The sequence below is a fragment of the Lontra canadensis genome, unplaced genomic scaffold (genome assembly GCF_010015895.1).
Source record: "Lontra canadensis isolate GAN:19392208 unplaced genomic scaffold, GSC_riverotter_1.0 scaffold160, whole genome shotgun sequence".
NCBI lineage: Eukaryota > Metazoa > Chordata > Mammalia > Carnivora > Mustelidae > Lontra > Lontra canadensis.
Genome location: NW_022631154.1, coordinates 1,765,078 through 1,832,171, shown reverse-complemented (window position 1 = coordinate 1,832,171; position 67,094 = coordinate 1,765,078). Strand labels below are relative to the sequence as shown.

The following is a 67,094-nucleotide window of genomic DNA, read 5'->3' as shown; positions in this document are numbered from 1 at the left end:
GCTTCGACGTGCTCAGCTGGTTTCTGCAGAAGCGAGCCAGTTGCGGGAAGGGGCCTGGCTGACAGGATAAGGCCAGCTAGACTAGAAGGCCATGGCTCAGAGGTCAGGGGGACACGGGGGAGCCCGCAGGTCACCCACCCTTCTCAGCCGGGTGGAGGCTGGTCTTACCTGCACTCGGGTGCGGATGACGTCCATGGGGTTGGTGAGGATGGAAGCAGTGGCCGCAGCCAGGGGCCCCGAGACAGCCTGGAAGACGATGTGTGGGCACTCCTTAGGACAGAGGTATGAGAGCTGTTCTGGAATCGAAGGAAAGACAAGGCCTCAAGACGTGCGGCGCCACGCAGTCGGCCCTCACGCTGCTTCTGTGCCCAACGAGGACGAACCCTGTCCAGCCTCAGCCTCCTTGGACCCCAGAACACCCGTCTCCTCGTCCTGGCTTCATCGGAGCCAACAACACTGATGGCTCTGAGGGCCCTTCCGGAAGCCAGGCGGGGTCCATCTCCAACCTGAACAGAACAGTTCTCTGGAGAAGGGGTTTCAGAAGCTCTCTGCACGCCAGTTCCTTTCATCTGATGGACAGAAATCCTCCCTGGTGCGAAAACCCGGTGCCCGTGCTCCACTCCTCTCGACTCACGGCCAGGAACGCGCACGGGGCCCGTCTTCCCACACACGCACGAGGAAGGGGCAGGGTGACTGCCGAGGGCACGGGGTCTCTTCCCCGCATCCCTGTCCTGACCTTGTGCGTTCTGGGCCACGAGAATATTTGTACTATACTTTTGAATTCCAGTTTCTTAGCAGACGGCGTTACGTTAGTTTCCTGTGTGCGATACAGTGATTCAACAATCCTATATACTGCTCAGTGCTCATGACACTAACCCCCTTCAGCCGCCATCACCTGTTTCCCAGCCCCCCCACCTCCCCTCTGGTGACCAGCAGTGTGTTCTCTAGAGCAAAGAGCCTGTTTTTTGGTTTGTCTCTTTTTTTCTTTGTCTTGTTTCTTAAATTCTACATCTGTGTGAGATCCTATGATACCTGCTTTTCCCCGACTGGCTTATCTCACTTAGCATTATACCATCTAACTCCGTCCATGTCATGGCAAACAGTAAGTTTTCATTTTTTTTAATGGCTAATACTCCATCATGTATATACCTATGTGAATTTATTTTAAAGATTTATTTATTTATTTGACAGACAGAGATTACAAGTAGGCAGAGAGAGAGAGGGAGAAGCAGGCTCCCTGTTGAGAAGAGAGCCCGACGCGGGGCTCGATCCCAAGACCCCGGGATCATGACCTGAGCCGAAGGCAGAGGCTTTAGCCATTGAGCCACCCAGGCGCCCCTCTATGTGAATTTTTTTTTAAGATTTTTAATTTATTCATTAGAGAGAGTGAGCGAGCACAAGTAGGCAGAGTGGCAGAGGAAGAGGGAGAAGCAGGCTCTCCACTGAGGAGGGAGTCGGATGCAGGGCTCGATACTAGGAGTCTGGGATTGTGACCTGAGCCGAAGGCAGACACTTAACTGACTGAGCCACCCAGGGGTCCCCCGCCATATGAATGTTTTTAAAAATAAAAATAATAACGAGAGAAAGTCACATCTAGAGTGAGATGTTTTCTCCAGGCAGTATCAAGAAAGCAAAGCTCATTTCTCAAACTGCTGATGGAGACGGCCAGATCACCCACTCCCTGGTCACGGGGAAGCTCAGTGCGGCTGAACTGTTAGCTTTACCCTCTCTAGCCATGAAAGACAAGAGCTCGCTTGTTGAACAAAGGCTCCCTGAGTGGCCACGTGGCCAGCCGCCCCTGGCCCCGAGGATGGAGGTATGAATAAACAAGGTCGAATCCCAACCTCATAAAGGTTTCTGTTCAATGGGGAGGCGGGGGGAGACACAGGCAATCCCAAAAACCAAAAGACAGCTACGTCAGAAGGTCACGTGTGTCCCCTGTCAAGGATAAAGCAGGAGAGGGGGATGGGGAATGCGGAGTGCTGGCAATGCAGGGGCTGCCGTGGTAAACACGGTGGGCACGGAAGCCCTCTCCAAGGCTCGAGTCTGAGCAAAGACCTGAAGGCGAGTGCAAGCCCTATGGATATGTGCAAAGAACTTTCCAAGCAGAGGTAACGTCCTGTGTAAAGGCCCTGAGGCAAGGGCGTGCCTTAAGTCTTCAAGGGCAGCAAGGCCAGTGTGAGGCGAAAGCTCTGGCTTCTGCTCCGCAGGAGGCTGGACGCACGGCAGGCTTGCCATCGCAGGTTCCGTCTCCGTCTTCTCTCTACAGCTCAGCTGCCATAGAACCTTAAAGAGTTTTCTTCTCATCCCTTACTTTTGGTCATTTGTGACCACCTAAAGATCGGGGGTAGGCGTGAGAGCCTCTAAATCCGGCAGCATGGGAGGACTCCGTACGGCCTGCCAGAGCTGCCTCCCCCTGCCACCCGAGGTCGCTAGCCACCAGTCCGCATAAACCGAGAGACCAGCATAAACCGAGACACCCGCGTCCTGTTTCTCCAGAGAAGGAAGCATCTCACGGCCGCTGCGAGGTGGCATCCGGCTCGGCGCTGCCAGCCTCCATGGGCCTGTCTGCACTGGCCCCTGGGCCTGCAAGCCACAGCAGGCTCCAGGTTCCAGCTGTAGTCATGCACACAGACCATTTTCCTAGGACTTCGGGAGAGGATGAGAAAACAAAGCAAGAGGGTGGGGGCAAGAGCTCCAGGTCTCTGCTCTCCATTATCGTTCAACAAGCGGTCATGGGCACCGAGTATCTGCAGAGCAGATGGTAAACCCAAGCTCACTTGGTTTAAGTCCCTCCTGGCCACATGATTTTGGACAGTAATATAAATGTCTGTTTATTTCACGCTACCGGATGCCAGGCACTGCGCTGAGCACAGGACACACAGCAAAGAAAGGAACCTGGAAGGACCTTTATGGGACTCACATTCTGCTGTAGGAGCTGTGAGTCAAGGACAAAGTGATCGCAAATTATGACAAATGCTGTGAAAGAAACAAGCTGAAAAAAAAGAGAAGGAGCCCTTTTTCCAACTGGATGAAGACGTCTTCTGCGCAAAGGTGGCATGTAGGCTGAGGCCTGGAGCACCAGAAGGACGATGGGGGACAGGGCGCTCCAGGTCGAGAGAACGTTATATGGAAAGGTGAGAACAGAGCTTGGTGTGTTTCAAGAACAGAGAGCAGGACAGTGAGGACGGAGTGGAGCAAGGGGAAGGAGGCCACCGCAGGGCTGGCCCAGCAGAGCGGCCAGATCATGGGGACCTGCACTGGCCACGGGCACACTCGTGTTCACTTTGTAAACTTGTGTTTACACTTATCCTAAATGCTCAGAAGGCACCAGTGGCAGATTTTAAGCCAAAGGGAATGACAAGAACCACTCTACTCATTCAACAAGTATTTACGAAGCACCCGTGTCCAGGAGCCTGTCTGGCAGGTGGCGTGTAGTCAATAAATGTCAGTTTCCTCCCCCTTCCAAGAAACTTCCCAATCAACTGTATCTTAATTGTATCTCAACTGAAAAATGCATTAGGAAAAAGGGAACCTTTCCACACCGTGGAACAGAACAAACGGCATCAAGGCAAGCTATGCAGCTGCAGAAGGAAGCTTTAAGGAACGCCACCGGGGCTCAAGGACAGACAGGTGGTTTCGGGGTTAAGAAGGGCTCCAAGGAGAGATGTGAGGCGGCAGTGAGCAGCACTCACGTATGTCATGGCTTCACAGGGCCGGTGCACCTGGACGGCCGAGAGGAACAAAGCTGGGGTGGGAAGATTTGTGCGTGATCTGGCCTGGCTACCACGCACACCACACCAGGGGACACTCCGCTGTAAAGGGCGGCGGAAGCCAGGCTGAAGAGGTGGGCCCGTCCTCGGCCAGCAGGGGGAGCCGCTGAGCACCACGTCCAGGGTTTACAGAGTGACTTCCTTGGCAGGTGTGGTAGGTGGGACGGGAGACCAGCTAGAGGGCTAGCGCAGCAGCCGGCAGGGTGGGCCCGGAGGCCTGGTTTCCAGGGAAGGCAGGAGAAATGGACAGAGAGTAGGAAAAGACATTCTGGGGTCACCAGGACCAGATGTGGGGACGAGGGAGTGACTGTGTCAGTGACATGGAGCATAACCTGGCCACTGAGAGAAGGAAGTGAGTCAACCAGCCTGGGATGAAAGAGAGTTTACTGCATAGTGTTTCGGATGTAAATGCATGCGTCCAAGTTGGGAGGCTCAACAGTCAGTGTCTGTCCAGAGCTCTGGAAAGTTAGTCTAGGGACAGACACAGATTTTCTGACATGGCAGAAAAGGACAAGTCAATTGTAAATGAAATCACATGAGGAGAGAAGGGCAAAGAGAGATGCCAGAGAAAACGCTCACATTTCCTAGAGTGCTCTTTTTTTCTTCTTCTTTTTTTTTTTTTTTTTTGCGAGAAAGCGCACACGTGCACAAGCAGGCCAGGGGGCAGAGGGAGAGGGAGAAGCAGGCTTCCCACTGAGCAGGGAGCTGGTTGTGGGGCTCGATCCCAGGACCCCGGGATCATGACCTGAGCCGAAGGCAGACACTTAACAGACTGAGCCACCCATGTGCCCCTCTTAGAGTTTTTCTCAACATTAAGATTACCAGGATCTGTTCCCAAAGGATCTGAGGCAAAAGGTCAGGGGTGGAGTCTGGGTGAATTTTACCAAATATGCAAGAAGACTGTGCTGAACACGAGGGAGAAACAGAGCTAGCAATAAAGAAGAAGGCACAGTCAGGAAAATAGGAGAATCACAAAGGGGTAGTCCTGGAGGGAGAGGATGATGACAGGTGAGGAAGGCATTATGAAGTTTGGTTAGAAAGGTCCCGGATGGACTGGGCAGAATGCCCACGGCCAAGGCTCGGAGCCCACAGCAGGGACTGCGGAGGCTGCAAGCAGACACCGTCCTCACGGGAGTCTGCTGGTGGCCCAAAGCCGTGGGTGTCAACGGTCACGGGCACGCTCAGATCCTGTTCTTGGCAATGCACTCTGCCTTCCAGAAGGAAGTCTGGCAACATGCTTATTGAGGCCCTCAAAAATGTTATCTTTGGACCCAGTAATCCATTCCTGGGAAACAAGAAAAGTAAAATGTCTTATGAACAAAAATACATTCTAGGAGCGGAGGGGTTCCAGGCTCTTTGACACCCTGAATTTAACAACGCTGAGGAAAGGCATCCAATGCAAACAGTCATCTGAAATTTGAAATTTCCTCTTCAGATCCCAAATAGCCCATGAAATTTGTCCTTCCTCGCCTTCCAATTAAAGTCCACGAACCCCCACTGATTAAGGCAATCAACATACTTGATGTTCTAGAGTCATCTACTTGACTCGTCTGAGCCCCCAACGATGACAGAAGCTCCCCGAAAGCAAGAACCCGCGTCTCATTCATCCGTGAGCCCTCTTGGGATCAAATGTTTGTTGGACGAACACCCCATTCTTCCCTGAAATCCTCCTCTCTGGCTTGCACAGCGCCCCGCCCGCCCCGCCCCCACTCACCCCACCCGCCCAACCCCTGCTCTCCTACCCCCCTTACCTGCATAGAAGTGATAGAAGGGCCACCAGACAGCACTGTTTGGGATGTAGGTGAGCAGTGACGCCACGTACCCCCGGTAGAAGCCTCGGAGCCCGTCAGCCCGCAGGATCTGCTTGATAATGTCCTTGGTTTGGCCAAAGGCTACCACCCCTCGTCCCTCGGGGCTCGCTCGCACTTGGAAGCGGCCCATTCTCTCACCCTTGCGTTGCATCATCAGGTGCTGGGACACCACATCGATGGGCACCGTGATGCTCTGGGCCACAAGGGAGGCCGAGCCGCCGGCCACCAGCGACTTGACCGTGTTGCTCTGGCTATAGTCAGCGACAAACTTCCGGGTGAGCTCGTACGTGGTGACGTAGCACTGGCCGGAGATGAGCGTGAAGGTATTGACCAGGAAGCCCCGGTAGAGGCCAGTCACGCCGTCGGCTCGCAGGATCTTGACAAAGGCATCGAAGGTCCCGTGGTAGAGGCTCTTGCCCTTCTGGACCTGCAGCCGGGTGCGGATGAGGGTGAACGGGTAGACGCTGACGCGGATCATCATGGTCATTGCTACCCCAAACACGTAGAACTTCTTCTTGTCCAGGTGCTCCCATTCTATGATCTGGATGTTGCGTTTGTCCTCCATGGCGCCTGCAGACCTGGGGGTGCGAGCGGGCGGGAGGACGTGGGCAAGGAGGCCAGGCTTTGCGCTCTGCCCTGCCGGCTAGGCTCCGAACCCCGTCCTCAGGCTTCATCTCTGGGGTACCCGCCTCCCCGGAGTTTAGATCCCACCCAGTCCAGCTTGGCCGGCTCTCTTGCCCGAGCCGTCCTTCGTGCCCCTTCTCTCTCCTTGGCCAGCCCTTCCCCAATTCCAGAAGCCTCCCCTCACTTCAGTGACTCCCGCAGCTCTGCTCCCAGCTCGGCTCCCTGCCCCGGCTGAGCAGACCACCGATTCCAGTCCCTGCCTCTGCCCGGGCCCTGAGTCATAGCCCATGCGCCTCCGGCTCTGTTCACCCAGGCAGAGCTCAGGATGCCGCCGGAGAAACCACCTGGCAGGGGCAAGGCCTCCAGGCGGGATGAAGGGATGTCACTGAGTGACACTTAGCAGGTTCCTAATGCTGAAGGGAAGCCAGTGCTCCATTTTGGCTGCCCCAGGGCCTCCCAAGGAGGCACCGCCTTGACCGCTAACCCTCAGCAGGTGCTTCTTTTGTCACCATTTGCCCGCAGCGGACTGGGCCCTCAGAGCTGCCCCGACTCACTCACACTACACTTATCTTCCCTGCAGCCTGCATTAGAAGAACGTCTGCCCCCCTCCCCTCCCTCCAGCAAAGGATAGAAAGTTAGCAACAAGCCAAAGGTCAGAGTCCCCTTTGGTTATTAGATAACTCACTCTAGAGAAAAGAAGCAGCAGCAGAGAGCAAAGAGGTTTCCCTGAAGTCTGGAGAACCACAGGGCACAGGACAGGCCTGGCCCTTCTCACCCCTGCGCCCAGAAGTCGTAACCTCTGTGCTGTACAATGAGGGGAGACCCAAGCGATAGGAAGATACTGCCTCTGGCTTCCAGACGCGCACAGTCTGTTTTCAAAGACAACAGCAATCCCTCCGGGGAATGGATCTAAGACTCAGACAGAAACCAGGCCAAAGTACGCTGCCGTGGCTCTAATGTCAGGCCTGGCCAACACCGAAGTTCTCCAGCAAAACCAGCACTAATGCAATAACCATATGAAACCAGGACCTTCCAACTTAAGAACTGTCCAGCAACGGGTCATGATCTACTGGACATGCCCTGAGCGACAAAGGAACGTGTTCCTGCCCAGGACACTGGACATTTTCGGCCAGCGTGGAAGCGGGGAGGTGGAACTGGCCGCGAGAAGTCAGGGGCTCCCCAGGCTTTGGGAGAAATCCCGACGGGCTTGGAAAGGAGGTGGCCACATTAAAGGGACAACTCTAGAAGCTGAAATGTTCCCAAAGCCAGTGCCTTGGCCAACCTCATGTCGAGTGTCTCAACGGAATCCATCCGTGACCACCTCTCCCAACCAAAGGTCCCAAGTAGCCTGAGGACCTTCTCGCTTTGCCATGGAAGTCAGCAGAGAAGCACAGTGAGCCCCCGCCCCCACCCCCAGCTGGACTGTGTCACTGTCACAGAAGGCCAGGCTGCCTGCAGGGCGAGCCAAACACCTGTGCCCTGAGGGAAAACCTCAGCTTCCAGGTGAGGCCAGCGGAGGAACCCTGCAGGGCAGAGCCGTGCGGACACAGCAGAAATGCACCAGACCACGAGAGCAGCAAACGATGGCTTAGAACAACCAGCTCGGCCCAGGAGGAGCACCTAGGATGTGGGAAATAACCGAAAGGAAGGCTGCCGTGTCACCTGCTGCGGGCAAAAGTGGCCCTTCCTCCCCAGCCTCAGATGGGGACACCCAACAAGCCCCACAGTCCTCTCCTCTGAGGCCTTCAAGAGAAGGTGGTCACTGTCACCTGTCCAGAGTCTGGTATCCAGGGTCCCAAGGTCATGTTTCCAACACCACTGGGCGATGAGCAGAAAGAGACTCAAGGATTTTCCGAATACCTGTCACCTCATGTGACCTTAGAACCTCACCTGTGCACAGACAGACACTCCGGCATCAGGTAAGGTAAAAGGAACAGGTCCAAGGTCATGGTGGAGGCAGGATATGAGCCAAGATTTCTCCTCTACTGACCATGCCTTCTACCCCACGGAAGTGAGGAGCCCCGGCACAAGTCACACTGCTCAGTCTAAAGCCGGGTCCCTCCCACCCGTGGTAGGCAGCGTTAATGCTTTCATGGCTGCTGGTCACTCGGGGCTAAAGGGTTAACCATAAGCTCCCGGGCCTGCAGATGACCAGAGATTTCTCCCAGCTTTGCTCCCGAGAAACCAAGAGCTGCCTCTGCTTCCCAGCGTGCTGGTGGAGGGACTGACCGAGCTGAGCGGCCGGCCAGCACGCTGCGGCCACCGCACAGACACGGCAGGGCTCAAGCGAGACGGCCTCCTGCCGGGCTCGCGCCCACGGTGCTAAGCAGGACAGAAAAGAAGAGCAGTGGACTCGTTCTCAACTTGTCGGGCTCAATCGCAAAGAACCACTAACTCCTGACAACAAGTCCGACGGCGGGACCCAGCACCCCATTTCTCCGCTTTCCTCCATCCTTACCTGGGCCTATTGACTGTAAATTCCCAGAAGGAAGGGGGGCTCTCCGAAGCCAAGGCAGGTGGCTTCTACAGCTGTCATGGTGACCAAAGCCACTAAGGGTTATGCCTCAGAGGGAGAAGCTTGTACAGCTGAAGGAGGGAAGGCCACGCACACACCCCCTCTAACCCTTCAAAAGCTGCGGGGGCCCCTCGAAAGTGGGATCCCAACCTGCTCTTTGTTCTATAACCTCCAAACTTCCTGCTGAAATACCAAAACTAGTCCCTCCTGTTTTACCTGATGGAAAATCCTCTTGGCGGGTGCCCGTACGCACACTGCCTCTGGGCTTCCCTTCTCCTAGCTCAGCAGCCCCCGTTCCTTCTGGTTCTTTCCGCCGACCCTTACTTGCGTGCACAGCTCCGAATCGAGTTTCCTCCCATCTTTCAACAACTGCCCAGGCGCAAAGTCTGAAGTGCTTCCTATGGAGCCCAACAGATGACCCAGGACACCCCGAGATGTGAGAGGCAGAGCCTCTGCTACCAAGCCCAGCAGGGGAAAGGGACAGATTGGTGGTCTCTGCACTTCTCCCTGCCACTTGCACTCTTCCTGAGCCAGAAGCATCACTCCAGATCATTCTCTAGGTTCTGAGGTAAAACTCTGGTTCAGGACAAGGCAGGCCACCTGGAAGGCCGGGGTCATGCAGTGGGAAGAACACCCGTACTCAGGAGGTCCGAGGTCCACTTCCATTACTTACTGGTACGATCGGAACCATGTCGCTTCACTGAAACTCAGTTTCCTCATCTGGGAAGCGGGGCAGCCAGGCCCGCCACACATGCACCGTGTGGCGGCACGTGGGAAAGCCTTCTGTAACAGCGGAGCATCTCTACCACTGCAGAGCTCTCCCGGACAGCGCTGCCCTGAGCCCTGGCTGGTCAGAGCCGCGCTCGCACCTGGGAGCTTGCAGAGGACAAACTGAGGCTGCAGGCCAGCTCGCCCAGTGACAGCCACATGTCAACGAGCTCTCTGGGTGACTACAGTGCCCCAGCGTTCGGAAAACACTGCTTTAAGTGACGACTGTCACTATCGGAATAAGGATGACAGAGCTGCTCAAAAAGTCCAGGACCATTACGACTCTATCCTGACTTGTCGCCAGAACTGGGCCCAGCACTGGTTACCGGACGCAGGCAGAGCTGTTCCCGGGGCCACCCGCACCAAAGCAAACCCCGTCCCGCAGCTCTGGACCCACACGCTGGGCTCGGCCCCCGATTCTCAGCGGAAACAAGGCCTCTGCCCCCTTCTGTCCCTCACTCTCCCACTGCGTCTGCATCCACACTCCCTCTCCCCGCACGAGCGCGGACACATCTCCACGCTCGGCCACCGCGACGCCTCCGACCCCTCCGACCCCTCCCTCGAGGCCGCCCCCCCCCGTCACGGAGCGGTCCCACCCAGCTCTCCCGGGGTCGTCCACAGGCACCCACGCGATCCTCGTCAGAGACACCGCACGACAGCCGTCCCGGCAGCGCCTGCCCGGGCCCACCGCACGGCCGCCCTCGGCCCGGGGCTCGCTGCCGGCCGAGCCACGCCCCCGCCCCGCTCCCTCCGCCGCGCGCTCCTCGGACAGGAGCAGACGCCTGGCCGCAGCCGCCCCTCGGCCCCGGGGCTGCGAGGCCGGCTCCCGCGGAGCCGCAGGCACTCGCCGCCGCCGTGACAGGTCCGGGTCCTCGGAGACCTCCGCCGTCAGGCGCTCGGCGCCGCCGGCTTCTCACCTCCTCCGATCAGGGCGGTTCTGCCGCGACTGAGGCGAGCTCCGAACCCGGCCCTTTAGGCCACAGCGCCCACTCGAGCCTCCATGCCCAGCGGCGGCCGGCCCCCGCTCGCATCTTCCTCCATCTCGACCCGGCTCCCGGTACTGCCGGAACCGGAAATTAGGACACTGTCACTCCCGCCCCTCGCGAGGGGGCGGGGATACGCCGCGGGCAACTCCACCAATGGCGTGCTGAGCTTTGAGCCTCTCCCCCGCCACCCCCCCAGGAGGTGATGGGCGGAGCGCGCGGCCATCTTGGATTCGGGCAGAAGCCACGACTTCGTTGGCCTCGTCATGCCCTCAGTTCTACTGCGCGTGCGTGTCCTTTCTCGTTCGCGGAGCCAAGTCACCTGGCCTTGCTTAAGGATCCCGTTGTAAATGGGTCACCTTGTGTTTCGGGTCTATTGGAATCTTAACTCCAATTCTAATCTGTGATTTTTGCGTGACTTTTCTCATTTGTGGAGCCAAAACAGTAGAGGCCGGTGTGCAGCAGGAAGGACTGAGGTTAGACAACCAATTCTGAGGCTTGAGACCTCAAAAAATTGCAGGAATAGGGGCCATTCTGGAGGTGGAGTAAATGACATTAGGGTGTCTTCTGGCTCTGAAACTACCTCTATTTGGATTTTAAGGGAGAGGAAGAGCTCTTTAAATGAGGGCCTGGAAGACCTGGGGTGGAGAGTGAGTTCACTTCAAAATGGGATTTTCCACAACTAAACAGCAAAAGACCAATGACTCGATGGACAAAAGACTTGAATAGACGTTCTTCCCACCCCCCCCATCAGTTCATTAGCAAGTCCAGTCGCAAGTCCAGTCTTGCATTTGCACAGACCGCGGTGCAAGCTCTCCTTCCCTCCCCGTCACATGCAGCCCATCCTCAGATGCCGTGGGCTTCATTTCTTTTTGTTTTTCTTTCTTTTTTTTTTTTTTTTTAAGATTTTTTATTTATTTATTTGACAGAGATCACAAGTAGGCAGAGAGGCAGGCAGGGGGAGGGGGGAAGCAGGCTTACTGCTGAGTGGGGAGCCCAATGCGGGGCTCTATGCAGGGCTCGATGCGGGGCTCGATGCGGGGCTCGATGCGGGGCTCCATCCCAGGACCCTGAGATCATGACCTGAGCCGAAGGCAGAGGCTTTAACCCACTGAGCCACCCAGGCGCCCCTATGGGCTTCATTTCAAAAGTCTGTCCAGAGCTTGGCCACTCCCCACCAGCTGCATGCTGCCTGCCTGGCCCCAGCCACCACTCTCACCTGGATGACTCCAGCAGCTACCTCACCGGTTTCTTTGCTTCTCCCCTTGCTCCTGCTATGTTCTAGTCAGAAGACAGCAGCCAGGGTGATGCTTTTAAATTCTAGGTCAGATTCTGTCCCCGCCTCTGTTCAAAATACTCCAGGGGTCCTCCATTTATTCAGAGTAAAAGCCAGTATCTACAATGGCAAAGCCCTACAAGGTCCTACGGTCTCCCTCCAACCCTGCACACCGAGTATCTTTCTCCCTTCCTCTACTGCTCTCACTTCAACTCAGGGCCTTTGCACTGGCTTTGGCTTACGTCTGGAAGCTCTTCCTGCAGGCACCCACAGAGCCTGTACTTTCATTTACTGCATTGTTTCACTGCTCAAACTTCACGTTACTCAGGAGACCTACTCTGGATCTCCTATCTGTAGACACTCATTCCACTCAACCTTCTTCCTGCAACTCAATTTTTTCCTTTATAGCACATCACCCTCTAATATACCCTACCTGTTTGACTATCTCTGTCGTCTGTCTCCCACACTGGGATGTATGCTCTATGATCACAAGAATTGTGTCTACTGGGGCGCCTGCGTGGCTTGGTGGGTTAAGCCTCTGCCTTCAGGTCAGGTCGTGATCTCGGGGTCCTGGGATCGAGTCCCACATAGGGCTCTTTGCTCAGCAGGGAGCCTGCTTCACCCTCTTTCTCTGCCTGCCTCTCTGCCTACTTGTGATCTCTGTCTCTCAAAAAAATAAAATCTTAAAAAAATAATAACTGTGTCTACTTTGTTCATCGGTGTGTCCTTAGCACCTCACAGTGCCTGTCACGTAGTAAGTGCTCAGTAAATGTTTGAATGAATGAAAGGATTTCAGCATTGAGACTATATGCCAGGTACACAGAAACCCGGTAAAGTAGCAGCCATGTATGAAAGGGATTACAGCGAGGTGTGCCCAGGGCACTAACTCTGCACGGTAGGTTGGAGAACAATCCAGAGGGGATGATGTCCCAGGGGGAAGAAACGGCATGCCTCAAGGAACGTCACTGTTAGTTCCGTTAGGCAGGAGGCTACTGATCTCTGTGTCACCAAGGCCTGGAATGACACTGGACACTCAGTAAAAGGTTCTTGGAAAATGGTCCCAGGAGCTCAGTCACTGCACGTAGTAGGAGGCGTATGCAGAGCAGCTGGAGGAAGGCACGCTGTCCCTGGAGGTCATGCTGGAGTTCTTTAGTCTGGATTGAGTGAAAAGCCATTTCAAGTTTTTTTCTTCAGATTTATTTATTTATGTATTGGAGAGCGTGAGCTTGCACGTGCTCGAGCAAGGGGAGGGGTTGCAGAGGAAGAGAAAGAACCTCAGGCAGACTCCCTGCTGAGCGTGACGTCTGTCGCAGGGCTTGATCTCACAACCCTGAGATCACGACCTGGCTGAAGTCAAGAGTCAGACACTCAGCCAGCGGAACCCCCAGGTGCCCCAGCCATTTCAAATTTGTGGCAGAATCGTTTCTAGCAAGCTCTTCTTGATCCTGGCCGGAGAATGGAGTCTGGATGGGAGTGGCAGAGAGGTGGAAGGGGCCGGTGAGGGGTCAGCTCTGGCTGCCTTGGCGAGGGGGTCAGGACCCGGTGGGACTGCAGGGACAAACGAGGGCGGGGGAGGAGATAGGGTGGGGACCCAGTCCCCAGGGAGAGGTGGGAGAGAGGAATTGTAGGACAAGCCATAGGCCTCCACATTGGGGTGTGACAAGCCAGCACAGGGGAACATGGAAGAGGGTGTGGGTTTGGAGGGGATGACAAATTGAATTTGGGACATGTTGAGTTAGAGATGTCTGTGGTGTGTCCAGGTGGGGGGAAGCAGTAGCTGGCATGGCAGGTAAAGCACTGTCCCCCTCAATACCTCTTCCCCAGCTCGTAGCCAGCTGTCCCTGCTGCTGCATTGTAAACCCCATGCAGACAGGAAGTAGGACTGGCCACGTCACATTCTGGACCACAGCCGGGGCAGAGTGCATGTTTGCTGAACGGATGGGTCGGGGGATGGACGGGTGGAGGGACGGACGGGTGGGAGGATGGACGGGTGGAGGGACGGGTGGGCGTCCTTCGTTAAGAGGTGGGAGAGAGAGCAGTAGGTATGGACACACTGTCCAAGGGCTCTTTTTTTTTTTTAAGATTTTATTTATTTATTTGACAGAGAGAGACACAGCGAGAGAGAGAACACAGGAAGGGGGAATGGGAGAGAGAGAAGCAGGCCTCCTGCCAAGCAGGGAGCCAATGCGGGGCTTGATCCCAGGACCTTGGGATCATGACCTGAGCTGAAGGCAGACGCTCAATGACTGAGCCACCCCGGCGTCCCTCCAAGGGAGCTTTCAGCGGAGAGAAGGGAATGATGCCCGAGAGAACCTCAGATGCCGGGACAGGCAGGCAGGTGAGCAAGTGCGCAGCTGGAGACGGGAGCACAGGTGTTGCTGGACGGAAAGGTCACCAAGGTCAAAGGCTACACAGAGGTCACTCAGGGCGAGCCGGACAGAGGCCGTGCTGTCACAAATGGTGAGAATCTCCGGAAGCCTCCTGTGGCCAGTGCGTAAAGCCTCATGCACGCCTCACCTGCCGGCTGTGGGGGTGGCCTGAGATGCATGCCCCCCCCACCCCTGCCCTGGGCCCACTCTCAGTGTCACATTCTTAGGGTTGGCTCTGGGCACCTCCTGAGTGAGGCAGACAGTGAGCACCAGGGAAATCCCGGGGAGGAATGACCACCAGGACTGGGGCCAGCTGGGAAGATCGAGTGGAGGCATCTAAATTGTACCTCAGAGGGGAATGAGGAAAGAGACGTTTCCAGAGTAATGTTGAGGGGAAGCATCGAAGGGCAGAGAAAGGACGCACTTCCGGACGCCTCTGGGTGGCCTGGAGGAAGATGTCTGGCGGGCTTGTCCTCGGGCTGGCTGGAGCCGGGAGAAAGCTCGCTGAGGAGACAGACGCACTTGGCAGCGAGGGTTCCATAATGCTTGAAGCAGGAGGGGCTTCCGGTACCTTCCTTCCTTCTGAGAGGTGAGGGATTGCGGCGCGGACAGGGACGTAGGCCGAGTGCAAGTTCCCAGCAGCCCCGCTGTGGCCTAGCGCCCTCCGCAGCCCCACTGCTCTTGGTCGAGAGGACCCGGGGTGGGAGGGGGTGGCTGGAGCCACAGGCTTGTCTGGCAGGTGCTTGAACAGCAGAAGCCAGGCTTGCGCTAACAGTGCTTTTGGTGACCGAGGAAGACGGAGCCATTGCGCGGGAGGGCGGGGGGAGACATTCCTAGAGAAGAAGACCCCCTCCAGAAAAGAAAAGAAGGCACAGAAAACGGGGTCTGGAGGAGAGACTTGCCCACCCGTGCTCACTGCAGCAGTGTCCGCCGTAGCCGAAAAATGCGACAACGGAGGGTCCTCCGGCGCGAGAACAGGGGAGAAGTGGCGGGACGGGTGCCCAGGGGAACAGTGCTCCCCCCCAGCGAGGAAGGAGGTCCTCCGACATGCGTGAGCCATGAGGACATCACGGGGAGTGAAAGAAGCCCGTCGCGGAAGGCCAAATACTGTGCGACTCCCCTCACAGGACACACCTCCCGTAGCCAAATTCACAGAGAGGGGACTGGTGGTTGCAGGGCCCGCAGGGGCCCGGCAAGGGGGAGATGCTGTTCGAGGGGCAGAGATCCAGCGCCACAGGAAGGCAGGTTCTGGCGGCATCACACAGCAACGGGATCGTAGGCAACACTCCGTGGCGGTCCGTGAAGGGGGTAAACCGCGTGTTCTTTGCTTTGAGCCGCGTTACAAATAAAAATGTTAAGGAAAAAGGAGAAGCCCCAGAGAAAGAGAGTCATGGGAGTGCAGTGGCCAAGTGTGAAGGTGGCAGAGAGGTCAAGGCTCCTTGGGGCTTATGAGTAGCTTCAGAGTCATCGGTACAGACAGGTGGGACAGAAAGCCAGAGCACAGGGCACCTGAGAGGGCAAGGTTGTCCCCGGGGGAGCCGTGGGTGGGCAGCCAGAAGAGGCCCTGTCTGGGTTTGGGTGAGAACAGGAAAGAGAGCCCGAGGGCGTTGGCGGGCGGGGGTGGGGAGGGCAGAGCCCTTCTTAGTTTGGACCCTGCAGGGAACAGCCAGTGCAGATGTGGGGAGGGGTAGGGGAGCGGGGAGGGGAGGAGCGGTGGAGTGCGGTCAGTGCCGGGGTCTTGGTGAGAGGAGCCCCCGGGGGAGCCCTACACAAGGTTGTTGTGGGACTGGGGAAGGGGATGCCCCAGCTGGGGGTGGCCGTAGGGTCTCTCCGTAAATTCAGTCGGCCAAGAGTGGACACCGACAGCGAACATGGGGAACGGGATTGGGGACAACGGGGACAGCGGGGACAGCAGCTGCCCAGACAGGGAATGGCGCGCGTGGGCGATGGATGAGGAAAGGGCTGCGGGGTTGGTTCTGGGTGGGCAGCCGGCGTGGCAGAAGAGGCGGTTTGCCTTTGGACAGCCCTGGCCCCACGGACCTGGCGCTGCTCCCCGCTGAGGCCCTCCGCTGCCGCCCCCTCCATCCTCTGCGGCCGCCTTCTGCTCCCAGAAAACGGCACGAGTCGTGAGCTTTGTCTTTTTAATAAAAAATAAACTGTCTGTGATAAGCGGTAGTCTGGATCCCAAAATAAAGGAAAGGGGAGCGGAGAGGGCTCAAGAGGTCAGCCAGAGTGGAGGAGGGAACAAGGCCTAGATTACCCCGTCCTTCCAGCCACGGCAGGGGCCACAGTCCGCCCTGGCTGAAACAAGAAGGAAGGTGGTCAGACCTCCAGAAGGACTTCCCAGGAGTCAGCAATGTGGCTGATAGGGGAGCAGGAGGGGCAGCTCCGGGCAGGGACCCGGAACAGCGGAGCCTTGGTGTCTGTGGCGGCGGTGGCGGCGGCCCCCCGTGGGGTCTCTGGGCAGCGGCCTGCTATGTCGTTCGTACCTCGGTGTTTATTACCACGGGGGCCTGAACAGTCCCGGGTCTCAGGGGCTCCTGGAGCAGCATGTTTCTGGAAGGTCTTGGAACGGCCGGAGATGAAGGATGGGCTCCAGGTCTTGTCTGGTCCGGGTCTGGGACGGCCCGGTAGAGAGCCCAGTGCGCGATGGAGGGACAGCCCACAGGGGTTCAGGCCGCTGTGTCCGGCCCGCTGAGGACCACCAGTGGCACAACAAGAAGGCGGTGTTTTGTGCTCCTGCCTGTCCTGGGGCTACACTGCCCCAGGTCCCCCAGGCAGCCCAGCTGGGCACCCCGCCCTACCCTACCCTACATGGCCACAGCCCTGCCCAGAGCCTAAGCCACCTCCGTGCCCAGGTGGTTGTTGTCAGCGTCCACATCGCTGGTCGAGGTCCTGCATTCCTTGGGAGGCTGGAGGTGCTGCTCCCGGCTCAGAGGGGCCTTCTCCCCTGGGGGCAGGGTCCCACAGCCCTGCACCTTGCCCCGGGCTCGGAGAGCCCCCAGCGGGGAGACAAGGAGGAGGAGGAGGGCCCCTGAAAGCACTAAGGCCAGGAGCACAGTGACTGTGAGGAAGTGGGGCCAGTAGGACCGCTGGGCAGCCGGAGCAGCCCCAACCCCAACCCTGGTCAGTGGGGCATCCACACGCTCCCGGGGGATGCCTGCCAGCTCGGGGTCCAGGGCCAGGGGCTGGTCCTGGCTGTGCACCCAGTAGGAGACCACGGGGTAAGAGAAGCCGTTCTCTGTGGCCCAGCACTGGTACAGGCCTCCTACACCGCCCTGCAGCAGCAGCACCAGGGAGCCGTTGTAGACCGCGGAAGAGGCTTCTGGGATCTCGGCCGCACCTCGAGTCCAGCGGTACGAGGCCAAAGCCGAGAGGTGGGGGCAGGGGAGCTCCAGGATGGAGTTGGGCGCAGCCTGGACTTCTTTAACTGGAGATGAAGGAAGGGGATACGGCTAAGGGCAGGGGACCAGGAGGGCAGGAAAGCTCTACGGACATCTGGACCCTGACTCCCCTCTCCACCTTCCAGTTCAGCCCCCACCCTCAAAGCTGAGCCCTCGTCTATCTCCAATCTGGACCCCAGACTAACCTTGGTTCATCTGACTCCAACTCTGACACCAAAACAGACTTCAGCCCCAATCCGGAATCCCCGCTTGGAATTCCCATCCTCCCGCCCGAAGCCAGGCCTGAAATCCTCGCCCGGTCGGGTGCTGGGCTCGCAAGCCAGCGGGTGCTTGGGGGGCAGCCGCCTGAGCCTCCCCCCACCCTCACCCAGTTCCACACTCACTGATTTGGGGACGGCTCTGGGGCTGGTGGCTCCGGCCCATGGGGCCAGTGGCACATGCCCACCCTGGATTCCCTTGCTCCGTGTCCTGTCTCCAGGACCTCCTGCGAAGGCAGAGAGCAAACCTCAGGCCTTGAAACAGACCAAAGTGGGAAGAGGATGGAGGATGAGAGGGAGGTGGGGGGTCAGGACAGAGAAGTCGCAGGTAAACCCAGGCGGCTGGGGCAGCTCCAAGACCCCTCGCTTCAACCCACCCCAGGAGGAGCCTTGGCCCCGGGAGGGAGACCCTGGGTGGGACCGTGCCCCACACGCTGGGTAAGAAGGTCCCAGTGGCCCAGCCTCCACTGCCATCCAGGATCGGCACTCACGGGATGGGGCTGGGCACCAGGCGGCAGGTTCTGGACTCGGGGTCCCAGGCACAGTGGGGGTCCCGGGCCAGGACACAGTCCACGCAACTCTCATAGATGCTGCAGTTGGCTCGGGGAATCCTCCAGATGCCCCCTGAGAAGCCTGCAAACACTGCGCCCTGGAAAAGAGAGGGACAGTGACCTCTGCAACCCCAGTAAGGACCCAGCCCCCCAGCCCCGCCTCGTCAGAAGGGCCCTTGCCACCTGCTCAGGGGCCAGCAGCAGGTTGCGGACAGGTTCCGGATCGAGGAACAGCTGGATCTCCTCCACCAGATGAGCACCGCTGTCCCCACTCACCACAGCCTTGTGGAGGGCCCCTGTGGCTGTGGAGAGACAGACGGTGGAGACTGTCACCTCTTCCACGGGCCCTCGTGCGTGGCCTCTGACTCCAGACTCCTCCAAAGGGAACCCAGCACAGCCCATCAGGCTGCTCCCTTCCATGCCGTGGGGCTGACGGGAACTCTGTTATCAACGACTTGGAACCCCTTGCCCCTCTGTCTTTCCTTTGCAAGAACCCAACCCACACCCCCAGGGACTTGGGGCCAAGGACAGCCACGTGCTTCTGCAGAAACCCCGGCAGCCGCCACCCTCAGCGGTGTGTCCCTCCTCCACAGGCCTCAGTGAGGTCGCGCTGACCGCGTCATTAGAAATCACACCCTCCCCCCCGGCTGTGGCTGGGGGTCCACCCTCCCTCCAAATCAATTTCTAATCTCAAAACACACTAGGTCCGTGACTCATGTGCTACACGCGTTGTCTGTCTCCATGAGTCCCACAGGCACCGAGCTTTCGTCTGTCCTGCTCTCTGCTAGAACCCAACAGGCGCGCAGCGGAGACAGTGGCTGGGATCGGTGCACTGGTAGCTTTCTTCCACGGAAGCTCAAGGTCATCTACCCCCACCAGGCCCTCAACACACACGCCTGGCAATCTTGCACGTTCCCCCGCTGACTCTCTCTCCTTCCTTCCACACTGACTTTTTTTTTTTTTTTAAGATTTTATTTATTTTTCAGCGACAGAGGGAGAACGAGCGAGCACAGGCAGACAGAGGCAGAGGGAGAAGCAGGCTCCCCGCCGAGCAAGGAGCCTGATGCGGGACTCGATCCCAGGACGCTGGGATCATGACCTGAGCCGAAGGCAGCCGCTTAACCAACTGAGCCACCCAGGCGTCCCGTCCACACTGACTTTTGAATGTAGCCCTTTCTCCTCACACCTCCCTGCTTTTCCACCCCTCGTCCCCAGCCCCAGACCCCATGTCCTCCTCCTGTACAGAACACCAAAACCTGCCTGTGACAGCAACCTCTGCTCCCTGCCAGACGCCCACTCCCAGCCCTACCTTCTTCTACTTCCTCACCCCATCCCAGCATGGGGGCTGCCCCCCACCTGCGTCCTGGACTCCAGCTTCCTCCTCGCTCTTCAACGTCACCTGCCAGTCACCCCTTACCCACCCACTCACTTCCTCACCGGCTGCCTCTCTCCTAGAGCCTGAGGACCTTTCCATCTTAAAAAAAAGAAACCTGGGGGCACCTGGGTGGCTCAGTGGGTTAAAGCCTCTGCCTTCAGCTTGGGTCGTGATCTCAGGGTCCTGGGATCAAGCCCCACATTAGGCTTTTTGCTCAGCAGGAAGCCTGCTTTCTCTTCTCTCTCCCTGCCTGCCTCTCTGCCTACTTGTGATCTCTATCAAGTGAATAAATAAAATCTTAAAAAAAAAAAAAGATAAAGAAAAAAAGAAGCCTGATGGCAGGAGCCCCCTCCTTCCTCCAGTCTCCCCTCCCCGCTTCCCTTCACGGCCAACTTTCTGAAGGACTGTCCCCCCGCTGGCTGCTCCCAGCCACCCGCCACCCGCCACCGGCTCACTTCTTCACAGCTCTAATGGGGCTTTGGGAGACAAACAGCTCCTGGTCCGGCCATCAAAGCCCTCTGTGCTCTGTGTCCGTCACCCCCTCCAGACTCAAAGCTCAGACAGGGTGGACACTGGGCTGTCGGGCGATCCCACCGTATCCTAGAGCCCCACGGGGCGCCAGACACATAGCAGGTGCTCAGCAAGCGTTTGTGGAATGAGAGCGGGAGTGAACGGAGTCCGCGGTTTCCCTCCGCAGCCTGAGTCACAATTCCCCGCTTGGTCGCCGCGGGACATCGGGAGCCTTTACTCACCGGTGCCCAGGTACAGGACCAGATGGCTATGCCCGTCGGCACCCTGGGCTGTCTCCACCGCAAGCCTCGTGTACTCCACACCAGACTTCACCAGCAGGGGAGTCCCCACCACCTGCTCGTCCATCAGGAAATGGTCCTTCATGAAGGTCAAGGCTTTGTCGGAGGAGGGGCCCACGGAGCACTACAAGGGGAAGTAGGAGCCTCAGGTCAGTGCTCTCTGCCCCGCAAGCTCACTGTCGCCTTCCGGCACCCCCACTGGTCCCTCTCTCAAGGCAGTCCCCATCTCAGGACCCTGGGGCTGCTGAATTCCAGGCCCTGCACACAGCACAGCATGTCACCGGTTCACGGTGCCCCCCTCCGTCAGCTGCCGCTGTGCAGATGTCACTCCCCCTCCACATGCTTCCATTTCCTCATCTGTGACGTGAGGTAAGAACATCTGTGTTTCATTCTGATGCCAGAAGGAGCACGTGCACCTACTCTCACTTCCTCCCCCTACCCCGAAAGTGGGGGGACGGGGCAGGGGGAGAGCAAAGGCAGACACAGGGTGAAAGCTGGAAGTCAAACAAACAAAGATGGCAAAAGACTGAGCAGGAAAAAAAGGAAATAATTTTCTTAAGCCAGCCCTGGGGTAGCCAAAAGGGTCTAACTTACAAGGCAGACTCTCTAAAGGTCACGAATGGCGGTAGCCACCTCTGGAAGTAGGGGTGGGGGGAGGCTGCATCAGGAGGGCAGGCTGGGGTCCCACACGCAGGGCTGGAGGGGCTGGCCCTGCAGGCCCCAGGCCCAGGACTGGAGGGTCCTTCTCTGGAGACCAGAAAGCCGAGGGTCTTTGGGCACGGCCAGCAGGCACACGTTGAAAGTAGGGGGAGAGACCAGGGGGAGACCAGTGCATGTGGGGACATGGTCCCCCAGCCCTCTGGCCCTCCAGGGCCAGCAGCCAGGCTGTCTCCCTCCAAGCACAAGGCTGGAAGAGGGCCCCAGAAAACTGGCTGCAGGTCAGAGGTAAGACCTGATGATACTGATGCGGAGGACCCCTGAGAATACCGCCTGGCCAGGCCACCTTCCGCGGGGCATCGGGGAGCCCCCGCTGGCGGTCATGTCCACGGAAGAAGCTTCTGGAGAACTTCACGGGCCCTTCTCACAGGAACAGAGAGGCCAGGGCCATCAGACCCGTGAGTTAAACCATGAACACAAAAGAGACCAAAACGAACTGATGGGAAAAAAACGAAAAGCTAAATGACCCAGAGGAAACAGACCCTCTCCCAGCAAAGAACTACCGAAGCGGTCTTACGCCCCCATGGGGCTCTGATTGGACAGAGTCTCTAGGCCCAGCCTCCAACGAGGCGCAGGAGCAACGGCAACTCCACCACAGAGACCCGGAGGCCCTGAGATCCAGATTGAGAAGAATTCCACAGGACAAGCAAATGGCAAGAGAAAAGAAGATGGTGGAATGTACAGATTAAAAGAGCCTTAAAAGAACAACAAATCCAAGGGGCGCCCAGCGGGCTCCGTCGGGATCATGTGCTGCTCTCCATCCCACGGGGCGAGTTCTAGCCTCACGCTGGGTGTAGAGATTACTTCAATAAGTAAACTTTAAAAAAAAAAAAACAAAGAGGGGCGCCTGGGTGGCTCAGTGGGTTAAGCCTCTGCCTTCAGCTCAGGTCATGATCTCAGGGTCCTGGGATCGAGTCCCACATCAGGCTCTCTGCTCAGCGGGGAGCCTGCTTCCTCCTCTCTGTCTCTCTGCCTGTCTCTCTGCCTACTTGCAATCTCTGTCTGTCAAATAGGTAAATAAAATCTTAAAAAAAGAAAGAAAGAAAGAAAAAAAAAACAGCTAATCCAAAGTTACATATCTTACTTAGATTTTGATTCAAATAAACTGTATTTTGGGGCACGTGGGGGACTCAAACGGTTAAGCGTCTGCCTTCGGCTCAGATCAGGATCCCAGGGTCCTAGGATCAAGTCCCCAGTCGGACTCCCTGCTCAACAAGGTATGGGCCCCTGTTCATGTGTGTTCTCTCTCTCTCACTCACTCCATCAAATAAATAAATAAATAAAATCTTTAAAAACAAAAGAAAAGAATTAAAAAAAAATAGAGGAAGCCATGGGTGTCAGAACCACGAGAACTTCACGGAGAGATACAAAGGAAATGCCCAGAAGGACGAGAAGGGAAATTCTAGGATGGCGGCAGTGCAGGGGGCTGGTCTGGGATGCAGCTCATGGGAACCACCTCCATGAAGGCAAACCTGTTAGAATGCCTAATGCATCTGTCTTCAGAAGAGATGCAAATTATTGAGGAAGGGTTTGGGGTAGAATTAATGATAAGAGCTTAGAAAACAAAGCAGTGAAAAGAGAAAAAGAAAAAGAAAAGAAAAGAAAAAGCAAATTAAGAAAGTAAAAGAAGAAAAAAGAAAGAAAAAGAAGAAAGATAGTTACACACCCTCGGGAAATTTTTAAATTATGCAAAAAGGAAACGTAATCAGGGCCTGCTTCCTGGCTCAGCTGTTAATGAGTCCTGATCTAAATACTGATCTAACCAAAATTACTATAAAACTCTGTTGAGAGATGAGGGCTGGGTGCAGTGGTGTCCTGGTAAAACAGTTCAGGGTTCAGGGGGCAGGCAGCCCTAATTCCCGCGGGTCTCAGGCCACCGGCATCATGTCAGCGCACATGAGCTTGGAAAGAGATGTCCCCAAACGGTTCTTGCTGGCTGCTGCAGGCCAGTGCCTACATGCCTGGGTAGGGGTGAGGGGCTTAGGGAAATCGTCACCACCCAGAATGGGATTCGATAGATCCTACTGAAACTCAAACATCAAGAAGGAGCAATAACAGTATGTTAGAGATTTGGAGATAAATACAAAAGGTATCAGCTCAGCTAAAAGAGGTTGTCCCTCTACAGAGGGAAAAGTGTAGGACGCTGCATAGGGCTGTTTTTGGTAAATGACCACGTAGATCTGTATACAACTCTGATCAAAACGCGGAAGTTAAATAAGAAAGGCAGAATCAGATGCCCAGGCAGTTCTTGGCACAGCCGGGGCTCCCTTGTCTCCTCCATGATACCCCGGGTACTTGGGGTGCACTTAGCGGCGGGGGGACTTCTCTGTGTGTAGGATGCATGGACACCTGTGGAATGCGGGCCACGGGAGCAGGTGTGTACCTGAGCAGACAGGACTGGGTAACATTTATTGGACACTGATCATGCTTCCATATGCAGGATGTGTGTGTATCAGTGGGGCGAAGGACTGCTGGGTGTGGGGGGTGGTACTCACGCTGCCTGGCCGGGGACTGATCTCGGGGACCCCGTAAGTCGTCCAGCGTGACGTCTCTTTGTTCAACTCCTTGTACTTCCCCTCAAAGACACGCTTGATGTCCTTGAGAGAGAAGGCACAGACAGCAGAGCTCCTGGTCCCACCGATCTGCCTGGGGACAACCAGAGCAGACACGGTCATCTCCTCTGCTCTACCAGCTCCAGGCCTGGCCCACCCCTGTGAGAAAGCCCTGGAGGGCAGGAGTGTGGAGGGCCCAGTTTACTGCCCCCCCCCGCCCCTGTGATAAGGGCCAGGAGAGCCCCTCACTCTGGCTCATCTTAGGATTATCCTTAAGGATAATTAACTGGGCGCAGGTCTTGGGGCGGCTCCTTCCTGTCTTGCCCAGGCTGGGCTGTACCCATTGGAGGGGCCATGGAACCAGCCCCTGATGATGAAGCTGTGATCCTTTGGGCCTCCTGGATTCTTGGTCCTCAGACAACCAACCAGAGCCTGACTATGAGACTATTTTTATTCATTCAGCCCAGGTCTGTGAAGACAGGTTTCTCTTGTTCCCTTTAGCCAGACTGTGGCACACCCCATATTCTCAGTTCCGGATGCCACGGATACCAGCCCCTGCTGACAGCAGATATCTTTGGTACCTGACATATGGTCAGCAGACACCTAAATACTGTGGGGCCAGATCACAGCAAATCAATGAACTTTTCCCAGCCTCCAAGCAATGACTACTCTTATCCTAGAAATGGTGTTTCCCTCTTTGCTCTGGCCATTAGGAAGCTCAGAGCTAAATTTGTAACCAGCTTCCCAGCACTGCGCCAGCGACAGCCATTTGTGATGTGCTCACCCTATCCCTGCCTTCTCGTCCTCCTTTTTTACTCCCATTTCATCGGTTTGACCTTATCTGGTCTCAATGTTCCCCTTCTGTTAAGCCTCCTATCCTTCTTGGAAGCGGGCAGAAAGAACCTCTCTGAGCCTAATTTTCCCACCTCCACGAAGGTCATGAGTCAGATTCCTGGGACGTAGTGCCGGGTCCATGCCTTCCTAGGTGAAGCGCATGCAGTGGACGCTCTGGGCCCCACGACACGCGTGCCGCCCCCGTGTCCCCACTGCTCTGCTCACCACTGAGAGCTGAAGGTCGCGTAGACGCGGGGCTCGACGGAGGCGGCGGCGGGCAGCAGGACAGCGTGGCGGATGACGTTGAAGGGCAGCTGCCCCGGCTGGGAGCACAGCAGCTGGGCCTTCAGGAAGGTGGTCCACTTCTTCTGCAGCAGCTTGTCCCCGCCCACGTCGTTCTAGGGCCGCGGGGGCGGAGTCAGGGACGCCTCGGCCCCGTAGCCCCGCCCCCGTCCCGCTCCCATTGGGCCCTGGGAGCTCGGCCCCGCCTCTGCCACCTCCCCAGTGGCTCCCCCGACGGCCGGCCCCGCCCCCCGCCCGGGCCCCAGACCTTGCAGACTCTGGCCACCCGCGACGTGTGGAGCTTCTCGAAGAACTCGAACTCGCTCGCCGTCTCCTCGAAGAAGAAGTACACGAAGTGCGTGGAAGGGATGGCGGCCACGAAGGAGGCGTCCGCTGCGGGGCGGGGCGGGGAGGCTTAGGACTGCGACCCCCGGGCCGGTTGTGCCGCGGGTGGCCGCCCGACGGGACGCCCCGCGGCTGGCCGGAGGTGGCGCTGGGGGCGCCTGCCACGGGGGCGGGAACTGCACCCCCTCCCCGAACAGGCCTCCTGGCACAGAGGACCGCGGAGTGCGGGAACCGCGGCTCTCGGGCTGGGTCTCCGCGCTCAGGGCAGAGCCAGACCTGGGCTGAGGGCTCGGGTCCTTACGCTGCAGCCAGCGGAGGAAATTGTCGGTCTTGAGGACGGGCTGGGGTCCCAGCGTGCGGATCAGGATGGGCTCGCTGCCCAGGAAGTTGTTCATGGTGCCAGAATAGAGCATCCCATCTAGGGGAGAGGGCGGGAGGCATCCTCGTTGGAGGATGCAGCTTCCTGGGGCGCCCACAGCCCAGCTGGTAGACCCCACTGAGCACCCTTGTTAGGGCCTCCTGCGGCAGGGTGGAGCCCCCCTCCGTCGTCCTTCTGCGTGCTGGCCTTGTCCAGCCCTTCCCTGCCTGCTCCCTTGCGTGCCCAGCTGAACCCCCTACCAGAAAGGATCCCTCTTTCCTCCCCAGAGTTGGCGGAGCTTTCTGCTTCCACGCCTTGGTCCCACTCTTCTCCTTCTGGAACATCTTCCCAGTGCGTCTACCCCAGCTTCTGAGGTCCCACTAAAAACCAAAGGCCACCTCCTCCAAGAAGCCAGGGTGGGGAGCCTGTTGTGGTTTGTGTATGGGAGGGCGCAGACAGTGAGGTCTCTATAATCTATGGACAAGTGGCTGAGCCTCAGGCCTCTTCTCTGCCCAAGACCCTTCCCAGGCCCCCCCCGCCGCCTATGTGAACGAACCTCTCTCTGCCTCTCCCCCCACCTCCTTTGCGGTTGGGGAGCTGGTGGTTGGGGTGCTGAGTGCCCCTCCAATCTAGTGCTCTGAGGCTCCTGGCTTCCCCTCCCTCTGTCCCCTGCCTTTCAGGAAACTGTCAGCTTCCATATTTCACAGAATGACCCGGGAAAGCCCCTACTGGGAACCTGATACTCACCTGTCAAGACAGCGGTGTGCTTATGGGCAGGATCAAAGGGGCTCTGGCCTTTCCCCTCCACAACCTTGTCCTCGGAGATGGGCAACAGTTCGGAATCTCGGAGTTCCTAAAGGGGGGGAGAGGCTGGGGGCCAGAACGCCAGAGTCTCATGTCTGGGAAATGAGGGGCGTGTGGAAGGGAGAGGGATGTGGAGGGGAACTGGGGCCAAGAAGCTCACAAGGGTCCCGCATCCAGAAGAGCAGAGTTTTCCAGAGCAGGGGGGGGGTTTGCGGGGGCAGGGGCGGGGTGTAGGTGTGAGAAGGGATGCTCAGGTCTGGGCACTGGTGCCCCGTAACTCACAATGAAGGTACAAGCAGGGCTGAAGGCAAAGGTACCGCAGGTGTACAGATGGGTGGCGTTGAAAGAGACCAGGACACGGATAAAGTTGAAGCACTGTGTCTGGGGAGACAGAGAATCCGGATGTCTGGCCACTTGCCCCACACGCTTGGGCCCCACGGGCTGCCCCCCCACTTCCTGGTGGGGAGAGGGCCCAGAATTGCGGGGGGGGGGTCCCTGGACATCTTCACAGAACGTGATTCAGGCGATCGCCTAGGAAAGAAGTCTCCTCCACTGCCTGCCCAACCAGATGTCATCCAGTGATGCTCTGGGGACTCGGGGGTTCCCCATCCAGTGTCCCTACACCCCCACCTCCACTCACCTCATTGCTCTTCTTCTTAAAGGCGCACTCACTCTTTTTCCGGTCACTGGCCGGCCAGGGGATCTGCAGCGGTAGGGGTCAGGAGGGAGAGGACAGTGAGGTCTTCTGCTCTAGCTTTGACCCGCTGTCCTCTCCTCGGGTCCGCTTTGAATCTACCAGCACGCACTGTGGTCAGTGCACACTGATGAGCTATAATAACACCAGCCCTTGACCTTGGCTATTGCCCGAAGGATGCCGGTGTTCAGGAGGGTGCGGCTCTACTGGAGAACCCAGCCTGTGGAATGAGACCCGAGTTTGAATCCAGGCTCAGCCACTCCCTGGGTGAGGGGTCCTAGTCCATTGCACAGGCTTCCGGAGGGCACAACCAGGGTCATATGGAAAGTACCCAATACCCAGCAGGCTAGGCAGAGCGGCAGTCGACAAACCACACGTTTCCTGGGGAACTTGTTTAAAATGTCAGTTCCTAGCTCACACCTCAGAGAATCTGCATTTTCAACCAGCATCCCGTACGCACAGGTGGCCCAGAGACCACAGCCTGAGAGACGCATCGAGGGAGACAAGGGAGACGCTCAGAGACCCTCAGCTCCGTCCCTCCTTCCTTCCCCCTGTCCTCCTCACAGTGTTCCCGGCAGGAGGGTGACTATGACTTCACACGGAAGCTTTGGGGATTTCTGCCGGCGGGTGGACATCGTACTATTGATAGAACTCCAGTCCACGCTTCCTTCAGTGTCAATGATTTCCATATCAGCCATTTTAGCAATTAATGTTATTTGGCCAGGGTGCATGGTACTAGCAAGCAGTGAGGCCACCGTGGTGTTTCTTATCTGCTCTGCAGACCAGATACCTGCGTCGGGAATGGCTAAGCGCCAGGGGTTAGAGTGGACAGCGCTTGCGCAGTGAGTCATGCGTGGGCAGTCCAGGCCCCCAGCAGCTGCCCGTACCCCCACGCACCAGGCCAGCACCCTTCATCCCCGGCCTCCTCACCATGTTCTTCAGCTTGGGCATCCCTGGGTCCTGGATATCCAAGGCCAGAATGGCCTCTCGAGCCCCCACATAGAGAGTGCCTCCGTCATCGCTCAGGAGCAGGGTGTCGAAATCCCGGAGGCCCTTCTGGTGGAAGAGGCTGAGATCCCTGCGTCCCTCCCCTGTTGGGAAGTGATGAGAAGGGGTGAATGATGAGGGGTGGCTGGGCAGGCAGATGATTCCTGAGCTCAAGGTGGGGGGGTGGGGAGAAGGGTTGGCAGAATGTGCTTCCCGGGCCTTGGAAGCTGGACCTGCTCTCCATCAGCGGCTCCCCTTGTTGAGCCCATAGGGGAGAGAAGAGGCTGCCAGAGACAGGCTAATGACAATCTGGGACTGGGGGAAGGTGGCTGCACCCAAGAGATTGACAAAGGGACAGGAAATCGAGCAAGGCACATGGACATTCTTCCAGGGCTGGCGGGCGCTGGGGGCAGGGTAAGGATGCCCTGATCCTCCCCAGGGAGGAGCAGGGGGAGCAGAAGGCAGAGGGACAGACAAGAAGATACTGTGAGCCACATGGGATGGTGTGTCGGGGTAGCTGTGGGTTGTAGGGTCACACTTGCCAACCCCCCTTCCTCTCCTCTAGCAGGAAACTTCAGCCACTAGAATCACAGCCAGAGGCTGAGCAGAAGGGACCATATGTCTTCAGAGGCCCCTGTTGGCATGGTTGGATGTCACCTGGGCGGGGGAAGCAAGCTGGTTCCAGGAAGGGCATCCTTCCTGGACCTTCTCCCTGGAAGTGGGAGGAACATGGGCCCCCACAGCCTCAGCAAGACACCAGCCAACAGGGGCACCTGGGTGGCTCAGTGGGTTAAAGCCTCTGCCTTCAGCTCAGGTCATGATCCCAGGGTCCTGGGTTCTCTGCTCAGCGGGGAGCCTGCTTCCTCCTCCCTCTCTGCCTGCCTCTCTGCCTGCTTGTGATCTCTCTCTCTCTCTCTGTCAAATAAATAAAATCTTAAAAAAAAGAAAGAAAGAAAGAAAAAGAAACCAGCCGATAGCGTCCCAGGGCCTGGACCCCAGCAGGCCGCCCTGATTCTCTTATTCCTGGGGTCCACGGCACTGGACACGGCGTGGTCCAGCATGGTCTGTGTGGTGGTCACGTGCCTGCCATGTCCTGGGCTGCCAGGTCCACGGATAACCTTCTAGCATGGGCCTTGGTTTGGGGGGGGTGTGAAAGCGGTTAGGGTCTGAAGTGCCCAGCTTGAGGACCAGGCCCGGTGAGGACGGAAGGAAAAACCACCTCCTCCGAGAGGTGCCCCGGTCCCTCCTGTCCCTCAGTCTTTCGCCATACGGTTTCTTCACTCCTTCCTCAGTCTCTGGCGCTGTGAGACCACAATCTCCCCTCCTCACCCTGTCCCTTGCCTCCCCCTCTCCCTTGGTCTCTGTCCTCCTCTGCCCCTCCAGTTCAGCCCCATCCGGCCCTCAGACACTTACCTGCGTGGTACGTGATCCTGGGCAAGGGCTCCTGCCCTCCGCCCCCTGCGGTCAGCGGTAGCGGCACAGCCAGGAACAGCTGGGAGAGGAGAAGGCCCAGGAGGCTCCAGGGGTCCCGGCCCGGGGCTGGGAGGGCCATGCTCAGCGTGAAGCTGTCACCAGATGGCTCTGGGGAAACAGGCGCCCGGGCACTCAGCGTGAGCCATCCTTACCACATCCCCCCCTGGGGACCAATGGGAGAGCCCCAGGCAGCAGAAGTGGGGGGTGGGGGTGCCGGGGAGGATACAGCTTCCTTTGCAGGGTGCCCGCAGAGTCTCACTTCCATCACCCACAGGCGCCCGCCCGCTGCCTCGCGCTGCCCTTTGGGTCCAAGTCCTGCCGTCAGGCCGTCGTCCTGACCTCCGGCCACCACTGGCCCCGCTCTGTCTTTGCTCTCCTTACTCTCAGGAAGTCCTTCTTGCTGTCTCCTCCTTTCCTTCCCTTCCCCATAGTCCAGACCCCAAAGCCCTGCCTGGCCCCCGGAAGGGGAGGTTCTGGAGAGCAGATTCCCACACTTAAAATAGAGGTGAATCGGACGGGTCTCTCCCCGCGCTTTCAGATCAGCGCATACCCTGGGGCTGCGCCTTCACCCCTGGCCTCGGATGACCCGGGCGGGCCTGCTCTGACCTCTCCCCTCGGCCCAGCCAGGCGCGGGTCTGCAGGTGTTTGATGCGCAGACCTACCTGGCCCTCTCCTTGCAGGGAGGTGATGAGGAGCCCAGCAGGCTCCGGGCACTGCCGGAGCATCCGCAGCCGACCCTCTCCCTGGAGTCTGTCTCCCCGGGTCGCTGCATCTGTGTCCCCAGGATGGTCCACCCCCAGCCACCCGCCCCTTCCTGCATACCCTTGAGCTAGCCATAGCGCAGAAACCCGGGTGACCCGGACTCTGGGGTGGAGGGGCTCCCCAGGCCCTGGAGGCAGGGGACAGAGGCCTTAGCCCGGCTGGGCCGGGAGCGCAGCCGTCCAGGTGCCCATAGTGCCGGAGCCAGCCCTGGGAGTTCTGGAAAACCAGAATTTCCACCTCTCGAGTCCTGACAGATCCCTGGCTTGGGCTTGAGCGGAAGTGGGGTGGGGGTGGGGCAGGCAAAGAAAGGAGACTCGTCTCTGTCGCCCCTCCTCTCTCTCCCTGTCCATCCAGAAAGCTGAAAAGGCCAGAAAGTTTCTGGGTCATGTCAGCCACCCCTCTGCCCTCTGTAATGCCACATCCCATCTGACCAGACCAGGACTGACTTCTCTTGCTCGAGCCCTCCCAGCTGGGAGCCATGACCCGGGCTTCGCTGTTCCTCTTTCGGCTCGCCCACAAGATGAGGTCTCCTCCTGGCTGGGGGCCTGGACGGGCCTGCAGCTGGCTGACCCCCAGATCCCCACTTCCAGCTGAGCCTCCGGCTCTTACCCGCAGCTGTGCCGACCCAGTCCCTCTGCAGCCTGGTCTCCGTCCCCTTTGGGGCAGCACAGGCTGGGTGGCCCAGAGCATGTCCCGTCTGCAGTCACATCTCTGGGACACACTGCTGGGGCGCCCAACCCCCCCATAGCTCACCTGCCCCTGGAGGCCCCCGGGGGAGCCTCATAACGCAGAGTTAATGACACATCTCGCACCAAGGGCTCACAGCCTATGAAGTGGGGAGTTTCCGGCCTGCTCAGCCCGAGGCTGGCTGGCTGCTGGGTTAAGAGCACGGCCATCCCTGGGCTGACCTGACTCCGACCCGCGACCCAACTCCTTCTCAGACGCCCGTTCCTCGGGCGGAGAGTCCTTCCTGTCCTGCCAGCCCTCTGGCCACAACACAGCCCAGGTCACTCCCTAGAATTTCCTCTTGGGCACCCCAGCCCTCTTTCCTTGTCCCTCTGCTCCCATTTCTCTTCCATTCTCCTCGGGGTTGGTCTCAGCCAGGCCCCTCCAGACAACTGTCACAGAGGTTGGTGGCCAGGTCCTTGCGAGAAGCTGGGGAAGGGGCAGCAAGCCACTAGAGAAAGTCTTTCAGACTCCCAGGACCCTGGAAAACTCCCACCTGGACCCCACCTTCTGTGCCTCCCCACCTCCCAGCCCAGATTGGGACCTGCCCTGGCCCTGGGCCTCTCTGCTCCAGCCGATTTGGCTTATCTGGGTCACAGGGAGGAGTTCTGGTGGGGGCAGGTGGGGGAGGTGGGGGAAGCAGCTCCAGCCCACGCTCTCAGCCCGACGCCCTGCTCCTGCCTCTGGAAGTGTTTGATTCAACACACTGGGCTTAGCTCCTTCTTCCCCAGGGACCCAGGAATTTTCCTTCTGGCCCGGGGCGGTCTTTCCCAGCCCCTCCAGCCAACACAAATAGTTTGTGCTATTGAGCTCTGGTCTGCTGAGAACTTCTGCAGCCGGCTACCATGGCAGTCCCATTTCCCAGGTGAGGCAAGTGAGGCTCGGGGAGGCTCCCCAGGGAGAAGCCAAGTTAGACTCAGATCTGAATCCGTAGGCCACCCACCCAGTGTCTGGGGAGCACTTACTCCCGCTGTCCTCCCTTAGCTCAGAGCCACTTGGGCGGGGAAGACAGCTGGGAGGGTGCGTGCAGCCTGCTCAGGCTCTCCTGGCTGAGAGCGCGTATCTCAGGGGACTCCCAACGCAAGAGGGAACAGAAACTTCTCTGGCCGGCAGGAGCCCCACACCCAGGAGGGCCATCAAGGTCGCAGGAAGACCCAGACCAGGAGGAAGGGCACTGCACCCCGCCCCGCCACTGCCCCTCTTGCATGGGAGGCCTGGAGTCAGACTCCACAGCGCACCAACGCCCGCTGTAGCTGGGGAGCCCCCCATCCGCCGGGGTCAAGGGCACGTGGCCTGGGCGGTCGCAGGAGCCCGCATTCAGAAGGGCCAGGTCTGCGGCTCTCCGGGGGCCTCCTGAAGGCGGCTGATGGTTTCTGATGGGGACCGCCTCACGTCTCCCTCTGCACCAGGCCGGCAGGCATCGTAGCAAGTCCTGCCCACAGCCTCGAGCTCCCCGCCGGCAGGGCCCCACCTCCCTCCTGCCTGTCCCAGTGAAGAAACCAGGGCCCAGCAGGGGAAGTCTTGGGAGGGTTGTGCAGGTGAGGGGTGGCAAGAAGGGGTCAGGTGTTCAGGGACAAGGCCTGAGGGGCTGTGATGTTGCATAGCCCCAATGAGGGGGGGGGTCCTCTGGCTCCTCTCTCCCCAGCCTGGGCACCCCCCAGTAGCAGCAATGCTGAGTTCAGCCGTGTCCCCCACCCCAGGGTCCACCTCCTCTGGGGACTCCTCCCCCACGGTCCCTCGGTCACATCAAACAGCAGACCCTTCCTGCCAAGCTTTCTGGCCCAGGGTGGAGATCTAGCTGTGGGGATTAGAGGTGGGAGGGGAGATGGAGGTGTCATTCTCCACCCTACCCTGTGCTCACCTCTGCACCCCTACTCCATGCTCACCCCCCCGACCCCTACCCCACGCTCACCCCACCACACCCCTACCCTGTGTTCATCCCCTTGGACCCCTATCCTGTACTCACCTTCCCTGGACCCCTACCCCATGTTCACCTCCCCTGCATCTTTACCCCATGGTCATCCCTCGTACCCCTACCTTCTGTTCACGCCCTGCACCTCTACCCCATACTCACCCCTGTATACGCCTACCCTGTGCTCACCCCCCCACACCCCTACCCTGTGCTCACCCCCCGCACCCCTACCCTGTGCTCACCCCCCGCACCCCTACCCTGTGCTTACCCCCTGCACCCCTACCCTGTGCTCACCCCCCCGCACCCCTACCCTCCTCCCCTCCCCATCCTGCGCTCACCAGAGAACTCTGGGGCACTTTGTCTCTTCAGTGCCCCAGGGCACATGGATACCTCACTGAGAGGGGCTCCAGGAGTGGGGAGAAAGGCTTTGCCAATGACCCAGCAGGTCCAATGTCCCCTAGCCCCTCTCCCTTCCAGCCTCAGGGGCAGCCCCAGAAGAGCCCAATCGTGGGGAACACCAGCCTCCTGGCTCCCCTTCCTCCGTCCCACCTGCCCTGTCCCTTGTTGCCCTCTTTTTATGATCACAGCCCAGTCAAGTCAACTTATGCAGAACAGCCTACTGTGTGTCAGGCACTAGGGATGCTCCCGGCTTCCGCTCCCCCAGCCTCCCCTGCCTCTTCCCGCCCACACTGTCTCTCAGCCTTCCTGCCACCCGCCCAGCCCGACCCTCCTAAGCCTTTACCCCGGGGCCTCCTAGGCTTCCTCCTCCAATCTGACTGTGCTGGAAGGCTGAGCAGCGTAGCGCACACAATGGCCCGACCCCTCTGTCTGCCCCCTCCTCAGGGCAGAGCCAGCATCAGACAATGGCCCGCCCCCTCCCTTCAGTTCTCCCGCTTCCTTACCTGGAGCTGGGGGATGCACCGTGCTTCCCTCCCCCTGGAATGCCCGGCAGTTCCTGTCTCCCAGTGCCTCCGTCCCTGCCACGCCCCCGCCCCCCATCCTCAACCCCATCCCGCTTCACTGGTCCTCAGTCACCATGGCGACCGCATCTCTAAGTGGGAGGGACTAGAATCTCCCCATATTCTTCCTCCTCCTACCCGTGTCCCCCTGCGCCCCACCTTCTGCGGCTCACGGATCCACATGTGTGGGGGAGGCGGGGCTCCAGCTGTGGGGGGTAGGCAGGAGGGGACCACTAGCCCCTGGGGGGGGCCTTGCTCAGCTCCTTCTCCCCCTGTCCAGCAGGCATCACCTCACAGATGTCCCCCAGCTGGGTTCAGGGGTCATGTGGTGCCAAATTCTTTCCTGTGGTCAGTTTCTCTGGGTTTAGCTCTTCTCTGGGAACTGCATCTATGTAGGAGGGGGTCCCAGCCAGCTGCCAGCCAGCTCGACCCCATGCAAACGGAGTTTGCCAAGGAGGAGGCAAGTGAACACACAGATATCTGGGCAAATTAGCTGAGAGGCTGGGTCTCAGAAGCCCTCTTCTGTTCTTAGTATCCCGAGTCCCCCGGGAAGGGGTCCACCGCCACGCTCAGGTTGGTGCCACAGCCTTCTTTGGCCAGCCCCCTGAGACCTGTCAGGGGGAGAAGGGCGATGCTATAAGATGAAGGAGGGCAGACTCCTGCAGAAGGGGCTTTCTAAAGTCTAGACCAGATGCGGATAAAACAGAGACAAGCCTGAGCTGGAGTCTTTCCCACCTCTGAAGGGGCGAGCAGGGTTCTGGCTGGAAGCTTTGAACCTGGGCCTGTGTCTGCTCCCGGCCCCGGAACTGAGTACCCCTGTACCCCGCCCTGCTCTCCTGTCCCCCCTGGACCTAAGCTTCCTCACTGGTAACAGGAGCAGTTGACAACGCTCCTTCGGGGCTGGCCTCTCTGGGCCTGGGGGAGGACCATAAAGCAGGCACCAGGGGGCCAGGGAGCCGGAGCCCTGGGTCCCAGGCTGGGCTGCCTCAGACTGGCTGTGCGACCCCGGGCAGCGTTCTTGCTCTCTCTGATTCACATAGGTGAGATGATGGCTTTCCAGCCTACGTGGGAGCAGTTTGGCTCATTTCTAGACTTTATAGTGTTTCTAAGAAGAAGGAAGTGAGTGTGCTGGTGCCGGCCCCAGGCCGGGCTTTCAGAGGCCAAGTCTGGCTCCCACTCGGGACTGGGTTCGGGTGGTGAATGAGCGTTTCCGTCTGGGGAGGGGCCGCTTGGGCCGGGCTTGTGCTGAAAGCAGAAGTGGACTCTGAGCCAAGCTCCATCACTGCCCCCCACGGTCCCTTTCCCGCTGCTGGCGGCCCCTTGGCCTTGGGGCCTCAGAGAGTGCCCACTTGTCCAGGCTCTTCTGCCCCTGGATGGGGCGCATGGGAGCGGGGGAAGGCGTGACTGGAAATCAAGGTGGCGGGGTCGAGGCAGCTGAGCTAGTGGCGCAAGAGGAAGGAAGAGGTCGGACTGCAGAAGGACTTCCTGCCTGGGAGTGTCCCTGGGTCTTTCCCCCAGCTCCTTCCCCTCTAGGGGAACTGGGTGCCATTCCCGGAACAGAATCTTAAGGGCCACATTTCTGAACTACTCCAAGGAAGCAGAGTGGAGGGAGGCTGCCAGCCTCCCCTGCCTTACTTCACCCCCACGCAGGTGGGCTTCGGGGAGCCTCTCCTGGCCTTGAATCAGAATTCCAGGAAGGAGCTAGGCTGTCCCGGTGATGCAGCGGGGACGTAGTCTCGGGCTGTGGTTGGAACTGTCCTGGGGCGAGCTGGACACCCAGTGCCTTGTGTCCTCTTCTTCCAGGTGGAGAAGGAGGGAGAAGCTCTCCACAGCCTAATCCCCATCTCTCCTGCTAACGTACGCACCGTTCCATGTCCTCTGGCTTGCCTAGCCTCAGTTTCCCCACCTGTGGGAAGATGGGGGTGCCAGGGTCCCACATCTTTAATTGCAGGAGGGACAAATGGCTGATGGAGTTTATCCCAGGAGGGTCCCAGGAAAATGAGATGGGGGAGAGGAGGGTGAGGAGACACAGGGATCCTGCCCCCCAGGCTCTGCCCCTCAAGACCCCCGGAGCTGCCCTACCCCCAGCCTGAGGCCGGAGGACCCCCCGGAAGGATCCCCTATGTTATCCACTGAAGTTGGCACAGATACTCTGTGCCCAGAGTCCTAGGAAACTGGCATCCCACCCTCCCATCCCCTCCCCCGGGGACCACGGTCCCCCTTCCCCACCACTGTCCAGCCTTACCCCCAGCCCAGCAGTGGAGACCCTAACCCTGGGCGTCCAAGACTTCCAGCAGAGTCTGTATGGGGCAGGGGCGGAGCAGAGGCGGGCATGGCAGGGGGAGGGGGTGGGGGCCCTGCCAGCCCCCTCCAGTGCCCCAGTTCCCAGGCAGCTCTTAAAGGGACCAAGACAAATTAGCTAGGGACAGCGTCAGGGGATGGCAGTGGAGGAAAGTGGGTGGTGAGGAGAAGATTAGATTTGCACAGGGGGAGGGCAGGAGGGCCAGACTGGGGGCCTGGGGGCCTGGGGGCCTGATGTTCCCTCTCTTGCTCCTGAAGCCCTCAGACTCATCGGTTGAACCTTTCCCTCATGCTGTGGGACCCCCATGTTGGGCACCCGGCTTCCGGCTACACCTTCTCGGATCCTGGCCCCCATTCCCCTTGGCCCCTGCCCACTTCCTCCCCTCCCCCATATTCGTGCCGCCTCGGTCTTCCGCCAGAGCTGCCAGCTGGCACTGACTGGTACTAAGCACGGAGAACCAGCGCAAGGATTGTGAGGGCCTGCAGCCTGGCCCCAGAGGGGGAGGGGAGGACAGTCCCCCCCAAGGTCACTCCAGGGGCCGGGGGCGGGGAGCACCTTCCCCTCCAGATCCCTCTCCAGCCGTGCTCCTTGGCGACAGGATAAGGGCATGTGGCGCTGGGGCTGCAGGGAGGCAGGGTCCGGCTCACCCCCTCCCGGTGCTGGCCTGTGAGCTGGTGAGGGCGGGGGCACGGAAAAGGCAGAGGCCTGAGCGGGTTACTTGTGGCCACAGAGGGGCCCGGGCAGCTGAGGGAAACAGGCAGATAAGGAGAGGACAAAGATATGAAGGGGGAAAGACCTCAAACAGGGAGCCCACAGGAAGCGTGGGCTCTTCTCTCTCGGGCTCAAACCCGCCGGCTCCCCAGTGCCCACAGTGCCAACGTGAAGTCCCCATGGAGTCCCTGCGGGTTCCAGAAGTCTTGACTCCAGACCTCCCGGACCCAGCGTTTCCTCGAGTTTCAGTTTCTACCTGCAGTGGGACTTCCTCTCATTTCCACTAGATAGAATTTCTCTCTCTGTTTTTTTAAATTTTGTTTATTTATTTGAGAGAGAGCACAAGGTGGGGGGAGTGGCAGAGGGAGAGGGAGAAGCAGGCTCCCCGCTGAGCAGAGAGCCCGATGCGGGGCTCAGTCCCAGGACCCTGAGATCATGACCTTAACTGAAGGCAGAGGCTTAACCCACTGAGCCACCCAGGCACCCCGTGCTCATGAATTTAAAGTCAGGCTAGTGGGGCGCCTGGGTGAATCACTCACTTAAGCACCTGACTTCCTTTTTAAAAAAATTTTATTAACATATAATGTATTATTTGTCCCAGGGGTAGAGGTCTGTGAATCGCCAGGTTTACACACTTCACAGCACTCACCATAGCACATACCCTCCCCAATGTCCATCACCCCACCCCCCTCTCCATACTCCCCCTCCCCCCAGCAACTCTCAGTTTGTTTTGTGGCATTAAGAGTGTCTTACGGTTTGTCTCCCTCCCGATTCATCTTATTTCATTTTTTCCTTCCTGACCCCTCAAACCCCCCACTCTGCCTCTCAACTTCCTCATATCAGGGAGATCATATGATAATTGTCTTTCTCTGATTGACTTATTTCACTCAGCGTAATACCCTCTTGTTCCATCCACGTCACTGCAAATGGCAAGATTTCATTTCTTTTGATGGCTGCATAGTATTCCATTGTGTATATATACCACATCTTCTTTATCCATTCATCTGTTGATGGACATCTAGGTTCTTTCCATAGTTTGGCTATTGTGGACATTGCTGCTATGAACATTCGGGTGCACGTGCCCCTTCGGATCACTGCGTTTCTATCTTTAAGGCACCTGACTTTTGCTCAGATCCTGATCTCAGGGTTTGGGATCAAGCCCCTGGGATTGCCACACTCAGCGGGGAGTCACCTTGTCCCTCTGCCCCTCCCCCCCGCTCCTGCTCTCTCTCTCTCTCTGTCTCTTTCAAATAAATAAATAAATCTTTGGGGCGCCTGGGTGGCTCAGTGGGTTAAGCCTCTGCCTTCAGCTCAGGTCATGATCTCAGGGTCCTGGGACTGAGCCCCGCATCGGGCTCTCTGCTCAGCAGGGAGCCTGCTTCCTCCTCTCTCTCTGCCTGCCTCTCTGCCTGCTTGTGATCTCTGTCTGTCAAATAAATAAAATCTAATAAATAAATAAGGGGCGCCTCGGTGGCTCAGTGGGTTCAGCGACTGCCTTCAGCTCAGATCATGATCCCAGAGTTCCAAGATCGAGTCCCACATCGGACTCCCAGCTCCACGGGGAGTCTGCTTCTCCCTCTGACCTTCTCCCTTCTCATGCTCTCTCTCACTCTCTGTCTCTCAAATAAATAAAATCTTAAAAAAAAAAAAATGAAGTCAGACTAATCAGCAGAGGACTCACCGAAACTCCATCATAAGAAATTACCTGAAACACTCAAAGAAAAGGCATTCTCTGCTGCATTATTTATAACCAGAGACACCAGAACAAGCCTAAATATCCAGAGACGATTGGTGAAATGAGGTGTTATATATACACTTAGCCATTTTTAAAGTACTTTTATATAATAAATGTCCTTTATCAAATATTTGCAAAGCATATAGCTTAATAGCTAAAGAGAGAGCGCTTTTTCCCCTAATCTTAAGAACCTATATGAAAATGATAATCTTCCCAATAAAAACATGAGCAAAATATGGAAACATTACTCATTCCAGAAGAAATGCAAAAAGCCCTTATACGTGAGTGAAAAAACAACTCAACTTCTTTTCAAGGAGATGCAATTCCGAAGAACAATGAAATGTAATTGTTTTCCTATCAAGTTGGCAGAGACTAAAACTGGTAGAAATTTTGGCGTGGGGAGGAGCTTGGGGAACAGTGAGCTCGGCGGCAGGTGGGAACGGGAAGGGTCGGGCTTCTCTGGAGGATGCTCCGCCGTGATACCAACAGCCCTGATCGCGCCCCGCCACACACTTCCCGGGTCTCTGCTAGTCCCGACCCCACAGTTACCCCGTGGAAATGCCCAGAGACGTCAGCAAGGAGGTCGGCTCCGGGCGCGTCCTTCTGGGAGGCCCCGCGCGGTGCGAGCACGCGCGCGCATTTGAACGTCGGAAACAACCCAACGTGCTGGACGCCCGAGCCACGTGGACGGCGGGGGTCGTGCGGCAGCGGGAGTGCAGACGAGGCCGGGCTTTCCTGCCCCTCCTGCGCGCGCGGGAAGGCCGGTGCCACCCGCTCGAACCAACCGCTAGAAGGATCCGTGTCGTCACGGGTCATGTTTACGAGCTGAGAAGCAGCACGGGAAGGTGCTCGTGCGTGTTCACTGAGAATCGAGATTGAGACCCTCGTGAGAGCCTGACCGCGGCCGCGCGTGTCCGGGGACATCTAGAAAGAAACCCAACGGTGCCTGCCCAGGGGGGGTTGAAAAGGGATGATTTTTCCCTCTTTCTATTTACCCCCGTTCTCAGTTTTAACAGAGCGTTACAACTGGACACAAAACATTCTCTTCAACAGTCTCTTCGGCGGGCCAGGGGGGCGCGCGGGCAGGTGGGCGCGCGGCGGACGCACCTGCTGCCCCAGGGCCCGCGCAGCCGCCTTGGCCCCCGGAGGTCCCGGCCCGGGCGGCGCTCTGGCGCCCTCGGGTGTCCGGCCCGGGAAGTGCAAGGACGGGCTCCGGTGCCTCGGGCCAAGGGCGGGAACGGGGTTCCCTCCTCCGGCAGGGGCCGCTTCCTCCAGCGCACAGCCCTGGCCGTGAGCATCCCTCTCCCGGGGGGCTCCTGGGCGCAGCCCGCGGGGCAGCAGGGTTCCCAGCAGGACTTGCGAGGGCTTGTCCCCTCAACCACGCTGCTTTTCCCAGTAGGTTTCCCCATCACCCCAGACTGCTCCCTGCCGGGGGACTCCCCTACCCCAGGGAGCAGACACTTGAGCAGGGCTCCTCCTTGTTCAGAGGGGCCCGTGCAGTCACAGGAGCGGGGGTGGAGGTGGGGGCTGCCGCCCGAGCTCTGGGATCCTGGCCACCTACCCGCCGTGCGGCCGTGGGCAGCTCAGAGAGCCCATTCCCAGCGGCAGAGGCCACAGTCCCCTCAGACCAGGAGGGGCCGCTGAAATAGGGCAGGGATGCTTTGGAATCTTTGATGGGCCGGAGAGAGGATGCTTACTAGAGTTCATGCCCCGTGGGCCCCCCACTCCCTCCTGGGGCTCCCGCTCTGCCTGAGACACCCCTTTGTCCCCGGGTGTGGCTTCCACTGGAGTGGGGTCTCCCTGACGACTGCTGTCCCCAGCTGAGCACAAAGCAGGGAGGAAGGCCAGGCCCTCCTGTGGGCTCTGCCTCTCTGGGGGACTTCCATGGGGGCACAGCCCTGCAAGGGGAGGGCACAGCTTACCCCGAAGCCACTCGCACCAGCCACCAGACGACCCAGGTGTGTGTATGATGAGCTCCGGGGCCCCTGCCGGTCTACCCCAGAGCAGGGGTGCAGCTGGGCAGCAGTGAGCACGAGGATGTGGGAGACCATGTGAGTTGTGTGTGTGTGTGTCTGGACACTCGGTGACGCCCATCCACAAAGACAGACAGCACAACAGCAGGGGATAGAAACAACTAGTGTATTAACTGGCGGAGGAGAGAAGGGGTGCAGATGGGAAATGGGGAGGCAAGGGGCTCTTTAGTGTTTGCCAAAACCTCTGACGCACACCCTCCACCCCCTCTCACTGTCCTCCTCTGGGATGGGGCCACAGCTGGCTCCCACCCTCTCTAGTACCCGCCCTCTCCCTACTCCCCTGCACCCACTTGACCTTGACCTCCGGAGCTCACGCTTCCAGCTTCCAGATGAGGCAGGCTCAAAGAACCTTTCTTCCCCCTTCTCCCACCTCATTCCCACCTCTTGTCTAAATAAAATACAGCAAAAGCAAGTGTAGCTGGTACTGGGCAGCAAAGTCACCCGGGGGGGCTGGGGCAGGGGTAGGGCAGGGGTGGGGCAGGCCGCGGAGCCTCAGCCAGGTATAGTGGAAGGATGGGGGTGGCCAGGGGCCTGGCTCAGCCCTCCTCCCTCAGAGGCCAGCAAAGAAGACTCCACACCTGCTCTCAGGCACCATGTTCACGGGGTCCCCGGGGTGCGCGCAGCAGGCAGAGTGGAGCAGCAGAAATTGGGCTCCGTAAAAGCATCCCTTTCCCTTGGCTTCTGGAAGAAGCCCTCTTTGGTTTTAAGGCAGATAAAGAGTTTCCGGGAGGCAGGGAAAAGCAAGGGGAGATTGACATAGATGATTTTTTTTTTTTGCTTGTGTTTTCCTTCAGTATAAAACCACTGTAGAAAATAACTTCTCTTAGAAAAAAAAAAAATAGAAGAAGAAAACCAAAGGGGTATTTTTCTTTGGCTTCAAGCCCCGTCCCACGAGGTGCAGGGCAGGGGTGGGCGAGAGGTGGGGCGGAAGTGGGAGGCCTCCACCACCACCCGGCCTGGCAGGTCCCAGATTACATGATGCTGCAGTTCTGGGGGCTCTGAGAGAGAGGGGAGAGGGGAGTGGTGTAAGCGGCAGCCTGTGCCCCCGCTCCCCGCCCTCCAGTCTGGGGCTCAGACGGGAGGGGCAGGGTGCAGGAGCCCACCAGCTGGGACCTTGGGCTGGGGGAGGAGGCTCCCACTCCCCCGGGCTGCGGAAGAGAAGGCCTCCCCCCCACAGGGCCCCTTTGGCCTAACCCTCAAGGACCCGCGGCCCCTGCTGGCAGGTGAGCAGGCGAAGCGGGGACTCACCTGGGTGCGGCGGCTGGAGTTGCCCAGGAGGTAGGAGCGGGTGACCAGACTGTCCCCGAAGCTGCCACCCCCACTGCCCCCCACACTGCGGTAGCTGCGGGTGACCGTGACACTGGAGGCCGAGGAGCCGGACGAGATGGATCCGCCCACCGCGGCGGCCGAGCTGCCGGCGGAAGCCTTGTCGGCGGGCTGCCCGCACGTCCCGCACAGCACGGTGCGCGAGCGCAGGTTGTACTCAGCCGGGTCCCCCGAGCTGCTGCAGTGCGAGCCCTGAGGAGGAAGACAAGGCTCAGGCGGGACACGGCGAGCCCCAGACTGTGCACTCGGACCCAGCCCCCTGCTCTATGCTCTGGCGCGCATGGCCACCAGGCAGGAAGGCGGGCTCTGGGCTTGGGGGCCCTGGTGGAGGGCCCCTGCTGGGAGGAGGGGAAGCTGTGGGAGAGCAGAGGGTCAGGAAGACTTGAGGACCGGGAACTGGAGCTGTGGCTGGACCCTGTCCCAGCCACGCGAAGCTTACGAGGGAGAGGAGAGTGAGTGAGCTCCTAGGGCAGCAGCCATGCAAAGTAAATGGGGCTGGGGATTGGGAAGAGAACGTTCTTGCAGGGACAAGAAACGGGGGCGCACATGCAACAGGAGGGGGAAGAGAAAGGAAAAGTGTGCGACAGGAGTGGGGGGAGAGAGGCAGGGCCAGGCGCCCCGCATCTGTCCTCCCATCCCCTTCCTGGAAGACATATCCAGACCCTGTCCGCTGCTCCCACGGGAACGCCCCAGGGCAGCGGAAGTTCCCGCTCCCGTCCTTCCCAGCCGAGGGCACCCAGACACCTGGGCTCCCTGTTCAAGGTACAGGGAGGAGAGAAGAAAAGCCAGGGCAGCGTGTGAAGTTCCAAAACATTCTTTAATGAGAAGATTTTTGGCAAGGAGAGGCCTGGTGGGAGGCCCCGTTGTGGGCTCGGCCTCAGCGGCGGCTGCCACTCACATGGTGGTGATGGAGGAGGTCCTCTCCGTCCTCGTCCTCATCGTCCTCAATCACAGTCACTGAGCGCACCAGCTTGCGCATGGCCACCTCCTGCCAGGGACGGGGCACCAGGCCAGGGGTCAGGGGGTCAGAGCCGGGGAGGGGCACCGGCATCCTCACTCCCGGTGACCCCCTGCAGTCTGCCCTCTGTGGGGCTGGAGGGACTTTCCTTTTCCAGAGGGACCTGGCAGGCTCGGGGGAGGGGTGGGGAGCGGCAAAGGAGTGCACTCCTGCCTTTACCATCCCTGCGGTCTACCTTCCCTGCCTCAGGCCACTGGAGGAGGCACCCCGGGTCTGCCTGCTGGGCAGAGTCTGGGGCCCTGGTCTGACCGGGAGGGAGCTAGGCCCCCCAGGGCTGGGTGCTGCTGGCTCCAGCTCTGGGGCAGGCTGGTCCAGCCGGAGGCCGGCCCGCAACATACTCACTTCCCCAGTGGAGTTGATGAGGGCCGTGCGCAGGCTGTTCCCGCAGCCCCAAGTGTTCTGCGCCTTCCATACCAGGTCGGTAGGGGGGCTATGGGTGGCCCCGGCGCCTGCAGCCCAGATCTGGGGAGGCAGGGTTAGAGAAGGGGGCTCAGTCCAGCGTGCCCAGCCTCAGACCAGCCCCTCCCCACCCAAGGTCGCCCCAGGGGACCCTGCCACTCACCGTCACCACCTGCCCAGCCTTCAGGGTGAACTTCGGTGGGAAGCGGTAGGTCAGCAAGGGGTCATCTCCATTCTGGCGCTTGATCTGCCAATTGCCCATGGACTGGTCCTGCCGGGAAGGAAGGGAAGGGGAAGGTGGGGGAGGTGCGCTCGGCCTCCCCGGCCCACCTTGCTCCTGCGCCTGGGCTCAGCCCCACCAGGGAGAAGAGCGAGGTACCGGGCACGCTGGGGTTGAGCTGCTCCCCCACCTCCAGCCAGTGGAGGGACACCTGGCCCTGGTCTGCCTCTGGGAGGGGCAGCCCACGTCCCAGGGCCATCCCTTCCTGCTGCAGCTCCTCCCTCCCCGAGCCCAGCCCAAGCCCAGACTGCAGGCCGACCTCGCTGGACTTGTTGCGCAGCCGCACGAACTTGCCGTCCTCGTCCACCTCCTCCACGGCCACGCGGCCACTGGTGCGGGCGTGCTGGGAGAAGCTGCTGCTGCGGCTCTCGGACGACTCCAGCTTGCGCTTCTTGGTGACGCTGCCGGTCCCCTGAGTCTGGGAGGAGTGGGAGGAGGCGCGGCCTCGGCTGCGCTGTGAGGTGGGGCTGGGGGATAGACGCAGCCTGGCAAGGGACACAGAGGGGCCTTGTCAGTGCCGGCGGCGGGCCGCACCCCCCCCACGGCCGGCCCTGGGCTCCTCCTGACCCACCTCTCCTCCTCGCCCTCTAGGAGCTTGCGGTAGGCGTGGATCTCCATGTCCAGGGCCAGCTTGATGTCCAGCAGCTCCTGGTACTCGTCCAGCTGCTGCTGCATCCTCGCCCGCATCTCCGCCATCTCCCGCTCCTTCTCGGCCAGCAGCCGCCGGCTGGTGTCGCGCTCACGGGCCAGCGCATCCTCCAGGTCCCGCAGCTTCGCCTCCTTGGCCGCCAGCTGGGCGAGCAAGCCGGGGTCAGGGTTGCTCCCAGGGTCTGGGAGGGAGGACAAGCAGTGCCAACCCCCCCCGGACCCTACCCCGGCTCTCCGGCCCCCACCAGGGCCTGCTGGGGGCTCTCACGTGGCCTGGCTGGCTGCCCCAAAACCTCCTGTATTGAACCGAGATCTCTCGCTCTGGGGCTGCAACCGGCTTCCTCCGGCCATGAGCGCACAGCTGGCTGCAGCACTGAGCCTCACGGAGGGTAAGAGGCGCCTCCATTTTCAACAGGGAAAACCGAGGGGCGCCTGGGTGGCTCAGTTGGCTGCGCGGCCGCCTTCAGCTCGGGTCATGATCCAGGAGTCCCGGGATTGAGTCCCGCATCGGGCTCCTGCTCAGCAGGGAGTCCGCTTCTCCCTCTCACCCTCCCCCTTCTCACGCTCTCTCTCTCTCAAATAAATAAATAAAATCTTTAAAAAAAAAACAAAAAAACGGAAAACCAAGGCTCTGTGGAGCGCAGGTCACACAGGCCAGACCAGGTCACGGACTCCGAATCCCAGGCTCCCCAGTCAGGCTGGGGCCCCAGGGCACACCGTCCCCCCAGCGCCCCCAGGATGCTCTGTCCCCGGAGGGCGGCGGGGCACCTGCTTCTGGAGCTGGCTCAGCTGGGCCGACAGGCTGTCGATGCGGATGCGGGACTGCTGCAGCTCCTCGTGCGCGGCGCCCACCAGGTTGCTGTTCCTCTCGGCCGACTGCCTGGCGTTGTCCAGCTTCAGGGGAGAGCACGGGGTCAGGGCGCCGTCCGGGCCGGGCCAGGGCTGAGGGAGCCGGGCCGGGGAGGGATGGGGCTGGCCGGGGCAGCACCTTGGCGGAGTAGGTCTTCTCCAGCTCCTTCTTATACTGCTCCACCTGGTCCTCGTGCTGGGCCCGCAGCTCCTGCAGCGCATCCGCCAGCCGGCTCTCCAACTCCCGCTGCTTCCCATTGTCGATCTCCACCAGCCGCGTCTCGTGACGGCGCTTGGTCTCACGCAGCTCCTGGGGCCACCCGAGATTGGAACCCGTCCTTGGAGGCTGAGGCCTGCGTGGCCAAGCCCCCTGCCCGATCCTATGCCTGAGCAGGGGCACGGTCACCCTCCTTTTACCTGGGGTCTGGGTGCTGGACGACCCCCCCCACGAGCACAAGGCAGGCAGGCAGGCGAGGCCGGTGCCCGGCACCCAGTGCAGCCCCAGCGCCCAGCACAGCCCCAGCGCCGCGGCCGCGCCCCACGAAGCCGGCCCCACCTCGCTGTAGATGTTCTTCTGGAAGTCCAGCTCCTCCTTCAGGGTCTGCAGCCTGTTTTCAGCGTCCACACGCCGCAGCATCTCGTCCTGCAGCTGCTTCTTGGCCTCGCCCAGCGCCGCCTCGAGCTGGGAGAAAGGGGGCAGAGGTCAGGGAGAGGGGCCGTGGAACATCAGAGCCACAAGGAAGCTGAGTGTCTGTCTGGCACACCCCTTCACATATGCAAAGACAGGTCCAGGGGATGGAGAGCCTCGGCTGTCACCAAGGTCACAGTGTCCCGTCACCCACAGAAACCGCTCTGGACAGGTACTCGCATCCCTCTAGGGCACAGCTCAGGAAGTGCTCTAAAGGGGGGGGTGTCCAAAGTACAGAGGAGCATGGGGCAAGAAACCAAAGTGTGCCTGGGGCGTGGGGGGCACTGCCATGACCCCAGGGTGGGGAAAAGAGCATGTGCAAAGGCCCGGGGGTGTGAAGGCACCCTGAGTGGTGCAGGGAGGGGCTGGAGGTGGGAGGCCCGGAGGGCAATGGCCCAGCCCGGGCTTTGCAGTCAGCCTGCTGGACTCTCCTGTCTGTTCGGCACACTGCAGTGGCAGGGCCTGGGAGGGGACAGGGCCCATGACGGGAGCTGGGCAACTGACGCTGGTTGTGCCCGTGCTCTGAACGGAGGAGGCTGAGCCAGCCAGCCCCTTGGATTCCGTCCCTAGCCTGGGATAGGAGATGGGAGGACAGCACAGATGGTGGGGGGTTTTGAAAGTCAGTACAACCATACCCTTGCCTGCATCCCGTCTGTGATGAACCCCCCACTACCAGCCCAGGCTCTGATGTCCAGACAGACCATGGCTCTCTGGCGGCACAGCCAAACCAGGAGGGATGGGGGCCAGGCACAATTCCTTACAAAGTTATGTGGATGCGGCTGTGGGCTCTTTCATTTATGAACAGAAGCTCTACGGATGATGTGGGGCTCCACCTTGCGACTCCCGAGATCTAAACTGGCACGCTCTAGCCCTTGAGCCGGCTGGGCACCCGGCAATGGGCTATCTGGCATCCCCGCTGCAGGATACCCGCGAGCAGAGGCGGCTGCAATACGGCGGGGAAGGGGGGCCGGGGGCCGGCAGGGGGAGTAGAGTGGCCTGCTCTTGGCCATGGGGGAGGCAGGGTCACAGCAGCCCCGGAGGCTGGCCTCACCTTGGCCACCTGGCCCCGCAGGTCATGGAGCTCTCCCTCCAGCGTGCGCTTCTCGCTGAGTGCGGTGCTCAGGGCAGCCTCCTTGGAGTTAAGCAGAGCCTCCAGGTCCTTGAGCCGGGCCTGGGCGGCCATCAGGTCCCCCTCCTTCTTGGTGTTGCTAAGGAAGCAAGGGAAGAGTGGGCTTAGGAGGAGGAGTCTGTGCCCCAGGGAGAACCTGGCCTCAGCGGGGAGCCAGAAGTCACCTCCCAGAGGCCTGCCCAGCCGGCCCGCCTGTCCCAGGAAGTGCCAGGAGAGGGCATCCTTGCCCTTGGCATAGGCCTGCCCCTGGGGCTGGACTCCCACTTCCCCCAAGGTCCCCCAAACCCCCTTCCTGCTTCTCCACCCTTCCCATGACTCAGTGCTCAGGAACGTGCCTGGGGCCAAGGGCAAAAGCAATCCCAGGAGATGAATGCCTTTCCCTCTCTCTCCTCCCATTCCTTCCCAAAGAGACAGGGCCACCTTTGTCTCCTGCCCCTTCCCACACAAGGCCTTAACCTTCTCCCTGACTCCACCCACTCTCCACCGGGCCAGGCCTCCCTCCCTGCAGGGGCCCAGACAGCCAGGCTCCCAGCCCTGGGGTCCATGCTTCCCTACTGCACCTTGGGCCCCAAAGGGATGGGTCACCTCTCCTGGCCCCTTTTACACACCAGGGACGGTCTGGTTAAAACTCAGGCAGGAGGACAGCAAAGTGTGGTAGTGACCCTTCCCCTTCTCATACCCAGTCTGGGTCCCCTGATCCAGGCCAAGCCGCCTGCCCTCCAGGCCTTATCAGAGCAAGAGAGAATGCTAAGCCTGGTCCTTGGATGGCAACCCTCAGCATCTGGCTCCAGATGTAGCCCCTGGGTCTCCAGGCTTGAACCTCCCTACCCCTCCAGCTGGGCGAAGCTTTAGCCAAGTAACCAGATAAACGCGGCTCTTGCTGTCACCTCCCTCTCCTTCTGGGTCCCCAGTTATGTTTGCTAGATAGTGAATCAGAGACCCAGAGGGGTCCAAACCTCTGTGAAACCCAAGAACTTCCCAATATGTGGTGAGAGAGAGCAGCAGCCCCAGGGCTGGAGGGAAGGATCCCAGGGCGTGGGGCCAGCTGCCCTCATGGAACTCCTGTCCTGAGCCCAAGCCAGAGGACTGGAGGGGAAAGGAAAACCAAACGTGGGCGGGGGTGGGGGATTTCTGTCCTGGAAGGAAGAAGAGTGGCCCTTCAACATTTTTCTCCTCCGCAAAAGCCGTTCGCTCCAAGAGACCCAGCCTTTCCCTGCGAGGCCGAGGGAGCCTTGAGGAAACTGTGCAGGGCGCAGCCCAGATGGGAGCAAACTCCTGCCACCGCCCAGGACTTTCCAAACGGAGTCACTGGTCTCTAGCAGGGCCCTACCAGGAGGGGGACACAGTGACACCCAGCTGGGGCCGGGGGACGCAAAGACCTAGAGAGGGCGCCCCTGCAGGCGCACTGGGCCCAGTGGCCGGCCACACCCCAGAACAAGCCCTTTGACGGGGCAGCGTCCGTCTCCCGCGCAGAGAGGCCCGTCCAGGCCTGGAGGATGTCTCCCCTCCTCCGACTCAGCCAGAAAAGCTAAAAATAAAGTCAAAACCCAGCTCAGGTTTTGGCTGCCATCCGGCCCAGCCCCTGGCTGGGAACACAGCCCCAACTTTCCATGACTTCAGAACTTCTCCGAAGCTGAGCAGTGGCAGGGGGAGGAACCAAGAAGAAACCGCCGGTAAAGTGAAGCCGCGTGGCCCCAGACGGCAGCTCCTGGGCCCGCTCCAGAGCCCCGCAGAGGCCTCAAAACTCGTGGCCGGTGGTGGTGCTGCAGCCGCTCTGGGCAGAGGACTGGGAGGGGCTTGCGGGGGGCCGGCGCAGGCCCCTGCTCTCAGATGAGGACACTAGGCGCAGAGGACCCAAGTGAAGGGCCTGCAGGTGGCGGTGGCCCAGGACTGGTCACACTCAATCCTGCTGTGGGGGACCCCTGCCTTGGCTCCCAAGGCCTTCTGCGGGGATCCCGCCTGCCCGCCATGGCGCAGGGCCCAGGCTGAGGGCAGAGGGGCCGGCGGCTGCCCTCTGCCAGCGCACAGTCTGCGGGGCTCCCGGTGCCCACAGCTCCCCGCGATGGCGGTGTGGGTAACAATGCTCATCAGAGGAAGGCAATGGCAGCAAGCAGGCCTGGGCGCCCCAGGCAGTGGCCGCTGCTCTAAGGGTCTGTGCTCGCTCCCTTGGTCTGCACAGCGGCCCACCAGCCGGCGCCCTCCCCGTGTCACTGAGGACACTGAGGCATGGAGGGTCACGTCCATGGGGCAGTGGCAGACCTGCAGCAGAGCAACCCCTAGGACGGCCTCGAAACAGCAAGGAGGTGATGAGCCTTTCTGTCCTGTCCTGGTGACCGCAGCCGGGAACCACCGGCAAAGAGGGAGGGGAAGGGGGCCCTGGCAGTTTCCTCATGGGGGATGGAGAGCCCCCATGTGTGGGACACTCTCACCCACAGCTCATGACTCAGCCCCCAGGTGCTGTGGCCGGGGAGCCACATGCACACTCCAGGAGACGGCTGAGACGGTGCAAAGCCAGGCCCCTCGCCTGCCTAGACCCAGCAGGGACCCCCGAGCAGACCCTGGTCAGCCCCTCAGGTGCCAGGGCCACCGGAGCTGGTGGGGAGCGGTAGGTGGGGCAGCCCAGGCACTGGGAAGGGCGGGAACAGGGCTGCAGGTGACTCATCCTGGGGGGGACAATGCCAGGCAGGGGTCGGGAAATCCTCTAGCACTCACAGGGGAGACCCTGACTTTGCCCACGTCCTGCCCCAGCCCTCATGTCCAGGTCCTTCAAGCATGGGAGTGGCTGCGTCCCAGTGGGCTTGTGAGGCCAGCAGGGCTGGGCGTCCTGCTTCCGCCTCATCCCACAGCTGGCAGATCCCCCGTCTGGAGAGAGACAGTGGGCTGGGGAGGGCAGCATGCAGAGAGCTGGGGCCCGAGGCCAGGGGTCTGCAGGGGCGCGGGGTCTGCAGGGCAGAGGCCTCAGGGTAGGGAAGCTCGGGGGCGGCTGGGCCCCAGGCCAGGTGCTGGCCCGCCCACTGAGTCACCCTCCTCAGCCGGTCCGATGCCAGATATGGAAGCCAGGCCACCCAGGCCTGTTTGGGACCCGTTGCTAGGGACAACGTACTAGGCAGGGAGGGGGAGGCCCTCATTTCCTCCCCCGGGGGCCTGAAGACGCAAGGGGCACAGAGATCTCAGGCCACCCTCAAACTAAGGAGGGGGAGGGGAAGATGGCCACGGGGTCCCTGAGGAGCTGCCTAGCCCTGCAGGGGCTCCCTCCCCGGTCCCCTTGGGCCCCTCAGCTCACCGGCACACAGAGTTCCCCATGGCTGGGCAACCCCGGGACAGGAGGGAGGGGAGGGGAGGGCAGGGTCTCTGAGACCCGCCGTGAAGGGCGCCCCCTGTGGCAGGGCAGGGCAGGGCAGGGCGGGTGTGTGGGCCACAGGCAGCTCTTCCCTTTCCTCGGAACTCCAGACCAGGGCCCCAGCCCACTTCCTGCCAGTGAGGGTGTCTCCCGGGGCCACCCCCCCGCTTTGTTCCAGCAGCTCCCCCCTTGCCATCTGTCCTTTCTTCCCTCTGTCCCTCCAAGCCCACCCCACCACCTGCACGGCCTCACCCTTGCCCTGGCGCTCTGGTCTACCCCCCCCACCCCCGCCACGGGCTCTGCTGCTGCTTTTACCCCAGCTGACGGACGCTCTGTCCACTTACATCCGGGGCTTTTCCCGTCTGTGCCTGGAACGCCTGCAGGCCGGGCCTCCTCCTGGGCTAACCCCTGCGTGGTCGCAACTGGGGAAACCAAGCCCTGGACCAGGGAAGGCTTGCCCATGGGGTCACCTGAGGACACTCACAGCAGACGGGGACAGAGCCCCCAAAATGCCAGTGGGGCACCCCGAGGAGCCCTGGGAGGGGCGCGCAGAGGGTGGCACTCAGGCCCCCGGGAAGCAAGCCTGGGACGCGAGCTCCCCTGGCCTCCCCAGGAGAGTCATGGCGCCCAAACAGTGTGCGAAGTCACGGGCTTGGATGGTCCCCACCGCTGGGCTGCGCGGCTGGGCTGTGGGTCGGCCGCCGCTTTCTAGTAAGGGCAGGTTGTGGGGAGATGGGACATGTGGGCCTCCAGGTACCAGGTACCAGTCCTCGCGGGCAGAGAGACCTTCAGGAGCAGAACTGTGGGGGACGGGTGTTCCCGGCCCTGCCAGGCCCCGGAGCCTTCTGAGCACCTCACAGCCAGAGAGCACAGGTGGGCCACTCGGGGTGGACCCCACCCGGACCTCCCCACACAGGTGTGGGCACAGCTCTGCCTCCCTGGGCCTCTCTTGGTTGTGACACCACCGCTTCTGCATTGTTCGAGGCCCTCAGATCCCTGTCCAGAGCCGTGGGGCTCCAACTGTCCCCCACCCTAGACAAAGCCAGGTGGTGACTCCAGGCGGGGGGAGGGACTGGCGCTGACAGGAGGGCTGGGAGGCCTGTGGACATGTTCAGACGCAGCTCCAGCAGAGGCGCTGGGCCTGGCGAGGGGCCAGGCCTGAGTCACAGCTGCTGGGTGTATCAACGTGGCATTGTACCGAGGCAGGAGGAGCCCGCAGCCAGAGGCTGGGCCTCGGGGTCCTGCACGATAGGCAGCTGGCTTCCTGACCAACGGCTCTCTCAAGGTCCCTGCCAACTCCCCTTTCCTTCTTCTTGGCCTATCTCTCTAGAAGTCCCTCCTGCCTTGTCATGGCAATGCACGGCTGAGGCCTGGGGCTAGACCAAAAGCAGGGGCGTGGGGAATGTCCGGGGGTAGGGGGAGGCCACCAGCCAAAGGGAGGGGCATTTAGGGGCTCCCCCACAAGAAGCTGACCCAGAAGTCCCTTCTTTAGGATGCATGAACCCTCCCCCTGGTGGCTTCTGCTTATTAACCCCATGACAGCGAGAGGGGGTGGGAGCCACACCCCAAGATCAGGAAAGGAAGTGGGAGGACCTAGGAGTTCTGGTCCCACTGCATTCCAGCTCCAGGTACCAGCTTAGAACCCCAGGAGAAGGGGGGCCCTGGAAATCCCCATCCCTGCCACCCCCCAGAAACCAGGCCCCTTGTTAGGAGGGTCTCTAGCTCCTCAGATCCAGCCCTAGAGGGACACCTGTGTTCTGTCCCCTCCCTTTGACCCCCATGCTAGTCCCGCCCTCCTCCCTCTTGCTGCCAATGGGCAAGATCATCCACGGTACCCCTCAAAAAAAGGCTACCTCCAGCCCTTCCTTCTCTGACCGAGCAAGTTCAGGGTCTCCTGTCCACCCTCACGCTGCCCTCTACCGTGACTCAGCTCCTACGTTGGGCCTGGGATCCCAGCCAGAATTAATCCCGGCTTCCTCTCCCGCAAACTAACAGGGAGCACCCCCGCCCTGCCCCCCCTTCCCAAACTCTGTCCCCCTCCAAGTCCTCCTCACAGCCCGACCTCAGGTTGGGGGAACCGGAGTGGGTGCGGGAAGGGAAGTGCGTGGGCAGCCCAAGGTCAGCTGCACATCCGCTGGGTAACAGCGTGGCCCCTCCCGGGGAATCCCTGCCAGCCCAGCACGGGCCCGTGGCCCTCAGCCCGTCCTGTATCACATGGCCCTTCCCACCGTCCTGGAAGCAGACGCATGACCACGAAGTGTCCCTTCTTACCAGCAATAAAAACAAAGACTAAACCGAGAGTGTAATGTCACCACCGTGAACTGTTCGCACAAACTCTGACAACAGAGAAGCGTGTCTGCGCTCTGCCTTCCGCAGCTCGTGGGAAGCATTTCTATTGAGAACACCATTGGCTGTTAATTATGTTCACATTAAGTATGTTTGATTTTAACATTTATAGCTTATAACATTTATGGCTTGGTGTTTTGGAGGACTGTGCTCTCACGTTGTGGGTCCCTGTGTTCTCCGGACGAGAACATCAGAGCTTGGCCCGAGTCTCTTCCAGGACCCTGGGGCTCCAGGAGGCGGGATTAGGGGGGCACTGCCCTAGTGCTAGGCCTCTGAGCCAGACAGGGTAAGGGGCCTCAAGAGGAGGGCTGGGGGAGGGGGCAGAGGCCCAGCTGGGAGGTGAAGGCACTGCCGACCAGTTGTCCTCCCAGCTGTCCCAGGCTTCAGCCCTGACATTGAACTACTGAATCCCAGGGGAGTGAGGGTGGGGAGTACTGGGGGGGATGAGGGGCACTGCCCACACAAGGGCAAGTCTCAGAATGGAGACTGGGGGAAGGACCAGCCAGGCCTGTGATCCCAGGAAGGCATTCAGGAAGCCCGGTGGGAGCTGCTGTCTCTTTTGTCTCTCTTGGGTTCCTCACGCAGTGCTCAGTCCGTAAGCTTAGCTGCCACTTCACTGCCTCAAAGCAGAATGTAGACTTCAGGGACAGGGGCAGGGGGCCAGCGAGAGAGAACACCGGGGCTCCCTCAGGTGAGGACAGGGGCCCAGGTTTCCTCAAAGGCCTCCATCCCTGTTCCCTCCTATCTCTGCCAGAGGGTACGGCATCCTTCATCCAAGTAGACACTTCCTGGGCCAAGTCCCAAGACAGGAATCCCCAGCCTTCCAGAGCTCTGTCTTAGGGTCCCCGGCCTGGCAGGGTCTTGGGTCTCTCCAGGTACAGGGCAGAGCAAAGGCTGGGTACCAGCAGACCCTGACAGGACAGGACAGCATGCCGGGGTCGCTGGCCCTGCTGATCTCAGAGTGCCACCTGCAGATGGCCAGAGTGAGCCTCGGCAACCCCACCACACCCCGCCCTCCAAACCCTGCCCTGTCCTCTAAGCCAGAGAAGTCAGCTCCCTGGCGCAGGCCCTGAACTGGAACTCCGGAGGCCTGGGCTCAAGTCCTGACCCAACACCCCCTCGCTGTGTGACCAGACAAGCCTCTGCCCCTCTCTGCCCCACTGAGCACTGGGACCAACAGGGGCTCCGCTTTCCTGCCCAGCCTCCTGGGACCGCACTGAAGCAGACAATACAGGAAGTCGTCAAACACCCAGCCTTGTCCTGGGGGAAGAGGAGCTTCTGCTTTGTGGGCCCAGGATCTCCCCACTTCTGACTCAGCCTTCCTCCACTTCCACGTGGGAAGGTGCAGACCTCAGCCCCGTGCTACAGCCTGCAGCCCCGGACCTGGACTCTGCTCTGCACCCACCTGTGGCACCGCAGCCCCCGATGGGGCCCTGGCCCCAGACCTCCAGCAGGGGTCCCACGGAAAGCTCCCAGGATGCCTTGGGGAGCGTGGGGAGAGTGCGGGCATCTGCGCCCCCCTCCCTTTAAGACATCTGCTGTCTCCACCCTGTGTCCCGCTGTCTCTTCTAAAGCCACCAGGGTGGAAGGGAGGGGGACAGCAACTGAGTCAGCCACCCAGCTGTCCTGCTGGGTTGGGGCCCAGCTCTCAGCCTGGACCCCAGGAGGGCTTTCCCTGGTGTTTTCAGCTCCCCATACTCCCATGCTTAGTTGTCCAAACACGTTAGACTCCAGAATAGACAGAATGTGGGCGGGGGGGGGGCGCCGGGTGGGGGCACCAGGGTGCTTGCTTCTGCTTGGAGCCTATTACCCAGCCCAACCAGAGGGCGCCCCAAAGCCTGGGTGTGGTCAAGGTACCAGGCTGGGCCAGGGATTGCCGCGGGATCTTACAGAGAGCTCCGCGCCCCGACCAGATGCCTGGCCCTGACCTCTGTGCTCTCATTAAACATTAAACCAGACAACACCTTCTCGCTAGGCTTTCGTGGGAGGAGTCACGGCAATGCCTTTCTTTCTCTCCCCAATTCTTCATTCTACTCTTCTCCCACTTCGCCCTGGACACAGCAGACACAAAGACAAGCAACGAATCCAGTCTTCTCCACTGGGGACAGAGACGGGGACAGACACCCCGAGTCGAGGCTTCGTCTCCACCTGCCTCCCAGCAGCCTGAGATCCAGGTGTGTCAACCCACCCCTCGCTTCCGGAAGCCCAGCCTCCCCAGCCAGGATCAGAGGGGGAGAAGAGAGGCAGAGGGCTAAATATAAACCGGGCACACACCGCCCCCGCCCTGCCCCACGTGCGTGCACACCCGCCTGGCGTCCCAGACCTGGACAGCTGCACCGTGAGGCTGGGGAGACAGCCTGGCGTGGCTGGGTTAGCGAGGGATGGCTGACTACGCATCCTGTCTCCCGATCAGTGTCACCCCACAAAACACCCGCTGAGAATGCCGTTCGCGGGAAGGGGCAGCGGCAGACTAATCTAACACACTGATGTTCTGGGCAACCCCCCAGCTTGCCCCCCCCTCCCGCCCTGCCCCGTCTGTCCGGCTCCCTCAGTTGTTCCTGTCACTACTGCAAAAAGACAGGAGTGGCCTCTGTCAACAATGCCCCCCGGTGAGTGGCCCTGTCTGCGGGCAGTTCCCACCCAGTCTTCAGGAGGGGATAGACCCGCCACGCCCATAGGGCCAGGGGCCTGGCAGAGGAAGGGCCAAGAGAAGGGCGAGATCCGGATCTCCGGATCCAGAGAGGCTCAGAGGAGAGCCAGAGTTTGAAGACGACTGAAAGGCAGGGAAAGAAGGGAAATCAAGCTGTGGTGGCCCACCGCCCACCCCAAGGATCTCAAGCACCTTCAGTGTTCCTTGGCTTGGAGAAAAGGGGAACGGAGAGGAGGAAAGTAAATACTTGGGGCCTAGGGAAAGGGGGCCTAAACTTCCAGGCTCCAAAGGCCTTTTGAGAAAAGAGGGTGGAGTCAAGTAGGGTGGGGTAGGGTGCGGCAGGGATGGGTGAGGTAGGAGGGGCTTGAAGCGGCCAACGGCTGGATTTCAAAAATGTCCCCTTATTCCAGCGGCTTCATAAGGCAAAGATCAAAACAGAGTCAGTGGCTGAGTGGACCAGGCACAGCAAAGACTGCTCGGTGGGGCCGGGAAATGAGAGTGGCTCACCCCAAGCAGGGAGAGGCAGGGAGGAGCAGGGCCCCCCCAGCGTCAGACACCAGGCAGAAGGCCAAGGCTGGTGCACCAGACCTGGGCACACACAACACAACTTCCTGAGCTGGGAGCGAGCTGGAGCCTCTGCCCTCTGTCTCCCTCCCTCTCCTGCATTCCTGGGCCAAGCAGGCCAAGGGCTGTGGGAGCTGCGGGGGAACGGTGCTCCTGGGGCCCGCTGGAGGGCCTGTCAGAGCCCAGAGAAGGTCCCAGACAGGCTAGCGGAGAGGGTGGAAAGCTTCCCAACTCTTCCAACCCGGGAAAGAGTTGTGCCATGGGGGTCACCTCCATGTTCCTGCCCGGCTAACCTCTCTCCAGCCCCACTGGGCAGCTGCCAGCAGGGGTTCTCCATCTTGATGGGCACCAGGTGTCCAGACACAGGCTGGGCACAGCTGGCACAGTGCCAAGCCAGCCAAGAAAGTTCTAACAGGACCCTTTTACCCACTCCAGTGTGTCCTGAGAGCCCAGATTTCTTAGAACAGGCAGCGCCCCTGGCTCCCGTTGTCCTGCAACCCCCGCCCGGACAGAGTTGTGGGCCTGCCCTCAGCCCCCACTTGGCCCGATGTCCCCACCATTCCCTAGACACCCCGCCCTCTGCCAGAGACTCTGTCCCGTCTTGACAATTTCCCTTGGCACTGCCAGTCACCCGCCGGGGCAGTTCCGGGGAGGGAGGGGACTATAAGGCCAAGTTTATCGGCCGGCCGCTGGCTGGAGTCGGACGGGGCAACTGCCCGCCCACCCTCTCCGCTCCCGCCCGCGCGCCGCCACCTGCGCTCACTCACCGCGCTTTGAGCTCCTTGAACTCCTCGCGCACTTTGCTCAGCTCCAGCTGCAGGCGCGCGCGCTCCTTGGCCACCGAGTCGAGAGTCTTGCGGGCATCCCCGAGCTCGGCCTCGTAGGCGGCCTTGATACCGGACACCTCGCGGCTGACCACCTCCTCGGACTCGGTGATGCGAAGGCGCAGGCCGGCGTTCTCCGTCTCCAGCGAGCGCACCCGGTCGATGTAGACCGCCAGGCGGTCGTTGAGCTCCTGCAGGTCCTCCTTCTCCTGCAGCCGGGTGATGCGGGTGGGCGACAGCGGGGTGGAGCTGGCCTGCGCCCCGCTGCGGGTGGCGCGCCGCTGGGACGGGGTCTCCATGGCCGGCAGGGTGGCAGCGCTGCCCACAGGGCAGAGGTCCCGGGAAGGGCGCGGGGCTCGGGCCGAAGGGCAGAGACCGCTCGGGGTCGGAGCGCGCGGGCCGGCGGGCTCTCGGCGGGCTCCTGGCAGGCGTGGGGTCTGGGCCGGGCGCTGTCGGACCTCGGGACCTGGGCGCGCGGCTGCAGCTGCGGCGCTCCCGCGGACACTCTGAGTCACCGACGCCGGGCACGGGCTCTAATAGGTCTAGGGAGTGGGAGGAGGGGCCGCCGCTCTTAAAGGGGCCGCCGCACAGCCGCTGCCGGAGCCGAGGGGGCGGCGCGGAGGGGCGAGGACCGCGGGGCGCGGCGGAGTGGGCTCCACCCCGGCCCGCGCACCCGCTCGGCCCTGCGCTTCCCGCGTCTTGGGTCCGCCTGCTCCCAGGGCTCCCTCCCAGCCGCAAGCTTGCCCCCACCGGCTCGGGCCTTCCCGGGTAGAAGGCCCAGCCAAAGGCTGGGAGTGGGTGGGCAAAGGGCAGGAGGAAGAGAAAGCGGGTGGAAGGCGCGGGAGGGCGTCAGGCAGGCCGATCCAGGAAAGGTGGGGGAGGGCTGAGCCTGGTGCCCATAGGGGTGACTCACTCTTCTTCCACCGCTGGCTCCCTCTCTCCTCCCCATAGTAATAGTGAGTCACCCCTACCCCCCTCCACATGTGGGCAGCCCATTCAAAGCAGCATCTCAGTGTGCCAGGGTGGGGTGGGGAGGGAATGCCGAGCTCCCTGGGGAGCTGGGCTGCAGAGAAGTTCTGGATCCTCATTTCCTTTAACCCTCAATGTTGGGGGCAGCGGCCAGAAGTTTGGGGTCCCCCTTTTCCTATCTTCTGCCCCATCTTCGCCCTTCAAAGCCAAGCATTGGGTCCTTGACCCCAGCACCAAGCTGCAGGCCCCGCAGAAAGCCAGGAGTAGGACCCAGGCATTTGCACCCATCCCTTGCCCCCTTCTTCAGACCCAAGTGACTGGAAAAAGAGGCTGCGGAGGTCCCTCCCCCCTTCAGTCCTTTCTGCTCCTTCTATCCCACCCTGCCAACTGCAAGACTGTACTTATTTTAATGGATAATTTAAAACAGATACCAGAGCTGTGCGTGTACTCATCACGTTGCTGGGACACCGGGTCCCAGATTCCTGTGGTTCCCAGAGGGGCCTGGAAGGGGGAGCAGGGCAGGGGCTGGACAGCCAGTGGTGGGTCTCTGTCCTGGTTTCAGCCAGAGAGGCGGTGTTGGGGGGCTGGGACAGCAGAGACCCCACAGCCCTCCAGCTGCACTTATCACTACATACCTCCCTGGCCAGGTCAGCTTTGCCACTGATCACCCAGGGGACGTCCCCAGATGTCCCCACCCCAGGCCTCACCAAGGACTCCTCTGATCAGCCTTGTCCTCCGCTCCCAATCCTAGCCCTGGCCCCACCCACCACCTCTCCCTCTCTAACCCATCATTCATCCTCTGCTCACAGGGCCTCAGAATGATGGGAACCTGCCCTCAAGAACTCACTATAAAGGGATTTCCAGACCTTGGCCTTGAGTCCCCAAATCACTCCCTCTCTAAGGGGCAGCAGGGCCCAGGCTCCAGAACCCACATGAGTTCACATCCTGCCCCTGTGCCTCCCATGACTTCTGCTCTGGTGAAGAACCCAGAAAACTCAATTATGTTGCTAATGCCTAAAGCTCCGGGATATCAGGGTTTCTGTAATAGGAAAGGGAAGCAGAGCAGGGAGGGCCCTCTTCCCTGGGTTCTGGAGCCCAGCCTCAGAGGACACAGGGGTTGGAGTGGGGTTAGGATGGGAACTCTGAGTATTTATGGAGGGGAGCCATGGAGGGGATGCTTGAGTTTCCCATCTCTGTGATGGTGACCGGCAACACGGTGAGGTGAGCGTCCAGGACACACCCAAGCAAGGGATCCAGGACACAGCCAGCCCCCCAAGCGGCCCTCTCCCGCAGGGCGTGGCCCCCACTCTCAGCTTCCCAGACAAAACAAAAAGTCTTGTTCTGCTTCTCCCTCTTCTGTTCCCCAAACTAGGAGCGGAGGCGGGGTGGGTTAGCCAGTGAAACGTGAGGGACAGGGCTCATGCTGTTCCCACCACCTCAGCAACCCCCCCCCCCCGCACTGAGCCCCCCCCTCTGCCCCACCCAGTCCCAGACAGGCCCAGCTTCCCTTCCTGGCCAGGGAAGCAAAACCACACTTAACCCTTCCTATCCCAGACCTCCTCATCTTTGTGGAAAAGAGGCAGGAGAAAGGAGGGGGATGGAATCTTAGCCCAGATTTCACGGTAGACTCTTTCCGAAGGGTCTCCCCTCCCTTACCACCGGCACTGAAAGCCTCAATCCTAAATCCAAACTTCAGAGTGGGCCTCGATCCTAACTCCCATACCATCAGTCTGCTCTTACCCCCACTAGGCCACAGATCCCCAGTCCCAGAAGCAGCAGCAGGAGAAAACAGGAGGCCAGGACCAGAGGAGGGAACCTGACCCGGGGTGGGGACCAGGTTCCAGTCCTGCCTCTCCCTCCTCGCTGTGCAGTGACCCATCTGCTACTGGATTCTCAGGGCCTCCGTTCCTCACCTGCAACATGGGCAAGGTGCCTAGAAGAGGCAAGGCTACTACTGTGTCGGCCCTCGATGGGGCTGCCCATTGGTGGGGAGATCAAGGGAGAGGCACGAGCAAGCGTGGCGGCTATACAACAGCAGAGGACTCTGGACTGGGTAATGAATTCCAGATGGAAGCCAGAGGCCCGAGAGCTGGAGCATTAATGAGTATTATCAGAATACAGGGGTGAGTCCAAGGTGTGGCCGGGGCAGTGGAGGTGGCACTTGTCTTGAGGAACAGTGACCCTGGAGAAGGGCACAAGGCACGCTGTGCCTCCCTTCCTCCATGAGCCTTCCTCCCAGAAGTGCTGTGAGAGACAGGAGGGACCAAGTCTGTGTCCCTAACACCTGCTCTTTTCCTAACACGTGGCTCACAGGAGGCGCTCAGAGTTTCTTACCTGAGCTGAATGCGCCTGGCCCTGCTCTCAGGGCTGTGACTCTGGCCTCCCTTTCCTGGTCTATAAAACAAGGATGCTGCGGTGATTAAGTGATATGCACTTGGGGGCACCTGGCTGGCTCTGTGGTCAGTAGAGCACATCACTAGATCTCAGGCTCATGAGTTCGAGCCCCACCTTGGGTGTAGCGATTACTTAAATAGATAAATATTTAAATACACACACACACAGTGAGACGATGCTCGACAGTGAGTGACACTTTTCCACTCAAGTTCACTGTTGCACGTTCTCACACACATTCTCAGCTTGGTCCACAGAACCCGCTTGCGGCTGGAGACGCTCACTTTCCCAAAGGTGAGACTCACTTTCCCAAAACTAGATTCTAAGTAATAGGCTGAGCTTGGAGCCTGGACCAAGCAGCCTGAGCCAAACCCAGGACACACTTCACTCTCTTATGCCGCTTCGGTGGAAGGCGTGGGAGGTGCTGGGGTGGCCCGGTGCCTGAGAGGAAGCCTGGGCAAAGGTGCCAAAGGAGCAGGACCCCCAGAAGCAAGAACTCAGGAGTGTGGGGCAAGTGGGGCGCAGAGGCAGAGGCCTGCTCCGGGGATGGGCAGTGAGGGGACGGGGCTGAGGTCAAGGACAGTGGGGAGGCACTGAGAGGGGAAGAAGCTGAGGAGGCCCTGGCCAGGACAACAGGGAAGCTGGAGGGAGCAGGGGGGTCGGGGGACCTGGACCAGCAGGGATTCCAGAAGCTAATGATGACTGATGAGTGGGGCAGGGAGTAGGTGGAAGCACGGGCGGCAGCCACCTTGGTGAGCCCCCACCGTACCTCTGCAGGCTAGAGACTAGAAATAGCCGTGTTTTACAGAGGAGGAAACCGAAGCCTGGAAAGTTAAATTCTTCATTTAAGGCGGGGCCTCCGAGCTCTGGCACTCCTGGCATTTGGGGCTGGAGATTTCTTTGTTATGGGGGGAGGTTCCCGGCCTCTACCCACTAAATGCCAGGAGCACCTCCACGACCAGCTGGGCCAATCAAAAAGGCCTTCGGATGTTGCCAAACGTTTTCCATGAGGCAAAACTTCTTCCTGCTGAGAACCACCTGCCCAAGATCTTGTGGTTAGTTAGTAGCAGAACTGGAATTCTGACACAGGTTGGCCTGACTCTGGAAGCCAAGATCTTGCCATTAGGCTATCATCGCGGACAGGTGGAGGGGAGAGGAGGCTTCACCCGGGTCCCAGGCCACTGGGGAGGCAGTTGTGCTCCCCCCACAGCAGTGGGAAGGACTGACAATTTGGAGGAGGGTCTAGGGACTGGTGTAGGGTAGGGGAGTGATTTGGCGACTCAAGGCCAAGGTCTGGAAATCCCTTTATAGTGAGCTCTTGAGGGCAGGTCCCCGTCATTCATCCTCTGCTCTCTGGGCCTGGTACTGAACAGGTGCTGAGTTGCTGAGTGAGTCGCACACAGATGACCAGTGCAACCTTGAGGAAGGAAGGACATACCTGTACCTGTTCTTTAAGCATCTGCCAGGCACCGGGCTCTGGGCTGGGGGCCGCGTGGAGGAGCTCCCACTTACTCTCCCCCTCCAGCCTAATGAGGCGCTGAGTCAGAGCCCAGCCAGTCTTCCCTCACGGCTCCAGCGAAGCCAAAGGGGTAACGGATAATGGGGTAGAGAGCCAACCCCTCACCCTCACACCTAGGCAAGGTCTCCCCCCTGACAAGATCACTATCTTAACCTTCTCTAAGCCTCCTTGAAGGGCCCAGAGCAAGCACCTTGATGTCCCCCAATACACATGAGGATGGGGAGGTCTGGGCAGGTGAACTGCCTTGCTCAAGGCCACGCAGCTGACAGGTGACAGGAGCAGGCCCCAAACCCCAGGTGTCCACCTCCACCTTCAGCCCAGACCCCAAGACCAGTCCAGCAGCAATATCCTGGAGTTGGACCCGGAGCGCCTTCCCAACACACCGAACCACTCCCCCCGACGCCTCCCCCACCAGACTGGGCCCAGGTAGAAAGTCCCAGCTTTCCCGAAGCGTCAAAATACACAACAGCAGCGCAGTGCCCCTTACTGTCACAAGCGCCCCAGACTCGGGCCAGGCGGGCCGAAACCCCGCGCGACCCTTTCCTTCCCTCCTCTCCAGGAGTAGGCCCGGGGCCGCCCGCCGCTCACCCTCCCCACCCCCCACGCACCTGCTGGAGGTGGGGGGGGGGGCAGGCCGATGGGAAGGGGCGGGGCCCGGGGCGGGGGAGGGGCGGCGAGCGGCCCGGCCGCCCTCCCGCCTCGCCCGGCGTCCCCGCCCCGGCCCCGAGGCGGCTGCGGACCGGCGGTGCTGACGCAGGCCCTGCGCGTGGGCGGCTGCGCGTGAGGCCGCGAGTGAGTGAGTGTGTGTGTGTGTGTGTGTGCGGTTGCCGGGGACTCCCCAGCCTCGCGAGCGGGGGTTTCCTCTCCCTGTTGCCAAGGAAACAAACAAGCGCCACAACGCCAGACCGCGGGGCTGCAGAGGGTCCCCGAGCCGCAGGCCGCCGCGCGCTCCCGGGAGGGGAGGCAGGAGACGAGCACCCCCAGCCGCCCCTCCAGCCGCGCGTGGGGCCTGGAACTGGGGGCCCCGCCGTGGGCTCCGCGGGACGCGCCGCACCCACGGGGACCGCGCCTGGCGCCGCTACAGCCCCGCGCGCGGGCGGTGTCCCTTCGCGCTCGCCCGGTTGCTGTGCGGAGGCCCTATTTGTGAAAGGGACGAAAATCTCTCTTTGACCAAGTGTTGGCGGCTCTGCGGCCACCCGCGCGCGCTCCCTCTCCTCAGCGTGTCCGAGCTGCAGGGTAGATCCTACAGGTCCCAGCGCCCCCAGCCCCTCTGGGGCGCCCTCGGAAGGCGACCCGGGGCCTGAAGCCAGGGGTGTCTACGGGCCCAGTGAACTCTGGCGGGGAGGTTGGTTGTGAATTTTCGGGAGATTTCCTGATGGATGGGACAGAGCCCTGGGCCCTTTCCCGGAGAAGGGGCTGGGGCTATAGGCAGGCAGGCGGATGGGCTGGACACGGGAGCTCCAGGAGGGCCCCCAGGGATGGCTACGGGACTGCCTTGGGCCAGAGTTTCATCATTTCATTCCCCAGAAGCCAGAACTCCAGAGCTGGGAGGAGTCTTAGAGCAGCTCACAGGCCAACCCCTCTTTCTCAGACCTGCCTGGGGCCAACTGCCCAGATTCCCCGGTGATACTCTCCAGAGGGCCTGCGCCAGATCAATGCACTGGCCTCCCCGTGCCCAGTAAACCCAGCTTCCCCGGTGCCCTGAGAGCCTGCTGGCGCCCTGAGAGCCTGCCGGGGCCCTGGGAGCCTGCCACCCTGGACCCTGCAGGGTTCTTCGTCAGAGGGACAGGGGACAGGAGACCCCTGGAGGAGGTGTAGGGCACCAGGGCATCAGGGCCCTTGCTGGAGGGGGGACAGGATGTACAGGCCCGAGGCCGGAGCACTGTCAGGCTGCCCAGGGAGGGGCGGAGGGGGCATCTGTTTCCTCTTGGCCATGGTTCGCTCAGTCCTACCCTCAGAGGAGGTGAAAATGGTGCTGGCTTCCTGAAGAGAAGCTCCCTGGGGATGGTGGATGGAAGACGGGTGGGTATTCATCAAAACATCCCACATCCCTTGATCTCTCTCCCCTTGGAGCTTCAGGGAGCGGAGCTGAGGCTTAGGGGTGGGGCTGTACTTTCTCTAGAAGCAGAGAGGTGAGGTCCTGGTTCTCAGCACCAAGACTTAGCCCCAGGGGAAGCCAGGCTGGGCTCCCAGTAGGATGTGGTGGGGACCTGTCTAGCTCAGGGGTGGGGTCTCACCCAGGTGTCAGGGGTGGGAGACGGACCGAGGCAGTGAGCACAGAAGGCAGGTGGGGATGTAGGGAGAGATGGGAATGGGCGAAGGAAGGAGGCTGGGTAGGCGGTCTCCTGTGAGGGAGGAGGAAAGGAGCTTTGAGACAAGGCAGTTGTGGGGGGGGGGGGGTCACACCTTGAGTCCAGGCCAGGGGGCTTTGGAGAGGGGACCTGGACAGAGGAGAGGCCCAGGAATTGAGGAGAGGGGCAGCTGCATGGGCTGACACTGGCGCTCCAGCCCCAGATCCTGGTGGGGCAAATATTTACCCAGCAACAAGGGTTGCTAAGCAGGGAGGAAGGAGGGAGGCCAGTAGCTGGAGGCCCTTTCAGGCTCCTCCCTCGCCCTCACGAAAGAGGGCTTGGAGAGGGTGAGCCAAACCACTCCCCTCAGCCCTCCCCCGCCAACCCCTCCATGCACGCACACCATGGGGTCACCTCTATCCACCCCCAACCCCAAGCCGGCAACAGGCGGGGGTGGGGTGCTGGGCTGGGGGAACTGACTCCCTGGGCTGCCTGGGCTTCCCCCACTGTGGGACAACTCTGGGGTCTCCCATCTTGCAAAAAGACCCCTCCCCCAATCAGCTCTTCAGTGGGGATTAGAAAGAGGGGTGCTCTACAGAGTCGGGATCCAGTGAGGGAGGGGATACTGAGGGACTGAGGAACGGAGTCCAGATGTCCTAGTCTGCAGGCTGGGAGGGGATGAGGAGGTGGAAAGAAGGGGGAAGGAGTGAGTCTGTCAGAGACTGTGAGGGGGCAGGACAGAAAAGAGGGGTCCTCAGGGGCACTCCCTGCTCAGGCCCCGGGCAGAGAAGGGGGAGGGGACAAAGGGGGGGGGAGGATATGTTCCCAGGGAGCCAGATGTGGCCCATGTGACGAGGGCTGTTGCTGGCATGGGCACTGTGGGGACGGGGTATGCAGCCATGCCAGGAAGGATTAGTCAGAAGCCTGGAGGGAAGAGGGGAAGGGACAGCTAGTCCAGGACCCCCATGAAGCAGATGGGTGCTTTCAGGGAGGCTGGGAGGGCTCAGGACCTGCAGGGAGGGACGGGCTGTGGCTGAACTCGGGAGTCGGGAGGCAGACGGGGAATTCTGCCGCCCCTTCCCGGGGCACGGGACAGACACGCACTAGGTCTCTTTCTTACCCACCTTCTTGGGGTGAGGTCTCTGCTCTGCAGGCTTCTCCCTGGGAGTTGGTGGATTCTTACTCCCAGCCACAGGGCCTCTGGAAAGTGGGGTACAGAAGCAGGAGGGAAGGGCACAGAGAGGAAGCTGCAGGGGCAGAGGCGGTTCCTGGAGCCTAGGCTCCCCGGTGTGGATGATCGTTCTCGAGGGTTGCAGTGTTGGCCAGATGGCTTCAGGCACCATGGGTCACCCTGAAATGGGGTATGTGGCGGGCTTACACCGTGCAGTGACAGCAGAGGACAGACCCAAGCTCCCCCCTGCCCAAGGGACTTCTCTGAACCCTTCAGACAGAGGCGGCATGGGCCAGCGGGCGAGGGGGCAGGGTCCCAGGAAACGAAGCAGAGCTGAAGGGCTGGGCTGGGTGTAGCGGCCGTTGAGGGGAGACCCTCCAACACAGAACCAGGAACCCCTGGATGGCCAGGCCCAAGCTGGCAACCAGAAGGGTGTTGTTTCCCAAAGTGCCATTGGAAAGTTTGAAAAATACACATGGAAACATGACTCACTGCCCCCTCCCCACGGCCCCCCTTTCCTGGTTTCTGTGATTTTTCTCCCAGGAGTTAATTCAAATCATATTCTCCCAGAAACCAAGTTTAATGAGGGAGGGCAAAGAGCAGGCTGAGGAAGCCCAGAGGCGCTCTGGGAGGGGCCGGGAAGGGAGGGGCCGGGGAAGGGAGGGCTGGGGCTGGGGCTGGGGCGCATGGACCACAGGGACCATCCTGGAAGCCCCTGGGTGGGGTACCATTCAAGGGGTAGGGGGACCCTTTCCCAGTCCCGCAGCCAAACTGCCCTATGGCCCCGGGTGGCCCAGGCCTAGAGAGCCTGCCTTCTGGCCTCTCCTTTGGAACCCATTCGCCAGGGCCACAACTCAGGCCAGAGGCTGGGAGGAGGCAGCAGGGCTCCCTAGAGCTCCCCTGTATGCATGGCTCCCGCCCTGTGGGCTGCGGAAGATCCAGGCCAGGCCTGCCCCAACGGGGTGTCTCTGGGCCAGGGATGCCCAGTGTGTCCTGGGAAGGTCAGGGAAACAGAGAGGCTGGCCCTGGGCCCTTCCCTCCAAGCATCCCCACTCCAGGGGCAAGCCCTGGTTTCCACACTCACCATCTCCCCCCTGCCGGCCCCGCCCCCGGTGGGTACCGTACAGAGGTCTTCACATCTCCCTCGGCCAGGCAGCCCCCACCGCCTGTAGACCCGGTTTCTAGAATCTCTCTCCATCCTGGGTAACTGCTCAAGCTCCCGAGCTAGTCTCCGTGCCCACACCCTTGTCTCTGTGACCTCTTCTCCTCCAAATCACGGCCATCTTTCCAAAACGTAAACCTTGGCCTGTTTCCATGAGACTTAGCCCAATGGTACTGGGGATAAAGGGCAAGCTCCATGACCTGGCTTGTAAAGGCCCCCAGAGCATCCGGTCCTGGTCCCTAGATCCTAGCAATCCAGACCTCTCTGTTACTTCTAGACCAATCTGCCTGAAGCTGGCACATGCTTTGCCCTCTGACCAACTCCTCATCCCCCCGGCACAGCTAAAAGTGCCACTGAGGCTGGGCTAGGCACCCTGGCTAAGCCCCCAGCATCTCTTGGCACACACAGTGATGCTGTCCGTGGACGCCTCTGTCTCTTTCCCCGATTAAGGAGCTCCTTGAGGAGGGGCTGGGTGATCCCCCTTCCCATCTCTGGTCTCCAGGCCCTGGCTAAGTGCTTGGAGGCCAGACAGAGCTCTGCCCACACTGGAGCCAAGCAGCTCAGGGGCCCAAAACCTCCAAGTGCTCAAACCCTCTGCTTTTTCCGCACGTCCACTCTTGCCAGCGCCCCGCACGCCTTCCTTGGAGGAGCCCTGCCTGCACGCTTTCTCTCTAGGAACTTTCCATTCATGGGGTAATGGGATTCCAAGCAGGAGCTAGAAGAGGTTGGCCCCCGAACCCGACCAGTCTGACGGTTCGACCTCACCTCCTCAGGAGCTCCTAATTCAGCGTCCCTATGTAAAGGAGATGCTAGGTACACGCCAGGCCCT

The 67,094-nt window shown here is 60.3% G+C and overlaps 3 protein-coding genes across 4 annotated transcripts in view; all 3 read right to left on the bottom strand.

The window, feature by feature from the left end:
* SLC25A44 (solute carrier family 25 member 44) overlaps nt 1-10,575 on the bottom strand; it is a 13,091-nt gene extending 2,516 nt beyond the window's left edge. The window contains exons 1-3 of one of the 2 annotated variants that reach the window (XM_032844976.1): nt 10,409-10,575; nt 5,525-6,162; nt 169-296 (exon numbers count right to left, since the gene is read on the bottom strand). In XM_032844976.1, coding sequence (XP_032700867.1) covers nt 169-296; nt 5,525-6,149 — 753 coding nt within the window. In that variant the 5' untranslated portion in view covers nt 6,150-6,162; nt 10,409-10,575. Of the gene's footprint in view, nt 1-168; nt 297-5,524; nt 6,163-6,762; nt 6,963-10,408 lie in introns of those variants that run through there. The other variant, XM_032844977.1, reaches the window with a different exon arrangement.
* A 6,027-nt stretch (nt 10,576-16,602) lies between these two features.
* On the bottom strand, nt 16,603-30,272 carry SEMA4A (semaphorin 4A). The gene is made up of 15 exons (XM_032845039.1): nt 29,821-30,272; nt 29,502-29,669; nt 28,032-28,192; nt 27,048-27,110; nt 26,690-26,788; nt 26,351-26,456; nt 25,547-25,663; nt 25,169-25,293; nt 24,844-25,016; nt 23,728-23,878; nt 20,459-20,639; nt 18,515-18,633; nt 18,272-18,429; nt 17,907-18,007; nt 16,603-17,549 (listed from the first exon to the last, which is right to left on the bottom strand). The coding sequence occupies exons 2-15, from the start codon at nt 29,638-29,640 to the stop codon at nt 16,957-16,959; spliced, it is 2,286 nt and encodes a 761-aa protein (XP_032700930.1). The 5' UTR covers nt 29,641-29,669; nt 29,821-30,272; the 3' UTR covers nt 16,603-16,956.
* Nucleotides 30,273-41,516: 11,244 nt separating this feature from the next.
* Nucleotides 41,517-57,287, bottom strand: LMNA (lamin A/C). Its single transcript, XM_032845023.1, has 12 exons — nt 56,706-57,287; nt 46,961-47,117; nt 45,778-45,903; nt 45,361-45,531; nt 45,141-45,266; nt 44,296-44,516; nt 43,984-44,209; nt 43,608-43,715; nt 43,388-43,507; nt 42,926-43,015; nt 41,950-42,219; nt 41,517-41,699 (listed from the first exon to the last, which is right to left on the bottom strand). The coding sequence occupies exons 1-12, from the start codon at nt 57,059-57,061 to the stop codon at nt 41,673-41,675; spliced, it is 1,998 nt and encodes a 665-aa protein (XP_032700914.1). The 5' UTR covers nt 57,062-57,287; the 3' UTR covers nt 41,517-41,672.
* Nucleotides 57,288-67,094: the final 9,807 nt, after the last annotated feature.

Excerpts from the sequence above, each read along its gene's own strand:
- SEMA4A (XM_032845039.1), bottom strand. The coding sequence starts at position 29,640 with ATGGCCCTCCCAGCCCCGGGCCGGGACCCCTGGAGCCTCCTGGGCCTT. Across the intron at positions 26,457-26,689 it reads GCCCTGCTTGTACCTTCATT|GAACTCCGAGATTCCGAACT; the intron begins GTGAGTTACGGG and ends CCCCCCCTTTAG. Across the intron at positions 20,640-23,727 it reads TCAGTCCCCGGCCAGGCAGC|TGCTCCGTGGGCCCCTCCTC; the intron begins GTGAGTACCACC and ends TTCCCCTTGTAG.
- LMNA (XM_032845023.1), bottom strand. The coding sequence starts at position 57,061 with ATGGAGACCCCGTCCCAGCGGCGCGCCACCCGCAGCGGGGCGCAGGCC. Across the intron at positions 45,532-45,777 it reads AGAAGAACATCTACAGCGAG|GAGCTGCGTGAGACCAAGCG; the intron begins GTGGGGCCGGCT and ends GGGTGGCCCCAG. Across the intron at positions 42,220-42,925 it reads ACCTCCTCCATCACCACCAT|GGCTCGCACTGCAGCAGCTC; the intron begins GTGAGTGGCAGC and ends CTTCCTCCTCAG.